The sequence below is a fragment of the Oncorhynchus mykiss genome, chromosome 17, assembly GCF_057628025.1.
Source record: "Oncorhynchus mykiss isolate SJ-2025 chromosome 17, ASM5762802v1, whole genome shotgun sequence".
NCBI lineage: Eukaryota > Metazoa > Chordata > Actinopteri > Salmoniformes > Salmonidae > Oncorhynchus > Oncorhynchus mykiss.
In genome coordinates, this window is record NC_143038.1 from 6,237,533 (window position 1) to 6,309,621 (window position 72,089).

The 72,089-nt window shown below is 41.0% G+C and overlaps 1 long non-coding RNA gene across 1 annotated transcript; it reads right to left on the reverse strand.

The window, feature by feature from the left end:
* Positions 1-951: 951 nt before the first annotated feature.
* LOC149975695 (uncharacterized) lies at positions 952-19,959 on the reverse strand. Its single transcript, XR_016487702.1, has 3 exons — positions 19,497-19,959; positions 19,064-19,125; positions 952-1,797 (listed from the first exon to the last, which is right to left on the reverse strand). It is a non-coding gene; the product is annotated as an uncharacterized LOC149975695 (long non-coding RNA).
* Between the last annotated feature and the right edge of the window lie 52,130 nt (positions 19,960-72,089).

The window sequence follows — 72,089 nt, forward strand, 5'->3', positions numbered from 1 at the left end:
ATACAAACCCCCCAAAAATCTATTTTAATTCCAGGTTGTAAGGCAACAAAATAGGAAAAATGCCAAGGGGGTGAATAGTTTCGCAAGCCCTTAACCAACATGCAGTTTTAAGAAAATACCCTGCAAATTAAAAAAAAAAGTTTCAGATAAGAATAACAAATAATTAGAGAGCAGCAGTAAGAGCACACTGATTGCATTATCAAGTATTACAGTATTGAATTAATTAATAACCTGGACTTTGATTAAATAGCCAATATATATTGTATAAATACCCAACATGAACGTATATTATATTTAATATAATTAATATAATAATATAATATAATTCTAGTAATCCAAATGTATTATTTTAAAAGGCTAATTGATCATTAGAAAATCCTTTTGCAATTATGTTAGCACAGCTGAAACCTGTTGTTCTGATTAAAGGAGCAATACAACTGGCCTTCTTTTGACTAGTTGTGTATCTGGAGCATCAGCATTTGTGGGTTCGATTACAGTCTAAAAATGGCTAGAAACAAAGACCTTTCTTCTGAAACACATCAGTCTATTCTTGTTCTGAGAAATGAAGGCTATTCCATGTGAGAAATTGCCAAGAAACTGAAGATCTCGTACAACGCTGTGTACTTCTCACAGAACAGTGCAAACTGGCTCTAACCATAATATAAAGAGGAGTGGGAGGCCCCGGTGCACAACTGAGCAAGAGAACAAGTACATTAGAGTGTCTAGTTTGAGAAACAGACGCCTCACAAGTCCTCAACTGGCAGCTTCATTAAATAGTACATACAAAACACCAGTCTCAACGTCAACAGTGAAGAGGCGACTCCGGGATGCTGGCCTTCTAGGTAGAAAAAGCCATATCTCAGACTGGCCAACAAAAATAAAAGATTAAGATGGGCAAAAGAACACAGACACTGTACAGAGGAACTCTCAGCAGGAAAAGGAGACACTGTATTTATAATTCATATGTTTAATGTAACCAACTTACTTTCAGTGTAGTGGCAATACATAACAATGTATTCACTGTTAAACAGAGTGCAGGGGAATCCCTGAACACACTAGGACCTTAGCTGTTGTCTCACATTTGGAGACGTAATGAGTTTATGTACAGTGAGGTCCAAAAGTATTTGGACAGTGAAAATGTTTTTGTTGTTTTGTCTCAGTACTCCAGCACTTTGGATTTGAAATGATACAATGTTACACAAAGGCATTCAGAAACATTAAGTATTGTTCCCCTGTTGTTTGAGGCTTAAAATAGCATTAGCCTGGATCCCTAGCAGACAATTTTACTCATAACCCTAGCTAGCTATACCCCAGTGGGGAAAAGACACAGAGAGGCTTTAGTGGCAGACAACATATGTTGTGTGGTTTTTATTTGTACTGCCCTGGAGTGGTAGCTACAGACAATACCTGCAGACTTCAGTATTTCATTATTTTCTGTTATACAGGTATCAAGAGTATCATAGTTGGGACACAGGATAACAATGAAAAAAGCAGACTGTTTCAACAATTCCAAAGGGGGGGGTGATAAAATGGATATAGTAGAGGCATAAAGAGAGGGAAACAATAAAAGCTATAGCAAGAGAGAGCGATGTATTTATTTGACATTTTGTGGATTGAAATCTCTTGAGATGCATGATTTAGTTTTCAAGAGTGTCAAAAATAAACAAAAAAAACAATACTTAGATAGTTAGATGTATATACGGCCCAGACTTTTACCGCAGGTGCTGAGTATAGGCTATCACAAGGGACCAGAGTATGTCCTGGTCGGGTCACGTGTTCAGGGATAAACTTAAGGTCCTTTTCAAGTATACACTATACAGTGTCGAGAGTTTTACATCAGGCCCTACGTATTGGCTATCACAAGGGCCCCAGAGAGAGAGAGAGAGAGAGAGAGAGAGAGAGAGAGAGAGAGAGAGAGAGAGAGAGAGAGAGAGAGAGAGAGAGAGAGAGAGAGAGAGAGAGAGAGAGAGAGAGAGAGAGAGAGAGAGAGAGAGAGAGAGAGAGAGAGAGAGAGAGAGAGAGAGAGAGAGAGAGAGAGAGAGAGAGAGAGAGAGAGAGAGAGAGAGAGAGAGAGAGAGAGAGAGAGAGAGAGAGAGAGAGAGAGAGAGAGAGAGAGAGAGAGAGAGAGAGAGAGAGAGAGAGAGAGATATTTCTTTTTCGAAATACAATGGAGAGACAGGAGTTCAAAGTCACGTACTGCTTGCTTCCCCAAACTGACTCTGTTAGCAAATCTCCTAACATCCAGCCACATCTATTTCAATCCACTAAATGAAAGATGCTTACGCAATCTGTTTGGTAATGGCCAATGTTTAAACAGGTTATTATCATTAAAATCTAAATGGGAATAAAAAGGGAAGGAGAAGGGGATAGTGAAGTTAATGTGGCGTGGCCCCGTTTTACAACCACTCGCAGTCTTTTTCATAGATAAACCGCTAGATTATTTTAATTTGACAGTGTGTTAATTGAGTATGGGTCCTGGGGTATAATACAGTATGTCATTATTAGTCTTCATCAGCGACAACACCTCACGAGAGTGACACCATTCACCCCGACCAAGTGAGAAAGAGAGGGAGAGAGTGACAGAAAGAGGAAGGGGGAGGGAAAGAGTATTTGCATGTGTGAGAGAGAAAGAGAGCGGGGGGAGTGAGAGAGCCATGGAGAAAGCGAGAAAGAGAGTAGGAGAGAGAGAGAGAGAGAGAGAGAGAGAGAGAGAGAGAGAGAGAGAGAGAGAGAGAGAGGCAGGTGATCTCCCCCCTCAACATCCTCTCTGACATCATTACTTACTCATCGCGTTCTACCTAGTGTGCTAATGTTCAGGAAATGCCAAGAGAGATTGACGTTACAAGGTACAGTGCCTTGCAAAAGTATTCACCCCACTTTGTTGCATTACAACCTGTAATTTAAATAGATTTTTATTTGGATTTCATGTAATGGACATACACAAAATAGTCCAAATTGGTAAAGTGAAATGAAAAAAATTACTTGTTTCAAAACATTCTCAAAAATAAAAAAAGGAAAAGTGATATGTGCATGTGTATTCACCCCCTTTGCTATGAAGCCCCTAAATAAGATCCGGTGCAACCAATTACCAATTACCTTCAGAAGTCACATAATTAATTAAATAAAGTCCACCTGTGTGCAATCTAAGTGTCACATGATCTGTCACATGATCTCAGTATATATACACCTGTTCTGAAAGGCCCCAGAGTCTGCAACACCACTAAGCAAGGGGCACCACCAAGTAAGCGATACCATGGAGTCCAGGGAGCTCTCCAAACAGGTCAGGGACAAAGTTGTGGAGAAGTACAAATCAGGGTTGGGTTCTAGACAAATATCAGAAATTTTGAACATGCCACGGAGCACCAATAAATCCATCATTAAAAACTGGAAAGAATATTGCACCGCAACAAACCTGCAAAGTTAGGGCCACCCACCAAAACGTACGGACCAGGCAAGGAGTGCATTAATCAGAGAGGCAACAAAGAGACCAAAGATAACCCTGAAGGAGTTGCAAAGCTCCACAGTGGAGATTGGAGTATTTGTCCATAGGACCACATTAAGCCATACACTCCACAGAGCTGGGCTTTATGGAAGAGTGGCCATTGCTTTTAGAACGAGATAAGCAAACACGTTTGGTGTTCGCCAAACGGCATGTGGGAGACTCCCCAAACATATGGAAGAAGGTACTCTGGTCAGATGAGACTAAATTTGAGCTTTTTGGCCATCAAGGAAAATGCTATGTCTGGCACAAATCCAACACCTCTCATCACCGGAGAACACCATCCCCACAGTGAAGCATGGTGGTGGCACCATCATGCTTTGTGTTTTTCATTGGCAGGGACTTGGAAACTGGTCAGAATTGAAAGAATTATGGATGGCGCTAAATACAGTGATATTCTTGAGGGAAACCTGTTTCAGTCTTCCAGAGATTTGAGACTGGGACGGAGGTTCACCTTCCAGCAGGTCAATAACCGCTAAAGCAACACTCAAGTGATTTAACGGGAAACATTTAAATGTCTTGGAATGGTCTAGTCAAAGCCCAGACCTCAATCCAATTGAGAATCTGTGGTATGACTTAAATATTGCTGTATACCAGGAGGAACTCATCCAACTTGATGGAGCTGGAGCAGTTTTTCCTTGAAGAATGGGCAAAAATCCCAGTGGCTAGATGTGCCAAGCTTATAGAGACAAATCCCAAAATACTTACAGCTGTAATTGCTGCAAAAGGGGGCTCTACAAAGTATTGACTTTTGGGGGGGGGGGGGTAAATAGCTATGCACGTTCATGTTTTCAGTTTTTTTAGCTTATTTCTTGTTTGTTTCACGATAAAAAATATTTTGCATCTTCAAAGTGGTAAGCATGTTGTGTAAATCAAATGATACAACCCCCCCCCAAAAAATCTACCAATTCCAGATTGTAAGGCAACAAAATAGGAAAAATGCAAAGGGGGGTGAATACTTTCACAAGGCACTGTATCCCACTTTGCCTCCAGAAGCAGGTGGTAAAGGTCAAGAGCATGCTGCATATACCACCTACATTGATCTACCTACTACACTGGACCATGCAGTCCAACCACTACCACGCAAAACTGGTCTGAGATCAGCTGTTAGAGAATTAGAGACGGTCAAACCTCGTCAGTCCAACTATTACCATCCAAACTTTACTGGGATCATCTGTTTGAGACAATGTCACTGTCAGCCGCTACTTTATCCTGAGATACCTCCTGGGGAAAAGAGATTTAATAGAATGAAGATGAAACCAAATCACATTTGACACTCTGTTATATCAATGTAATTAACACCCACAAACTGACACACTCTCTCTCTCTTTCTCTAATACACACACACTCACACACAGACTTTTGTCACACACACACACACACACACACACACACACACACACACACACACACACACACACACTGCAGAAAGGGATCAGTGGCCAAGAGTATTATTACACTCAAGTCAAACAGTCTTAACGTATCCTTCCACCAAGGCCTAGTCTAGTACTGCTACCGTGGTGATGGTGCAGAAAACGTAATGAGACCATTAGCTTGATGATTGGCTGCCTTAAAATGGGGAACCTCCGAGCCATGCAAGAGACGTGAGTCTCAAGGTTGTTAGTGACTTCTGTCGTCTTAAATGTTGCTCTGTTCCAACAGCAGGTGCTACAGTATGTAATGTGATTGTAATTTACCCTGAATGTGTTGTAATGAAGCATCAATGCAGGCATACTGGGTAAATGTGTGGCTACCAAATGCTGATGAGCCAACTGTAGTTACAGTTGAAGTCTAAAGTTTACATACACCTTAGCCAAATACATTTAAACTCAGTTTTTCACAATTCCTGACATTTAATCCTAGTAAGAATTCACTGTCTTATGTCAGTTAGGATCACCACATTATTTTAAGAATGTGAAATGTCAGAATAATAGTAGAGAGAATTATTTATTTCAGCTTTTATTTCTTTCATCACTATCCCAGTGGGTCAGAAGTTTACGTACTTGGTAGCATTGCCTTTAACCTCACTAGGGGGTGTGGGACGGTACCCACCTGGCCAACATCCAGTGAAATTTCAGAGCACCAAATTCAAAAACAGAAATACTCATTATAAAAATTAATGAAACATACAAGTGTTATACATGGGTTTAAAGATAGACATTTTGTTAATTCTACCACGGTGTCAGATTTCAAAAAGGCAATATGGCGAAAGCATACCATGCGATTATCGGAGAACAGCGCCCAGCAGACAAATCATTACAAACAGTAACACACCAAGTAGAGGAGTTACACAAGTCAGATATAGTGATAAAATTAATCACTTACCTTTGATGATCTTCACATGTTTGCACTAACAAGACTCCCATTTATTCAATAAATGTTTGTTTTCTTCGATAAAGTCCATGTTTATATCCAAAAACCTCCATTTTGTTAGCACGTTTTATTCAATAATCCACCGTCTCAAACAAAATCTGGTGAAATTGCAATGCGTGAAACTCAACAAAAAAGAAATTCTCATAATAAACATAAGATACAAATGTTATACACCAGTTTAAGGATAAACTTCTTGTTAATCTAACCGCTGTGTCAGATTTCAAAAAAGGTTTACGGTGAAAGCAAACCATGCGATTATCTGAGAACAGCACCCAGCAGACAAACATTACAATCATTACAAACAGTTAACAGCCACGAAGAGTAACAAAAGTCAGAAATAGCGATAAAATGTATTACTTACCTTTGATGATCTTCATATGGTTGCACTCCGAAGACTCCATGTTACACAATAAATGTTTGTTTTGTTCGATAATGTCCTTCTTTATGTCCAAAAACCTCCATTTTGTTTAGCAAGCCATTGGAACAAAGGGTGGTCACAACAGACAGACGTAAAATCAAAAAAGTACCATAAATATTCTTAGAAACATGTCAAACGATGTTTAAAATCAATCCTCAGGTTGTTTTGTCATAAATAATCAATAATATTTCAAACAGACAAAAGCTTCGTCAATAGAAAAGGAGAAACAAGAAAGGCACACCCCCGATTGCGCGCTGGACTCATGTCTGAAAATTTCCACTGTCCTTTCATTGAAAGTGGTGTATCTCCCTACTTTTTCAGAGTAAACGCACGAAACAATGCCGAAAGACTGGCCACATGTTGAGGAAGCCATAGAGATTGTGAAATGGGTCCTAAGTCTTTGTATGGTGGATAGGCTTTCAATAGAAAAACAGCCTTTCAAAATAATAGTACTTCCTGGATGGATTTTTCACAGGATTTTTCACAATATCTGCAATATCTGTTCTGTTATCTTCTTGCGACTCTCAAACCCCGATTCGGGAGCGTAATCATCAAATAATTAGCATAACGCCGCGGACATAAATCTTCCTAGAAAATCTTCCCATTCATGAAAATCACAAATGAAATATATTGAGACACAGCTTAGCCTTTTGTTAATCACACTGTAATCTCAGATTTTCAAAATATGCTTTACAGCCAACGCTAGACAAGCATTTCTGTAAGTTTATCATGGCATAATGCTAGGGCTAGGCTCTGCTAGCAGCAGGCAACATTTTCACGGAAATAAGAAAAGCAATCAAATTAAATAATTTCCCTTTGAAGAACTTCGGATGTTTTCACTCAGGAGACTCCCAGTTAGATAGCAAATCTTCCTTTTTTCCAAAAATATTATTTTTGTAGGCGAAATAGCTCCCGTGTGCTCTTCACGTTTGGCTGAGAAATCGACCGGAAAATAGGGTCACTACAACGCCTAACTTTTTTTCCAAATTAGCTCTATAATATCGACAGAAACATGGCAAACGTTGTTTAGAATCAATCCTCAAGGTGTTTTTCACATATCTATTCGATAATATATCCGTCGGGACAATTGGTTTCTCATTAGAAGCGATTGGAATAATGGCTACCTCAGTACTTTACTCAAGATCTTCTGCGGGAGCCATCATGTGACTACTTGTTCAATGTGGTCCCTTACGACTATTCTTCAACATAAATGCGTAAAAAGACGTCACAATGCTGTAGACACCTTGGGGAATACGTAGAAAGCGTAAGCTCATTCGTAGCCCATTCACAGCCATATAAGGAGTCATTGGCATGCAGGGCTTTCAAAATATGGGGCACTTCTTGGTTGGATTTTTATCTGGGTTTCGCCTGTAACATCAGTTCTGTTGCACAGTTTTGGAAACGTCAGAGTGTTTTCTATCCAAAGCTGTCAATTATATGAATAGTCGAGCATCTTGTTGTGACAAAATATCCCGTTTAAAACGGGAATGTTCTTTATCCAAAAATGAAAATACTGCCCCCTAGTTACAAAATGTTATACTCACAGACATTATTTTAACAGTTTTCCCATCCAAATCTACCAATTACTTGCATATCCTGGCTTCTGGACCTGAGGAGCAGGCAGTTTACTTTGGGCACGCGTTTCATCCAAAATTGGTCATTGGGTCAGAAGTTTACATACCCTCAATTTGTATTTGTTAGCATTGCCTTTACATTGTTTAACAGGTCTAATGTTTTGGGTAGCCTTCCACAAGCTTCCCACAATAGGTTGGGTGCATTTTGGCCCATTCCTCCTGAAATGATAAACTGAGTCAGGGTTATAGACCTATTTGCTCGCACATGCTTTTTCAGTTCTGCCCACAAATGTTCTATGGGATTGAGGTCAGGGCTTTGTGATGGCCACTCCAATACCTTGATTTTGTTGTCCTTCAGCAATTTTGCCACAACTTTGGAAGTGAGCTTGGGGTCATTGTCCCTTTGGAAGACCCATTTGATGTTGCTTCAATATTTCCACATAATTTTACTCCCTCGTGATGCCATCTATTTTGTGAAGTGCACCAGTCCCTCCTGTAGCAAAGCACCCCCACAACATGATGCTGGCACTCCCGTGCTTCATGGTTGGGATTACGTTCTTCGGCTTGCAAGCCTCCCCCTTTTTCCTCCGAACATAACGATGGTCATTATGGCCAAACAGTTATATTTTTGTTTCATCAGACCAGAGGACATTTCTCCAAAAACTTTGATCTTTGTCCCCATGTGCAGTTGCAAATCGTAGTCTGGCTTTTTTATGGCGGTTTTGGAGTAGTGACTTCTTCCTTGCTGAATGACTTTTCAGGTTATGTTGATGTAGGACTCGTTTTTACTGTAGATATAGATACTTTTGTACCTGTTTCCTCCAGAATCTCCACATGGTCCTTTGCAGTTGTTTTGGGATTGATTTGCACTTTTCGCACCAAAGTACGTTCATCTCTAGGAGACAGAACGCATCTCCATCCTGAGAGGTATGACACTTGAGTGGTCCCATGATGTTTATATTTGCGTACTATTGTTTGTACAGATGAACGTGGTATCTTCAGGCATTTGCAAATTGCTCCCAAGGATGAACCAGACTTGGGGAGGTCTAAAATATTCTGAGGTCTTGGCTGATTTCTTTTGATTTTCCTATGATATCAAGCAAAGACGCATTAAGTTTGAAAGTAGGCCTTTACATACATCCACAGGTACACCTCCAATTATGTCAATTAGCCTATCAGAAGCTTCTAAAGCATGAAATAATTTTCTGGAAATTTCCAAGCTGCCCTAAAGGCACAGTCAAGTTAGTGTATGTAAACTTCTGACCCACTGGAATTGTGATACAGTGAAATAATCTGTCTGTAAACATTTGTTGGAAAAATGACTTGTGTCATGCACAAAGTAGATGTCCTAACCGACTTGCCAATACTATTTGTTTGTTAACAAGAAATTTGTGGAGTGGTTGAAAAACGAGTTTTAAACTTGTTGGGGATAGGGTGCAGTATTTTCACTTTGGATGAATTGCGTGCCCATAGTGAACTGCATCCTACTCTGTCCTAGATTGCTAATATATGCATTATTATTATTGGATAGAAAACACTCTGAAGTTTCTAAATCTGTTTGAATTTTGTCTGTGAGTATAACAGAACTCATAGGGCAGGCAATATTCCAAACAAGAAGTGAACTTCTGAATGTGGGTCAAATTTGACTGCTTTTGTGACTCTATCTTTAGCTGGGAAAAATTGCTTTTTTAAATTTATTTGGTGGTGGTCTAACATAAATATATGTTGTGTTTTTGCTGTAAAATATTTTAAAAATCGGACATGATGGGTAGATGAACAAGATGTTTATCTTTCATTTGCTGTATTGGACTTGTTAATGTGTGAAAGTTAAATATTTCTAAAGAATATTATTGAATTCCCTGCGCCACCTTTTCAGCTGAATGGGGAGGAGTTCCCCTAGGGGATCGCCTTGCCATAACAGATTAACACCTCTTAGAACTACCCCCCTACTTTGTGCAATTTCCGCCTGAAGACATACCCAAATCTAACAGCCTGTAGCTCAGGCACAGAACCAAGTATATGCATATTCTTGGTACCATTTGAAAGAAAACACTCTGAAGTAGAAAAAAAAAGCAGGCCATCTTCACGGATCCATCGCATGCTCCCCCGCTCAGCCCGCTTAGGCATGTCGTTCACCTTAGTCTTCGGAAAGCCCACCCTGTTGGTACGAATGGTGCCACAAGCCCATACATCCAGCTTCCTTAGGTCTGCAAACAGGGTAGGGCTTGTGTAGAAGTTATCCACAAACAGTTTGTAGCCCTTCCCTAGCAGTTGAAAATCCAATAACTCCATTACAGAGTCATAGCTGAGTCCCTTACCGGTAGCAAAACTGTTCTTCCCCTCGTAGACAAAGAAATTGCATGTGTAGGCACATACAGAATCAGCCAAAACAAACAGCTTGTAACCCCACTTGGTTGGTTTGTTTCTCATGTATTGTTTGAGGCCAATTCTTGCCTTTGAGGCTACCATCCTCTCATCGATTGACACGTTCTGGGCAGGCTGAAAGTACGTCTTGCAGGCCTCGACGATGCTGTGGTAGAGCGGTTCACCTGAGGTCCTGGCTTCCTTTTCGGCCTGAAAGTTGGTTGTGGTGGCTCCACATCATCTTCTAGGATGGTGTGCCAACGCCCTTCTGTCCCTCTGTTAGTGGGTGGCACACTTCCCCTCTTCCTCTTCACACCTCTAGATGGCCCGGGAGGTGTGGAGCCAGAGACAGCAGGGGTACAGCTGGATGAACCAGCTTCAGAGGGGGATGGACACCTTGGCACTGGGGGCTCCCAGTCGGAGTCAGTGCCACTGTGAAAGAAAATGTTCAGTTAGAATAGTTTCACATATGAGCCCTGTATCAACAGCTATAATAAACATACATATAGAGTACAGGGAGTAGCCCTGTATCAACAGCTATAATAAACATGCATATTGAGGACAGGGAACATAAAGTGCTGTTCCATATCACTTTGGCAATTGATGTGGGCCTGCCTCAAAATAGGCTATTTGGGTAGACCATGCGTTCTCAAAGAAACAGGCACTCACAATGACAAGCTAACGTGCACTTTAGCCATTTCATTACATCGCTATATATTGCTAATAAAATGTAAAAACAGCTATAATAAACATGTATATAAAGTGCTGTTCCACATCAACTGACAAAGTGAAATGGGCCAGCCCCAAAATAGGCTATTTGGGTAGACCATGCGTTCTCAAAGAAACAGGCACTCACAATGACAAGCTAACGTGCACTTTAGCCATTTCATTACATCGCTATATATTGCTAATAAAATGTAAAAACAGCTATAATAAACATGTATATAAAGTGCTGTTCCACATCAACTGACAAAGTGAAATGGGCCAGCCCCAAAATAGGCTATTTGGGTAGACCATGCGTTCTCAAAGAAACAGGCACTCACAATGACAAGCTAACGTGCACTTTAGCCATTTCATTACATCGCTATATATTGCTAATAAAATGTAAAAACAGCTATAATAAACATGTATATAAAGTGCTGTTCCACATCAATTGACAAAGTGAAATGGGCCAGCCCCAAAATAGGCTATTTAGGTAGACCATGCGTTCTCAAAGAAACAGGCACTCACAATGACAAGCTAACGTGCACTTTAGCCATTTCATTACATCGCTATATATTGCTAATAAAATGTAAAAACAGCTATAATAAACATGTATATAAAGTGCTGTTCCACATCAATTGACAAAGTGAAATGGGCCAGCCCCAAAATAGGCTATTTAGGTAGACCATGCGTTCTCAAAGAAACAGGCACTCACAATGACAAGCTAACGTGCACTTTAGCCATTTCATTACATCGCTATATATTGCTAATAAAATGTAAAAACAGCTATAATAAACATGTATATAAAGTGCTGTTCCACATCAATTGACAAAGTGAAATGGGCCAGCCCCAAAATAGGCTATTTAGGTAGACCATGCGTTCTCAAAGAAACAGGCCCTCACTCACAATGGCTAGCTAACGTGTACTTTAGCCATTTCATTACATCGCTATATATTGCTAATAAAATGTAAAAACAGCTATAATAAACATGTATATAAAGTGCTGTTCCACATCAATTGACAGTGAAATGGGCCAGCCCCAAAATAGGCTATTTAGGTAGACCATGCGTTCTCAAAGAAACAGGCCCTCACTCACAATGGCTAGCTAACGTGTACTTTAGCCATTTTTGCAAATAAAATGTAAAAACAATCACTAATAATATTTTATATTAAAGTCAAACAACGGCATTAGCATGAGAGCAACTTACCAGTCCAAAACGATGTCCTCTCCGTTCAAAAAATATGCCTCAGTTTCAGAATCGAAACTATGGGAGCTAATGGAGTCTTCAATCTCTGCCAAATCTGTCTCACTTTCCCGGTCAATCTCTTCCAAAATCATTTCTACATTCGTGTATCTAGTCTTAGAGGTAGCTTTCTTAGACTTATTTGCCATTTTATTCGCGAAATAAACAGTTGAAGTAGCAAATTACTGAAAAACGTCTGTGCGTAATTAGAGTCACTCCTTCACGGTTCAATTGGCAATGGCGAAAGAACGGTCTTTACGCCAGCATCCAGTGAATAGGTTTGTCTTACAACAATGAATCATGGGATATTTCCAGTTACATCTGCTCATTGGCTATCTACCCAGCTAGATTTCAAGAAGATCAGTGGTCATTGGGTTAAAATAGAGTCAATCAACAAGACAGTGGTCATATAATTGCTGCGCAATGGGCTCCTCACGTGTTGTCTTCCAATCGGTATTACCATATCAATAGAGCCCGCAAAATGGCCCATCAGGGTTGATTGCGTTCCAAACAAAGAGTTGATTGCAAGTAAACCAAACATGACTGGAAAGAGAGGGAAAAGACGAGGAAAAGAGAGTCTCTTTACGTTGGACGTTACTTTGAAAATTGTATGACAGGAAATTCAACGAGATAAGCGTTCACAAAATGTTTCGTGTTAGGCTATAAAACATGGATTTAACCGAACAAACAACCATTCATTGTGTAACAATGAGCCTTGGGATTGCAACCAGAGCAAGATCTTCAAAGGTAAACGATTTATTTCAATGCAATCTGTGACTTTGTTACGCAAGTGCTGGTTGAATAAGTAGTTTGATATGGGGGTCTATGCTCAGATAAACGCAGCTTATTATTTCGCAATAAATTATTTTTTAAATATGACAACGCAGTTGGATTAGCAAGATTCTAGGCTTTTGAAGCATGTGAGACACTTGTATTTTCATGAATGTTTAATATGACTATTTGTGGCGAACACCGTATGTTGTTGAATTCAAACCCGGATCCGGGATCGGTAGATCAGAGAGGTTAAATGTCGTGGAATGGCCTAGTCAAAGCTCAGACCTCAATCCAATTTAGAAACTGTGCTATGACTTTAAGATTGCTGTACACCAGCAGGAACCAATCCAACTTGAAGGAGCTGGAGCAGTTTTTCCTTGTAAAATGGGCAAAAATCCCAGTGGCTAGATGCGCATAGATGCATATCCCAAAAGACTTGCAGCTGTAATTGCTGCAAAAGGTGGTTCTACAAAGTATTGGCTTTGGGGGTTGAATAGTCATGCACAATCAAGTTTTGTCGTATTTCTTGTTGGTTTCACAATAAAACATTTTTTTTTGCATCTTCAAAGTGGTGGTCATGTTGTGTAAATCAAATGATACAAAACCCCAAAAAATCTATTTTAATTCCAGGTTGTAAGGCAACAAAATAGTAAAAATGCCAAGGGGGGTGAATACTTTCGCAAGGCACTGTATGAGTGTGTGTAGAAACATCTACGTACAGTAACACAACGGACATAAATATCCCTAGAAAATATTCCTATTCATGAAAATGACAAATGAAATATTCTGAGACAGCTTAGCCTTTTGTTAATAACCCTGTCACCTCAGATTTTCAAAATATGCTTTACAGCAGAAAGCTAGACAAGCATTTGTGTAAGTTTATTGATAGCCTAGCATAGCACTATGCCTTGCTAGCAGCAGGCAACCTTGTCACAAATCAGAAAAGCAATCAAATTAAATTGTTTACCTTTGATGAACTTCGGATGTTTCCACTCACGAGACCCCCAGGTAGATAGCCAAAGTTAATTTTTTCCCGAAATATTATTTTTGTAGGCGAAATAGCTCCGTTTGTTCTTCACTTTTGGCTGAGATATCGCCCGGAATTTGCAGTCACGAAACGGCGAAAACTATTCCAAATTAGCTCCATAATATCGACAGAAACATGGCAGACGTTGTTTATAATCAATCCTCAAAGTGTTTTTCAAATATCTATTCGATAATATATCCATCGGGACAATTCGTTTTTCAGTAGGACCGATTGGAGTAATCGCTACCTCTGCATTTTACGCGAGAGTCACCCTGGGAGCCATCAGGTGACCACTTACGCAATGTAGCCGCCTACGGCTATTCTTCAACATAAATGCGTAAAACTATGTCACAATGCTGTAGACATCTTGGGGAATACGTAGAAAGCGTAAGCTGGTTGATAGCGCATTCACAGCTCAATAGGGACTCATTGGAACGCAGCGCTTTCAAAATATTGGGCACTTCCAGATTGGATTTTTCTCAGACTTTCGCCTGCAACATCAGTTCTGTTATACTCACAGACAATATCTTTACAGTTTTGGAAACGCTAGAGTGTTTTCTATCCAAAGCTGTCAATTATATGCATATTCTAGCATCTTGTCCTGACAAGATATCCCGTTTAAAACGGGAACGTTTTTTTCAAAAATGAAAATACTGCCCCTAGAGTCGCAACATTAATGCAAGTGTAGTGAAATGCTTGTGCTTCTAGTTCCGACAATGCAGTAATAACCAACAAGTAATCTAACCTAACAATTTCACAACAACTACCTTATTTAACAAGTGTAAAGGGATAAAAAATATGTACATACAAATATATGAATGAGTGATGGTACAGAACAGCAAAGGCAAGATGCAGTAGATGGTATTGAGTACAGTATATAAGTATATGAGATGAGTAATGTAGGGTATGTAACATATAAAAGTGGCATTGTTTAAAGTGGCTAGTGATACATTTTTACATACATTTTTCCATTATTAAAGTGGCTGGAGTTGAGTCAGTATGTTGGCAGCAGCCACTCAATGTTAGTGGTGGCTGTTTAACAGGCTGATGGCCTTGAGATAGAAGCTGTTTTTCAGTCTCTCGGTCCTTGCTTTGATGCACCTGTACTGACCTCGCCTTCTGGATGATAGCGGTGTGAACAGGCAGTGGCTCGGGTGGTTGTTGTCCTTGATGATCTTTATGGCCTTCCTGTGACATCGGGTGGTGTAGGTGTCCTGGAGGGCAGCTAGTTTGCCCCCGGTGATGCGTTGTGCAGATCTCACTACCCTCTGGAGAGCCTTATGGTTGTGGGCGGAGCAGTTACCATACCAGGCGGTGATACAGCCCGACAGGATGCTCTCGATTGTGCATCTGTAAAAGTTTGTGAGTGCTTTTTGGTGACAAGCCAAATTTGTTCAGCCTCCTGAGGTTGAAGAGGCGCTGCTGCGCCTTCTTCACCATGCTGTCTGTGTTGGTGGACCAATTCAGTTTGTCCGTGATGTGTACGCCGAGGAACTTAAAACTTACTACCCTCTCCACTCTGTCCCATCGATGTTTCCTGAAGTCCACGGTGGACATTTTCCTGACACCACACTCCGAGGGCCCTCACCTCCTCCTTGTAGGCCGTCTCGTCGTTGTTGGTAATCAAGCCTACCACTGTAGTGTCGTCTGCAAACTTGATGATTGAGTTGGAAGCGTGCTTGGCCAAGCAGTCGTGGGTGAACAGGGAGTACAGGAGAGGGCTCAGAATGCACCCTTGTGGGGCCCCAGTGTTGAGGATCAGTGGGGTGGAGATGTTGTTACCTACCCTCATCACCTGGGGGAGGCCCGTCAGGAAGTCCAGTACCGAGTTGCACAGGGCGGGGTTTGAGACCCAGTGTACGCCACAGGATGTTTTTGTGCTGGTCAAGGGCTGTCAAGTCTGGAGTGAACCAAGGGTTATATCTGTTCTTAGTTCTACATGTTTAGAATGAGGCTTGCTTATTTAAGATGGTGAGGAAGGCACTTTTAAAGAACAACCAGGCATCATCTACTGTCAGGATGAGATCAATATCCTACCAGGATGCAGGTCGATTAGAAAGGCCTGCTCGCTGCAGTGTTTTAGGGAGCGTTTGACAGTGATGAGGGGTGGTCGTTTGACCACGGGCCCATTATGGAGGCAGGCAATGAGGCAGTGATCACTGAGATCATGGTTGAAGACAGCAGAGGTGTATTTAGAGGGCAAGTTGGTCAGGATGATATCTTTGAGAGTGTCCATGTTTACGGATTTAGGGTTGTACCTGGAAGGTTCCTTCATAATTTGTGTGAGATTGAGGGCTAGCTTAGATTGTAGGATGGCCGGCATGCTAAACATATCCCAGTTTAGGTCACCTAATAGTACGAACTCTGAAGATAAATGGGGGGCAGTCAATTCACAGCTTGGGGCTGAGGGCGGTCCATAACAAGCAGCAACAGTGAGAGACTTATTTCTGGATTTAAAAAAAGTAGAAGCTCGAACTCTTTGGGCACAGACCTGGATAGTATGACAGAACTCTACAATATATTTTAACTCTGCCCCCTTTGGCAGTTCTATCTTGATGGAAAATGTTGTAGTTGGGGATGGAAATTTCAGATTTTTTTGTGGCCTTCCTAAGCCAGGATTCAGACTTTGCGAGTACATCAGGGTTGGCAGAGTGTGCTAAAGCATTGAATAAAACAAATTTAGCTAGGAGGCTTCTGATGGTAGCATGCGTGAAAGCAAGGCTTACACAGTTACAGAGTCAACAAATGAGAGCGCCTGGGGAGTAGGTGTGATGCTGGGAGCTACAGGGCCTGGGTTAACCTCTACATCACCAGAGGAATAGAGGAGGAGTAGGGTAAAGGTATGCTAAAGGCTATAAGAACTTGTTGTCTAGTGTAGTGGGAACAGAGAATAAAAGGGGCAGATTTCTGGGCGTGATAGAATAGACTCAGTGCATAATGTACCGACAAGGGTATGGTAGTATGTGAGTACAGTGGGGGTAAACCTAGGCATTGAGTGACGCTGAGAGAGCTTGCATCTCTGGAGACACCAGCTAAGCCAGATGAGGTCTCCCCATGTGTGAGGTGTGTGACAAAAGAGCTATCTAAGGCATGTTGATCTGTACTAAGGGCTCTACAGTGAAATAAAACAATAACTAACCGAAACAGCAGAAAACAAGGCATTTTGACATTAGAGAGAGACATGGGTAGCCGAGTGATCATAGGGTCCAATGAGCAGCAATAGGTAAGTCCGGGAGCAGTTCGGTAGTCGCTACTATGCTAGGCGAGCGAGAGGCACGGCGTTCAGAACGCTAGCGAGCCGGGGATAGCAGATTGGTCTTCGGTGACATCACAACGGAAAAGCCTGTTGAAACCACATCGGTCGTTTACGTCGGCAGACCAGTCGTGATGGATCGGCGGGGCTCTGTGTCGGCAAAAAAAGGTCCAGGTCAATTTGCAAAAGAGGTCTTGATGCCCACAAATTAGCGGGTATACCTCTTCGGCAAGCCGGGAGATGGGCCTAGCTCGAGGCTAGCTCAAGGTTAACTGGTGCTTGCTTCGGGACAGAGGCGTTAGCCACTGGGTTGATATCATGCTGTGCAGGCTGGCAGGTGTTGACCGAACTGAAGGTGAAGACGGCTAGCCGTGGCTAACAGTGACTACTAGTTAGTAGCTAGTTAGCTGGCTAGCTTCTGATGGAGGTTCCAGTTATACAGTATAAAAATATCAGGTCCGTACCACATTGTGTGAGGCGGGTTGCAGGAAAGTATACTTAGATCGTAGATGGAAAGTGAGATTTAAATATGTACGAAAAAACCCAGATGAGATCGACTATTTACACGGGACAAGACAAACACACGTCCGACTGCTACGCCATCTTGTACATGCACTCAGTCTCCCTGCAGACAGCCTTTTACAATCTCTCAATATGCATTGACCTTTCTAGGGTAGGTGAGACGCTCACTTCCCACCAGGCCAACATCCGGTGAAACTGCAGAGAGCTAACATTTTAAATGCACCATTCGAAGTTTTAAACATTCTTGTAAATACATGTATCTTACATAATTTAAAAGATGAACGTCTTTTTAATCCAGCCGTTGTGTCAGATTTCAGAAAGCCGTTACTGTGAAAGCAAACATGTTATTTTCTGAGGACGACGCCACGCACACACAAGTATTACTAGCATTTTCCAACCAAGCATTAGCGTCATGAAAGTGAGAAATAACAATAAAATAAATCGCTTACCATTGAAGATCTTCCTCTGGTAGCAATGCCAAGTGTCCTAACTACACAGTGAATGTTTGTTTTGTGTGATAAAATCCATTTTTATAGCCTAACACAAAACATTTGTAAACCGCTTGCGTCATGATTTCCGTCTCATTCAACTTTGGAAGATGCGTTCGTGGTAATTGCACACACTAAACAAATGTTTATCCAGTCATGGTTGGTTTCATTGCAATCCTCTGGTTGTTACTAACACAACCATACTTGATGGTTCCTTTCCCGGGACACATATACCGATTTGAAGACACCAATCAATGACATCTTGCGCCCCAATGGTAGGACCGGTCTATCGTTGATTGACTGTATTTTGGCCCAATGACCACTGATCATCTTGAAATCTAGCTTGGAAGATAGCCAATGAGCTGAGGTAAACGGCAATATGTAATGGTTATACGTTTGAAGACCAGCCTTTGTCGTAAACTCTGGCGTAAAAGAGGTTCATTCACCATTGCAAATCTTACTTGATGGAGCTACGGGTGTTACGCATAGCAGTACATATTAAATAGCCTTTTCAACAAGTTTATTTAACCTTTCTGATCTCCCCATCCCGGATCCGGGATCGTGAATACAGACTCAAGCTCATTACCATAACGCAACGTTAACTATTCATGAAAATCGCAAATGAAATGAAATAAATATGCTAGCTCTCAAGCTTAGCCTTTTGTTAACAACACTGTCATCTCAGATTTTCAAAATATGCTTCTCAACCATTGCAAAACAAGCATTTGTGTAACAGTATTGATGGCTAACGTAGCATTTAGCATTAGCATTCAGCTGGCAACATTTACACAAAAAAACAGAAAAGCATTCAAATAAAATCATTTACCTTTGAAGAACTTCAGATGTTTTCAATGAGGAGACTCTCAGATAGCAAATGTTCAGTTTTTCCTGAAAGATTATTTGTTTAGGACAAATCGCTCCGTTTTCTGCGTCACGTTTAGCTATGAAAAAACCCCTGTATCCAGGATTGTGTAAATCTATCAGCAAGCTCATTAGCATAACACAACGTTAACTATTCATGAAAATCGCAAATGAAATGAAATAAATATGCCATCTCTCAAGCTTAGCCTTTTGTAAACAACACTGTCATCTCAGATTTTCAAAATATGCTTCTCAACCATAGGAAAACAATCATTTGTGTAAAAGTAGCTAGCTAGCGTTAGCATTTAGCGTTAGCATTTAGCGTTAGCATTTAGCGTTAGCATCCAGCACGCAACATTTCAACAAAAACATAAAAGCCTTCAAATAAAATCATTTACCTTTGAAGAACTTCTGATGTTTTCAATGAGGATACTCTCAGTTAGATAGCAGATGCTCAGTTTTTCCAAAAAGATTATTTGTGTATTAGAAATAGCTCCGTTTTATACATCACATTTGGCTACCAAAAAAAATCCGAAAATTCAGTCCTCAAAACGCGAACTTTTTTCCAAATTAACTCCATAATATCGACTGAAAACATGGCAAACGTTGTTTAGAATCAATCATCAAGGTGTTTTTCACATATCTCTTCATTGATACATCGTTCTTGGACACATGGTTTCTCCCCTATATCAAATGGAAAAGTACGAGCAGCTGGCAATTGCGCACCGAATTCCACGCAGGACACCAGGCGGACACTTGGAAAATGTAGTCTCTTATGGTCAATCTTCCAATGATATGCCTACAAATACGTCACAATGCTGCTAAGACCTTGGGCGAACGACAGAAAGTGTAGGCTCATTCCTTGCGCAATCACAGCCATATAAGGAGACAATGGAAAACAGAGCTTCAGAAATTCTGCTAATTCCTGGTTGATGCATCATCTTGGTTTCGCCTGTAGAATGAGTTCTGGGGCACTTACAGACAAAATCTTTGCAGATTCTGAAACTTCAGAGTGTTTTCTTTCCAAAACTGTCATATAGAATATGCATAGTCGAGCATCTTTTCGTGACAAAATATCGCGCTTAAAACGGGAACGTTTTTTATCCAAAAATGAAATAGCGCCCCTAGAGATCTAACAGGTTAAAATATGGCGAATAAATCAGGAAAAGTTAAAACAAAGTCTAGGTATACAGATTTAACCCAAATTATAGAGGAAATAGATAGATATGTCTTCGGGCGTATGAAGGACAGTGTCGGGGCATGGACCACAAAAAATGTCCCCATTCCAGCTGCTGTGAAGGACTACAACAAGATCATGGGAGGTGTGGACCTGTCATATGCGCTGATAGGATCCTACAATGTTCTCCACAAGACCATGAAATGGTACAAGACATTTTTCTATAATTTCATTGACAATGCTGTGGTGAATGCCTTCATCCTCCAGAAGGAAATGGCTAAGAGCTGTGGACAGCCCCCCATCTCACAGCTAGCAATCAGGGAGCTGCTCATCCAAGAGCTTGCTAGCTACAGCAAGTCCACTGTAGCACCTTCTGTCCCCTCTACCTCTGTCCCTTCTGCTCCAACCAGTGGTGTTCACCTGCCCAGATTCATCTCTGCAGGCAAGAATGTGCCTCAGGGCAAAAAGGGCACAGTAGGGAGACGACGTCGTGCCCTTTGTCACAGGAAATGCTCCATCACCAGCACCACCTGTTCAGTAAGCCTTTGCTTTACAGCAGAAAGAGACTGCTATGGGCAATGGCACCAGCAGCACACTATTGTCTAGAGGACTGAGGGTCTTCACAATATTGTAAATAGAAAATATGTAATTAGTTACCCTTGTTAATTATTTGTATTATTTTTTATATATTGTGTTTTTATATATATTGTGTTAGAATAGCATTTATGTATTTTGTATAAAGTTATTTTCTTCAAAATGTATCACTGTACCAATTCAGCCACTTGGGTACACTTGGGTACATTTGTGTGGGACACCTGGGTGACTTCATGCTCAATGTCATGTAGCTCGCTCATTTTTGAAGTTATCTGTCCAAAACTTTGCTCAGCTATTGTTGCCATCTTATGTTCTTCATTCAAATCATCCACAGCATCCTATCTGTATGTTTGGCTGTTCTTGGTCATTTGAAAGATGCAACAATAAAAAACAGAAAACGTATGTATATTTCCTTGTATTTTCATCTACCAGATCTACTGTGTTATATTCTCCTACATTCAATTCACATTTCCAGAATGTGAAGAATATGCATATCCTTGCCTCTGGGCCTGAGCTATAGGCAGTTAGATTAAGGTATGTCTTTAGGCGGAAATTGAGAAGAAGGGGGGGGGGCCCCCAAAGAGGTATTTAATGAAGATTTCTGCAATCCATTAGAAATATGGATCCACTGCTGAGTCAGGGAATCTGAGGCTCCGAATGCTGGGGAAATGGGGGGAGGGGTTAAGTGTGTTGGCAGAGAGCTAATACACACACACACACACACACACACACACACACACACACTAGGCTAACAGAAAGGAGCATCATCACGATGACCATTACATTACCTAAATCATCTAGCTATCCCTCCCTCCCTCCTACCACTCACTCATTCAAAAGCTATTTATAGCTCTGAGTAAGTAAGAATCGGGTACTTCATCATTTGGCTGTCATTGATTTGTAGGCCTACCACTCTGATTATTAATTATGTTAGGATGTTCTGTAATATTCAGTGTTGAAGTTCATACCTCTGGGAGATGGATTTAATCAAAACCTAACACTAAATGGCTAAGTTTAACTCGAAAAACAGAGAAATACGTTTTGATTGAAGGAAAGATTGTCCAGGTTGAATCCAACTGACACTCAAATTACTCCCATCAGGTTAAAGGAAGAATAATTTTTTAATAACAGTATATAATTGATTTGAGAGAGCAAAAGCGAGAAAGAAAGAGAATACTGACGAGAAGCAATTAATTATTTAACGAGAGCAGGGAGAAGAGTAAAAGACTGTTGCGCTCACTCAGTCTCTCTGTTCCCTGTTGAGCTCAAAGTACTTAGTGAATGATTCCTCTCCTTGAGTCCTTGAGGCCACTGGGCTTCTGAAGCCCACAACTCCAGGGTGTGTAACAACAATACCTGGGACTCCTACAAAGTACTTTGGTCAGAGTAAATTTACTATATTTTTCATAGGATCTCAGATGAATAGTCTGTCTCTTTAAAAAATATAAAATATTAAAGTGAAACTTTAAAGCGATACATACAGAATAACTTCAGTTGACAATAGTTTGTGATTAGCACATGCACGCATACGCAGAGGGTTAAACTAGTTAAAACAACGTCATACTGAATGGAGAACTGGATTGGTGTCATTTCAACCAGTTTTACCCACTGGGTGTGACCATCAATTTTAATACTAAACCTGTTTTTGTAAACCGTTAACAAATATGTTAGAAGGAGCAGCAGTAGACCATTACCCCTACCTACATGTACAAATTACCTGGACTAACCTGCACCCCTGCAGATTGACTTGGTATCTGTAACCTATTGCTTTGTTATTGTAAGTAAGCTTGTAAGTAAGCATTTTTACCCCTGGTAAGGTCTACACCTGTTGTTTTCAGCAAATGGGACAAATAAAATGTGATTACATTTGATTTGAGTAGTAGACAGCAGAGGTGATTGTTAATGACTGCTGACTCTGAAGATCAGACCCATATCTAACTCCTCTACCTCCCTCCATCACACCTGCCAGTGTCTGTGTGATAAACTGGGATTTCCTGGTTGACAACTCCACAGTGTTCCCCTCCCAGAGTGCAAAGAACATGTGACCCTGGAGAACACCCTGTTGTGATCTGCAAAAATCAAAGCAGTGACCCGCTCCTGCAGGTTCATGCTCTACAACATCTATAGATGTTACCTCACACTGGAAGCGGTGCAGGTCCTAATCCAGGCAGTTGTCCTCTCCTGTCTGGACTACTGCAACTCACTGTTGGCTGGCCCCCCGCTTGTGCCGTCAAACCCCTGCAACTTATCCAGAATGCAGCAGCCCGCCTGGTTTTCAACCTTCCCAAGTTCTCTTATGTCACCCTGCTCCTCCGCACACTCCACTGGCTTCCAGTTGAAGCTCACATCCACTACAAGACCATGGTGCTTACCTATGGAACAGCCCATCCCTACCTTAAGGCTGTGCTCAAACCCTACACGCCAACCCTCCCACTCCGTTCTGCCACCTCAGGTATCTTGGCCCTCCCACTCCTACAGGAGGGCAGCTCCCGCTCAGCCCAGTCCCAAGCTATTCTCTGTCCTGGCTCCCCAATAGTGCAACCAGCTTCCCCCTGAAGCTAGTCCCTGCCCATCTTCTTCAACCCTACCTCTTCAAACAGTATCATAAATAATCCTCCTCCTCACCTTTAAAAAAAACCTTCACCAGCACTTGACCCCCCCCCCCCCCCCCCCCCCCAACTCTGACTCTACTGACAGCTACGTTATTGAGGAATTATGTACTTTCTATGCCTGTGGTTGTCCCACCTAGCTATCTTAAGATGACTGCACAAACTATAAATCACTCTGGATAAGAGCATCTGCTAAATGGCTGAAATGTAAAAGTAACATTTTGTAAGGCTACAGTTATTACTGGAGCTAAATCCTTTTGTTGAAGGGAGAAAACAAGGGGGACATTGTTGGTTACTTCAAATCAAATACAATTTTATTTGGCACATAAGCCATACACAACAGGTGTAGACTTGAAATGCTTACCTTGAAATGCTTACTTACGAGCCCTTTCCAAACAATGCAGAGTTAAAAAGTAAGAAAAATTTGTGAAATAAAATACAATATTCAATCTGAATAATTGATCTACTGCATGTATCACCGCCATTCACTGGAGGCACGTGTTTATCACTGTAAAATGAATGTTGCTTACTTTAGGCAGAGAATATTAAGACAGTTTGATTTTGAGGAATGGATTCCTCTGCTAGGACACATAGTAGCTGGCCTGTCCTGCTGTAGTAAACTGGAACACATTGAGCCAAGACACTGAGTATTCCCTTTGTGTTCACTTCCCTTTGTGTACTTTGTTTTCAACATGAATTAAGTACTTGGATTAATCTAAAACATTCATAAATGTATCAATCGTTAGTTATCTTGCAACCATCACCCAAGTGATCATGCATGACATTGTTTATGATGTAAAGATATATACTTAATTGTCAGAGAAGAAGATTGATGCATAAGAAATTTAAATGGCTATTTCCGGACTTTACTATTGAGAAAATAACTCTAAAATCTCCTGGCTAGCATACAGCGGAAACTGCTCCTCTTACATCCTCTCCTGTTGTTGATGCCCTTTGTGGTTATGGAGGTAGACTTGGGTAAATATCTGGTAAGGACAATCAATAGCCTCATTATTCTCTGTCAAGAGAAATCTTTAACTTTCCCAAGCAATGCTCAGTGGACTGTCTTAGGCAAGTCATCCTTATTGATAGCAGTGCCTCGGCAAGAAAACACTTGAGCTGTTAGCCTATGCAGTCTAAACACCGCGAGCAGGGAAGAAAGTGCCAGAAACCTGTAATTAGAGCACAGGATTCGGAGGCTATCAGGATAGGAGAACATTTTTCGGCAAACAAAAGTGTGATTGTCCTAGCGTCAGCACTAAGTAGCAATTTATTTAATCCACTTCCTCTTTCGTAATTCCATTAATCGAGAATTTATCCACAAAACAAGCTGCTGGCTTTCTGCGTTGGAAAAGGGGGAGGTGTAATAGGCTCATTATTACATGACAGAACCAATTAGGCCTCTTAGCGTGCTTCTAAGTGTACTGTTCAATTGAAGGGAGGGAAGGTGAGGTGAGGAGGGTGCGAGGGAGAGAGAGAAAGACACAGAGAGAGAGCAAGTGAGCGACAGAGAGCGAGAGAAGGGAAGAAAGAGAGTGAGAAATAAATAATTGGGGAGGGAAGATCAGTGGGCACAGTGAACGCTCGCCAGAAACAGTCCCACGTGCAAATTAGTTAAAAAGCTAAAAATCGATGGAGAGTAACCAGGGGCAGATTTGAACTGAAAGAGAAATTGGGATGATGGATTTTTCTTGCCCTGCTTTTGCAGAATCCATTTGTCTGTGACGCTAGAAAACATTGTAGGTTCCCTGAATTGAAGATCCGGTCAGAGGTTTAGGTTGAGTGGTTGTGGGTTTAGTTAGGGAGAGTGTGGTCAAACATGGTTGAGGGATCTGGAAGACCACAGATCTTTATTCTCAGGCCGTATTCTGGCAGGATGATTCCAATCATTTGTAAGGCCAGACATTTTCCTGACTATGAAAAGGTTTTGGCCCTGTGTTGGCTATAACTATATGTTTTATGTTATATGTAGGGCTAGGAGTTCTTCTTCAACCCCTGACATAGGCTACTAAAGGCTAGAGTTTCCCGGTCAAGCCACACGCTTGAGGAAAAACTCCTGGATCTAACTGAAATAGTTACGGCAAGGAGCTTTACTTGACCATGTGACCTGACCTAGAAAAACTTCTGGCCCAAATGAATGATCTAATATAAATACATGCACAACTCTCCACTTCAAATACGTCAAACAACTAGGTAGGCCTTTGGAGTTAAATTTGGATGGAAAAGTTATTTATACTGGACTCGATTGGCGGGATAATTATTCCTATTTACTTTAAATTCATGCATCCTCATTTGCACAATGTCAAACTAAATACTATGCAGATGGCTGGAGCGAAATATCCCTCAAAACTGCACTAGCTCTACTTAGAATTAAGCACATTACCATTTCAGATGTCTTTCTCTCTCTCACAAATGAAGATTAATATCACATATTGGGGACTGGTGTGGAAGAATATAAAACTCCCTAGGTTTCACATCTGAATCAGAATAGTGTGCAAATGCAGACTCTCGAATGAAGGTTCAAACAAAAGGTTTGCATATTTGACATATTTTACATATGTCATCCAAGGTGCCTTTTATTTATACAGAATGTGTCTCTATTGTTTTTTTGACAGTCGAAATGATGGAAATAGCTAGAAATAAAATACCCATGCAGCATAACAACTGGTGAAGGTTCAGAGGCGAGACTGATATGAACCCATTTACACATTCGGATTGCAAAATGAACAATTAAAAAACGTTGCGTCTTTCAATGGGCTCCAAATCTATTCTAATCAAGAACACACTGCCGTTAATACAATGTGTCAACATCACAATGAATCAGAAATATAATAATGTTTCATGAATTACAGTTGAATCGCTCTATCATACCATTTCCTCACTCCTGAGGATCAACTAGTTGTAATATGTGATGCTGTAAAATATGCAAATCCTCTCCCAGTCCTAACCAAACCAAGTTGTGCGTAATACAGAACACATACACATCCTAAGCAATGCATCATGGTCTACATACAATATGGTACAATATATTATTCTCAGACAGAGCCTTACCTGAATAAACATCTTGGACCACCAGTGAGCTGATGTAGATGTATCCAGGGAAGGGGTCGTTTCTGTTGAGCTCTGAGCACATTAGAACCTGGCATGTTAATTACTCAATACCTGCAAGATGAGGAAACGGAGAATACTGTATATCTGGATTAATACAGCTGTGGATCATGCCCTCTATTCCTGGGAACGTAAGGATGCCTGGAAACCGAGGCCATATGTCTGTATGAATTGATCGAGGGAACTTTTGTATGGTTTGGGATTGACATGCAATAGAGGAGTGTTAAACTTGTGACAGTGTACTGATTTTTTTTTATATATACAGTATATATATATATATATATATATATATATATATATATATAAATACTTGTTCTCCCCACTGTATATATATGCAATATATATATATATATATATATGTATATACTGCATATATATACAGTGGGGAGAAGAGTAAGTATACAAATTAATTACTTAAAAATCATACAATGTGATTTTCTGGATTTTTGTTTAGATTCCGTCTCTCACAGTTGAAGTGTACCTAATGATAAAACATTCTAGACCTCTACATGCTTTGTAAGTAGGAAAACCTGCAAAATCGGCAGTGTATCAAATACTTGTTTTCCCCATTGTATATATTTAATAATATCACCCAGCAGTGCTATTTTCAGAGTTAGATCCAGGTAAACGTTGCAATTCTTCATCCATTCCTGAACATGCGACCAAAAAGTATTCAGACCACTTGACTTTTTCCACATTTTGTTACGTTACAGTCTAAAATTGGTTTAACCTGTTGAGTGTAAGGGGCAGTATTTTGATGAAAAAAGTACCCAATTGAAACCTATTTCTGGGCCTATTTCCCAGGCCCAGAATCTAGAATATGCATACAATTGTCAGATTAGGATAGAAAACATATAAAATATTGCAGGCGAAAACCTGAGGAAAATCCAACCCGGAAGTACTGTTTTTCCTGAAAGCGCTCTGTTCTATTGCCTGCCTTCTTGGCTGCTAGCTGTTTGTAATGATTTGTCTACTGAGAGAGATGTCCTTACATAAACGCTTGGTATGCTATTGCCGAAAAGCTTTTTTGAAATCTGACACACCAGGTGGATTAACAACAAGCTAAACTGTGTTTTGCTATATTGCACTTGTGATTTCATGAAAGTTAAATATTTTTAGTAATTTAATTTGAATTTGGCGCTCTGCAATTCAGTGGATGTCGACGAAAATGATCCCGCTAAAGGGATGGGTGCATCAAGAAGTTAATTGGTTTTCTCTCTCATTAATCTACACACAATACCCTATAACAACAAAACCAACATGTATTAAAAATACTCAACAGAAATACCTTAATTAGATAAGTATTCAGACCCTTTGCTGTAAAAATACAAATTTAGCTCAGGTGCATCCTGTTTGCATTGATCATCCTTGAGATGTTCCTACCTGTGGTAAATTCAAATGATTGGACATGATTTGGAAAGGCACACACCTGACAGTGCATGTCAGAGCAAAATACAAGCCATGGGGTCGAAGGAATTGTCTGTAGAGCGCCGAGACAGGATTTTGTCGAGGCACATATCTAGAGTAATGCAGGTAGAGTAATGCAGAATTGAAGATCCCCAAGAACACAGTGGCATCAATCATTCTTAAATGGAAGAAGTTTGGAACAACCAATACTCTTCCAGGAGCTGGCCATCAGGCCAAACTGAGTAATCGGGGGAGAAGGGCCTTGGTCATGGAGGTGAACAAGAATCCGATGGTCACTCTGACAGAGCTCCAGAGTTCTTAGTGGAGATGGGAGAACCTTTCAGAAGGACAAACATCTCTGCAGCACTCCACAAATCAGGCCTTTATTGTAGAGTGGCCAGACGGAAGCCACTCCTCAGTAAAAGGCACATGACAACCCGCTTGGAGTTTTCCAAAAGACATCTAAAGGACTGCTGAGAAACAAGATTCCCTGGTCTGATGAAACTAAGATTGAACTTTTTGGCATCTGGAGGAACCTAGCACCATCCTTACGGTGAAACATGGTGGTGGCACTATCACAATATTTTTCAGCGATAGGGACTAGAAGACTAGTCAGGATTGAGGGGAAGATGAATGGAGCAAAGGACAGAGAGATATTTAATGAAATCTACTCCAGAGTGCTCAGGACATCAGACTGGGGGCGAAGGTTCACCTTCCAACAGGAAAACAACCTTAAGCACACAGCCAAAACAACGCAGGAGTGGCTTTGGGACAAGTCTCTGAATGTCCTTGAGTGGCCCAGCCAGAGCCCGGACTTGAACCCGATCAAACATCTCTAGAGAGACCTGACAATAGCTGTGCAGAGATTATCCCCAACCAACCTGACAGAGCATGAGACGATCTGTAGAGAAGAATGGGAAAAACTCTCCAAATACAGGTGTGCCAAGCTTATGGTGGCATACCCCAGAAGACTCGAGGCTGTAATCACTGCCAAAGGTGCTTCAACAAAGTACTCATTAAAGGGTCTGAATACTGATATAAATGTGATATTTCTGTATTTTTTATTTTTATACATTTGCTAATATTTCTAAAACCTGTTTTTGCTTTGTCATTATGGGGTATTGTGTGTAGATTAATTAGGGAAATAAATTTGATTTAAAAAAAGACAATATAATCCATTTTAGAATAAGAATAACGTAACACACTGTAGAAAACAGTGTGATTTCCATTCTATAATGGTAATTGTTTCATACATACAGTATGTAAAGTTGTAGGTTTGTCACTATTCAACATGATCAAATATGATAATTCTCTGTATACAGAAAACAAAACTGTCTCTGATTCCGGGACTCTAACAGCAGCAACAGCAGATAGCTAGAATAAACAATCTCACAATTTCCCCTATGGATGACCTTGGGTGGTGTTGCCGTGGCGAGATATGGAGCTGACACTCCCAGGGCGAGAGGGATGAGAGGGAAAGGCCATATTAATCAAGTGTCATGCACTGCATTTATCAGTTGGGTAATCCACTGTCTCTCCCCTGGGACACAACGCTCTAAACCCAGGGTGGAATTTATTCCTTGACAGACTCTCACTCTCTTCTATCGTTAGAGGGCTGACAATTGGACTGCGAATGTGGGGGCATTTCTCTGCTGTGTGTGTGACAGAGGGAGAGAGAGGTGTGTGTGTGTGTGGGTGTAGTGCTACTCACGTCCATTAGGGGGGTGTGCCTCCATGTGAACCAGATACAGACCTGGATTAAAGAAGAAGAGAGAAGGAAGGATGAAGAGGAGGAGGAAAAAACAGGATGGGTGAAGTGAAGAGGAGGAAAAAAGAGGGAAGAGAAAGAGGGAAGAAGACCATAAACAGATGGAGATGAGTCTCAGCAGGGCTATTCCACTCCAGATATTGTCGCTCCCTGATCTGTTTTACCTGCCCTTGTGATTGTCTCCACCCCCTTCAGGTGTCGCTTATTTTCCCCAGTGTATTTATCTCTGTGTTTCTCTTGCCAGTTTGTCTTGTATGTTTCCAAGTCAACCAGCGTTTTTCCCGTTCTCCTGCTTTTTGCATTCTCCTTTTTCTAGTCCTCCCGGTTTTGACCCTTGCCTGTTTCTGGACTTTTTACCCGCCTGCCTGACCATACCGCCTTTCTTGACCACGAGCCTGTCTCTGTACCTCCTGGACTCTGATCTGGTTTTGACCTTTTGCCTTTCCACGACCATTCTCTTGCCTACCCCTTTGGATTAATAAACATTGTAAGACTCCAACCATCTGCCTCCTGTGTCTGCATTTGGGTCTCACCTTGTGACATCTCATTTCATCATTGTCTCAACAATGATGGCAATAAAATAGCAATGCCTTTCCTTGTGAGGACATTCTCCCCAGAGATGTGTCACAAATTGTCACATTACCCTTAGCTACCCCACAGCAACAACCAGACGCTGTAGGTTTGTTATTCCACCAAAAAGTGGTATCTGTCACAAAAGCGTGAATATGCAGCAGCCTAAATATGGTATTTATTTAGTCAGGCACTGTATACCGACAAGGCTGTGCCACATAATTCAAGTCACTGTACTGTATATCACTGTATTATGTCATTTTATTGGGTAGAGTGAAATACCTTGGACAGATATAGCGTTCCTACAGTGTGATGTATGTCATTCCTGGTGGAGTGAGACTGATAAACTCCTTGTCGGTAAGCCTGGCTTGAGGTTGCCCAGGGTACTAATTCTGACGGCCAGAGTTTAAAGTCCTTGATGGGGTTGGAACAAGGATGGCTTGAGAAAATTATTTAGGATATGTGATGAAAAGCAGACCCCGAATTCATGCAATTTACTGTGGACATAGCTTGCGGCAGCTCGACACACACACACACACACACACACACACACACACACACACACACACACACACACACACACACACACACACACACACACACACACACACACCCTCCCCTATCTCTAGGAAGGAAAGCAATGAGCTATATTTGTGATGAGTGTGCACTTCCTCAGAATGGGGAGGGCCACTGCGGTTGGCTGTTGTGGGGATGAGGGCTGATGTGATTAGATGAGGGACAACAGGGACTTCCTGGGTGATCTATTACTCATGCCACCGGGCAAGACTTGTTATACTGTATCTTCCTATTTATGTATAGACAGTATACATGGATAATACCCAATTAAAAAGTAATGACTGCTAGTGATGCTCCAAAACAGTTTGTGAGGAGAGTCTGAGTAAACAAAGGAAAAGACCAGGACAACAGAGAGGACGAGAGGAAGCGAAAGATGATGAGATGAAAGAAAGAAGACAAGTGTATGACTCACCAGTAGAACCTATTCACATGCTCATGAACCAGGTGCCATTTTCTCCCAAATTCCAAGGAGGCATACAACTGTGATGAAGAACATAAAAAGAGAAATAGAGAACATATCAGTCTACTTATCACAAGACAGGAAGTAAAGTGACAGTGGGCATGACTCATGGCATGATAATGCTAGGGAAGAGCGTACCCAGGGCAATAAAGTGTGACACTCTAAATAGGCTGACATAGCAGTAAACCGCCATCATCATTATAACTCAGACCATCATGTTAAGTTATAGGCTCCCAAATTACATATAGTCCCTATCCCATTTCCAGTAACACTTTACTTGACACCCAGTGTCATAACACGTTATGACATGGTCATGACATGTTTAAGACCGTGTAATAACATGTTATGACACTGAGTGTCAAGTAAAGTGTGTTTGATTACATCTTGAAATGTACTGATTCGTGTTACCAGACTGTAACTCATTGATTACTTTACATGTATAAGGAATGGATGTGTTGGGGTCAATGAAGGGTCGATAATAAGAGGAACTAGGAATATGGTTACTGAGAGTAGAATCTTCATATTCTGTTCCATGTTTCTGAGGAGGAAGACAAAAGGCAATTGTTAATCTCTGATCAGGCAGGCCGGCTGCGGAACTAGGGAGGAGTGAGGGATGCGTCTCGAGGTCAAATCAACAGGTGAAGTGAGAAGTAACCCCTGGAAGGGGGGGCCAGAGAGGCCCATCACATTGTCTCTCATTTTGCAGTTCTATCTCACTCATACACTTTCACACCCACAAAGGTTTTAGTAACAGGCAGGGCCTGTTAGAAGATTATAAATATATGTGCTTTGCAGGTGTTTGACCCAGTGGGTGAATAAACTTGATTTGAGCTTTTTCTAGTTGTCAGTGAGTTTTTACTCTGCTTGTTCAGAACTTAACAAGTGTTAGCCTGTTTCCTTTTCCAAATGTAAATTAGAACTATATATGGATTAAGTGCTTTAAGTCCCATATGTTTGATGAAAAATAGGTTTAACATTATGATTAGCTTTTCCTGGAACAGCAAAGCCTTTGGTGGATTCCCGGTGACCAAATTAAGTTGAGTGCTTATATATCAAATGATGCATCAAACAAATGGAAACAATAGGTTGGGAAAACATTTTATTCCAACCCCTATATATCAGAGGAAGAATACAAATCCAGAATGCTACTGTAAATTATGGATATATGTGTATAAAAATAAAAATATTGTCCTGTCTAATTAATTTCATTGGTCTAATTACATTTCCCACTTCCTGGGTGCATAATGACAGGGTGCATTTTGTTACATTACACTGATTGATGCTACTGATGTTGCTTCTTGCTGGCTATCTATATTGTTATTTTAGTCCTACAGACAGAGTCAGTGGCCCCAGTCAAACTCCATGATAATGTTCTACCTTTATCAGAGCGGAAATCTGACATTCAACTTCGAGGCCAACAATCATCAAACACCAGATGCACCTTGCCGTGTGTGCCATATTCAAACAAATTGTTATGCACACGCACATTAGTAACTGAACTGTCATCATCATAATCATACTGTTATTTATCACTGGCTTGGTACCAGATCTGATCCTATAGCTAAAACCTCAGTAATTAAATAGCAATCCCAAGCCATCTTCCACCTCATGGGATCCTACATGTGGCAGGCAGGCGGAGCCATGTTCCTCCCAATAGGAGTCTATGGTGGCAGCCAGGTGGAGCAGGTAGTTAGGCCAGGCTAGTCTCTCATCACTCTGGACAGTGACATAATGCCACTATGTGAGCTGAAGTAGCACTCATTCATCAGGCCAGTGAAATTTTAAATTCTAAAGCTCAGAGCTGTTAGAAAGTGAGCTTCATAGTTTCCCACTCGTGACGATAAATAAAAACACACACCAGATGAAGAGCCTCTGATGAATTCTGCCCGGCGACAGCCAAGAGACTGAGAGAGCAAGAGCTTCCAAGGAAACTTCTCTAAATGGTGGTTGAAGGATTGAGGATAAGAGTTGTTGGTTCCACTCATCTATTCACGTTGATAGTGGTTTTCGATAGAAATCTATATGGCGGTATGTACGTCATTGTGTTTTGAGGCTTGTTTAGTTATCGTAAGGATCGACGCTGGAGGCGAGAAGGAGGTACTGGAGTGAACATTTAATAACCAACGGACAGGAACAGAATACGGACAGCGTCTGGACAGTGGAAACGGAAACAACAATAATGCTGACACCGGGATGAAACAGAGAAAACAAACAGATACAGGGAAGGCAATCAATATGTGAAGGTGTCCATGTGAGTACAATGAGCGCTGATGCGCATAATGATGGTGACAGGTGTGCGTAATGAAAGGCAGCATAGCGCCGGAGAGCGGGAGCAGGCGTGACAGCTATGTACTTTAGAAGGCAAAATGCTGGCACCAAATGCAGAATTTTAAAAGTAGAACATGTGGTTGACCAGGAAAAAGAGAAAAAAGACAGTCATGATTGTTGTGCCTAAGCAAGGTAGGTAAACCATGTGAGCATGTGAGCATTTGAGAATATGTCGAGTGGACTAACGAAAATGTCTGATAATCTACAAAAACAAAAACTTCACGGCGTCTTCATCTAAAGAATCATTTAGTCTAATGTGGATTCCGCAGAACATTATCAGAGCACAAACATTATCGCTTACGCATCTGGTGCATTGGGGCCACAAAGACCGGGCATCCCGCAATCTGAATCACGATCAAGGCTCCAAGATCTCACACAGGCCTCTTTTACCAGACAACAACAGCTTTTATATTGTCTGCAGCCAGCCAGTCAGAACGTTTACAGCTGTGCCTTGGTCTCTAAGGGAGGGAACACATGGGCTTAATTTTAACATTGGCCATATGACTGATATCTGTTAGATGGGAATATTGGATTTCATATCTGAAGGTGCTTTTTAATGAGGGAATGTGAGCATTTTACTGTGGCTGTTACATCACAAGCTGTAAGTCATGTCTCCACAAGGCAAAGTGCATTACCATTTAGCACACTGAGTCTGTATTGGCCAGTCTGACAAGTCTTGGCCAGTCTGACAGTGTATTGGCCAGTCTGGCAGTTTCTTGGCCAGTCTGACAATGCCTTGGCCTGTCTGACAGGGTCTTGGCCAGTCTGACAGTATCTTGACCAGTCTAACAAGTCCAGGCCAGTCTGACAGTGTCTTGGCCAGTCTGACGGTGTCTTGGCCAGTCTGACAGTATCTTGACCAGTCTGACAGTGTCTTGCCCAGTCTAACAAGTCCAGGCCAGTCTGACAGTGTCTTGGCCAGTCTGACAGTGTCTTGGTCAGTCTGACAGTGTCTTGGTCAGTCTGACAGTATCTTGACCAGTCTAACAAGTCCAGGCCAGTCTGACAGTGTCTTGGCCAGTCTGACAGTATCTTTACCAGTCTAACAAGTCCAGGCCAGTCTGACAGTGTCTTGGCCAGAACCTTTATAGAAGCTGTACTATACAGTATGTTGTCAATCTTGAAAGCCATCCCTTCAACATGGTCTCTTTTAGTAGCTGTACATAGATACAGTACATGTTATCACCAACACATGCTTGTGTTTATGCTTCATTATGGTAGTGGATATGAGCTGATGTCTAGGAGGACTGTCATTCTGTCCATCATATCTGGATCCTGTCTGAGTCTGGGTCTTGTGAATGTTTAGCCTACAGTGAGCTCTGTAAGAGCCCTTGGCCTAAGTAGCAGTCATTTGCAAAGCAGATGGCAGAATGTGTTTGACTTGTGCTTCCAATTAGTAACAGGAGGCTTCATTTACAGTGTGCTACAGGGCAACAATTAACTCTACTTATTTATTACCGTCATACAGTAGCAGATCAAGTATAGAAGGAATGAAATTGTATTTCAAAGTTATAGTATCAGAGATTGTTATGTTTGTTGTTGCTGTAATTCAGGCTACATACTTCAGTTGTTTCTGGGTTTCATTCAGAGTTATTCAACTTTAATCTTTTTTTTTTACTAATGTTCTTGCCCCTGTGGTCAAAGATATATAGGAAAAACAAGCCTACACTGACAGAAAGGTTATTTGGGGTTCTTATTATCCTTCTTTCATCTGAACCCTGGAAGCTAGATATCACAACTGACCTCTCTTTCTCCACCAAAACATCCTCATTCATTAAAGGTCCAATACAGCCATTTTTAATGTCTCCAGAAAGGCCAAAACTCCTTCACACTACAACCTCCTGAAATTTCAGGCAGTCTATTGAGACAGCTCTTACATTAAAAGGGCATTATAATCATTATCAGTATAATTCCAACCTAATATTGAGGACATGCTGTATATATAAAACATAGCAAATCAGATTTTTGACTGCATTGGGCTAAACACCAAAAAGCACACCAATACATAAAGCCAGAATCTCCTCCCAACTAAAATAGGACATGTGGAGTTATGGAAATGGTAATGGCGTATGATTGCCCCCATGTCACAAACGGATGCTATAAGTCACTTTTACAACACCTAATTAAGCCTACTATGAATTCCTTAAGCATTTATGTACAGTACTCTAAATCAAACCGCACCGGTTGACAGTGCCTTGGCTCTGACTAAAGCGGAAGAGGAGGTGATAGGTCAACTTCTTCTGGAATTTATGGAGCCAGGAGAATGCAACGTGGCGGTGCTAGAGACGATCCTATGGAGGGGAGTATGTGAAAGTGTATGCAAATGAACCATCTGGATTGTTTGAACTGCCTGGGTGTTGGGGAATAAGAGGTCTCTGATCCAATCTACTGCGTCACCCCTTGTATGTTCTATAGAAATAAGACTGTGTTCAGTACCTAATGACATGATAGCTTGGCTGAGCAGTCTAAGGCCCTGGGTTAAACCTCTAGTCTCTTCTGGGGTGTGGGTTTGAATCCCACTTCCGTCAATATGCTTTGGGCTCCCGAGTGGCTCTGCATCTCAGTGCTAGAAGTGTCACTACAGACACTGGTTTGATTCCAGGTTGTATCACAACCGGCCATGATTGGGGGTCCCATAGTGCGGTGCTGGGTGCGGTGCTGGGTGCGGTGCTGGGGTAGGCAGTCATTGTAAATAAGAATGCCTTACTTGCCTGGTTAAGTAAAATAAAAAAGTACACTACTTTCAAGCAGAGTCACATAGGGAATAGGGTGCCATTTGGGATGTATACTAGAGCTGATACTCTGTAATTACATTTTGACAGATGCCATGCTGTCACTGCAGTAATCATATATTGGTAGGCTGATCTGTCAATACCTGTAGCATTAGGTGTAAATCACAGTCTTCTAGACTTCTAGACCTCTGATACATATTACAGTACAACATTAATTAATCTAGAAAGTAATCATCTTCAGAGTTTGATGACACATACAAAAATGAAACACGATGCAACGGCAACAGCATGTATTCTCATATAGCATACCGTATCGCTAAACATGTAAGCAGAAAATCTCATGTTGCTAGTAGTATACACTTGCCAAATAAAACAATTATCTCATGAGATGAACTTCAAACTCTAATGGAGCCCACTTTACTATAAACCAATACCAATTCCCTCTCACATTACGGTGACGTATTACCCACCACTGTCCCCTTGGATCTTGATGGGGCAAACATCTGCACTACCGCTGTCCAATAACAAATGATAGCAGCGTTAAAACAGCGCTGCAACTGCTTCCGTTTACAATGTCACCAAATGTGTCATCTCTGGTGGGGAGGAATGATGGCTGTTGAGCTCAGTCATCTATTCTGCTCGGTTGGATTCGCTCTGCAAACTCGGCGACAACAATCTCCACCTAGAAACCCATCTACCTTTTATAGGTGTAGTTTAGTGGTGTTTGAATAATGTGTGTGGATGTGTAAGTAAGTGTATTGCTTCTACATGTCTAGACTGTGAAAAAACGTGGTGATTCACAATGCAAACTAATAATACCCAAGTAAGTACTTCGGCTCGGTATGTCTGCATTGTTATCCAATTAGGCATAATTGCTCTGTGAAGTGCTATGAGGTAAACACAGAGAAAATGACACTATTAGTTCACTGCTAAAGGCAGTATGGGCACTTATTAGTCCATTTTTAAAGGCAATATGGAGGTCTGCATTGTCATTGTCATGAGTGTGTTTCAAATTAAAGTCCATTAAAGGTGTCCTGAGAGGACCTGCTGGGTCCAGTGAACCACAAGGGGAGTCGACTTGTTGCAGCTTCAGCTGACAAATGGGCTGAGCACTAAAGATACCTGCCATCTGGAGGGGCATTGAGCTGAGAAATGCACCACAGTGGAGGAGGTGGAGGAGGAAAAGGAGGAGGAGAAGCATCAATTTTGTCTCTGGCTCAGCAATACCTTGCAGTGTCACATCCAGATCTAAGGTGGGTGGGGGAGGGGAGGCACTGCAGTGGTGGTGGAGGCCATTTGAATTTAGATCAGCACTGTTAGTAAATAAATAGACAGGAGTGTGTTTTTACTGTGGAGGAACCATTTTGGGGTCTGACTCCACAGCACCTTGCTGGTCGGATCATGACAAAGTGGGCCTATGCACTGCAGTGTTGGCGACTGAGAAGGCCATTTTGGCACAAGATCAACATCACCTTCCAGGATCATCTTATGAGGACGAGTGAAACTGCTGATGTGAGGAAGCCATTTTGTCATACAGTGTGTTCGATTGCAGGGTTTGCACCACATTATAAATTACAACCACAGTTGGATACTAAACTTTTACTACCTGGCTACAGGTCTGGGAGCACACGTTGCTTCTGCTAACACAACACAAGCTCCTTAATCAGAAATATGGTTTACTGCTCTCGCTGTCTGTACTATAGTGCATCTATTTAGATCTTGTCGATGTCAGAAATGGGAGGTTTTAGAATGAAGAATCAGTATTGAGCAGCAGAAAGGTGTCAGACACGGATTACAATGACAAGAGATGATCCTGTAAGCGAAATCACTCTGGGATTTATACATTCACTAACTCCTATTAGACAAGGATTGATTTAAACCAGTTTATCTGAAGGAGACTCCTCCAACGACAAGAGCTGAAACCCATCCACAGAAAGGCAATATCCCACATATTACTATTACCACAGAATTGAAAATGCTAATGCATTTTTATAGGGTCAAAGTTATGCAAATGAGGACAGAACATCCTGAATAATGTATTTTTTCTATTTATTTTCTCGCTCTGCATTCTTTATTGCGATGGATGTCCTCCGTTGCATTTGGGATAACGTCTAGTGGCGATACGATTCTGTGTGGAATATATTTAACGGCATACATTTGCATCATTAGGGTGGATTAAGTCAAGCAGTGTTTGCTTAAAGAAGGACTGGAGGGACTGTGTGGCACGCTCAACAAGGCTGATTCCTACCATTTCCTGATTTGTTTTTTGGTAGCTGCCCCCCTGGGAGAAGGGATTGGAGAAAAATGATCCATTCTGCTAGCAAGTTAAGCACCAACAGCCAACTATCGTTACATTTTTTTGTTGCCTGTGTGTTTTGAAAAGCAAAAACAATGGCAAGTCCAACAGATGTTGGAGAAACCTAATCGACAAGGTTAATGAGGTAGAAAGTGTCAAGAGAACGACCACACATGTTATTTTGATGATATAACACCTTAGTGACGAGCAACATTTTACCTCTCCCTGAGCCTTCTCCGTTTACACAACTTAGTTCTGCCGCAAAAGTTGTGCCCATTTTCCTCAACAGTCAGAGTGCCATTTTTTTTATTTCCCAGCCTGCCTCTCTCTCCAGACTAATAATACCTCCAAATCCTAAGACCCTGACAGACTAACGATGGGTTTGCCCAGATGTGGGCCACACCTGTTCATTATGATCTCCGTGAATCCCAGAGAAGCCAAACTATCCTCCAGACATTTTCACATGCCCTTGAAGTGTATGGTTTGTTCTTGGCCACACTCAATTCCTGTTCATGACTTTATCTGAATAACAGAGAGAGGATGATAGAATGAGGTGGCGAAAGGGGTCCATCTATCACTTACAAAAAGTAAAAGGTACATTTCGGGGTGTTCCCTCTTTCATTATTCAGCCTCCATGATTTTAATTTGCCCTCCATCCAAAATGCACCCTGATGTTTCTTAAATTCACTATTCTTATACTTCCAGGTCACCTTGCTTGGTAAGTGTAGAGTACAGTTGAACAATATGTCATATCCTGCTGGGTTTCAGAGGATATTTCCTTCCAACAATGACCTGAATCACACAAACTAGTATACTACAAAGTAGGCTGTAATATGACATATTGGCAACATTATCTACAATGTTTGTTTCCATACTCAATACAATACTAAATATAAGAGTACATGGAATATGCCATATTGAAAGGGTGATGTTGCTATATAGTATTTTGTATGGTAGACTACTACTAAACATTAGGTTTGTATTTAAAGCTGGAATCCTTAATGATGAAACTGCCATGTCCATTTGCAGTGTTACAACATCAAAGTTACTTTGAGCAACAAATACTGTTTAGTTTTTTTCTGACATCATTGCACGCACAATAGTACAGCAGATGATGTACTTTGATTTATTTTTACTGCGATGCTGGATGTTCCTCCCCTCTGTTACTTCAACTAAACAAAAGCAAAAACAAATGTGCTGGGTGGAACAGTGGCACTTTTTCTCCTTATGGGGAGTTCAGCCTTAAAATAAGCTTGGGACTATATATTTGTGTAAAAAGACATACTGGTTCATGTCTCCGTGGTGGCACGATATTATGAATGCACATGCAGTTGTTAACGTGAAAACCATCTTGCCATGGACCTCCAATTGGAACTTCCTAACACATAGGGAATGAACTAACAGCAACAGTATTATACCACAACCCAAAATGGGCCCTGTCAACTTCAGTCACCATAATGCAATTTACCCCCTTATGTCAAAAACAACAAAATGGCACAAGGATCCCATTAGTAAAAATATATATATAAAAAGCTTATGGAAACATCATTGTGCCCCTACAGCTTAGGGCATATGATAGATTTTCCCTGAGAGAGGATAGGTGGAGACCGCATAATGATGAGACACTTAGTTTCACTACTGTACCCGATTTATAGGTTCCTGGGCAAGTTATGATCATTAGGGGAAATGTGGGGGAGTGGACGGGGGTACGACAAGAGCTGGGGTGGGGTGTTCGGGAAATTACACAAAGGTTTTTTCTGGTAAACGCATCTTTGATACTCCCTCTGCACTATTTGTGCAATGGCATTTCGTGCAATGCTGACTCCCTATAATTTCACACTCCAATTAGTATATTACTCTAATGCTGTCTGAAAGAGCCAATCTCCGGGCACATTAAACAAATACTGTTGGTTCTAAACCTCAAGGGCATCAAAGGTTCCCCATCCAAATAAAACTGGCACTGAATGCATGTCTAAGTGGAATATATGTGGGAAAGGAATTGCAGCGGAGAGCGAATGAAAATGAAAAAGCATTCTCCTGGCATTTAATTGTGTTTGGTTATTAATGTCAAGGGGTAGGTAGATAATTACTCCCAGGTGTGTAGTATAACACTACGGTTAGATCTACGGGAATTGACGATCTGGAAAAGTTAAATCAATAATGTGGAGTACACCTTTGCTGGTTAAATTTGTCTTGCTGTCCAAATCTACAGTACGAGGCAGAATCGCCCAAGTTTAGTATATGATTGGAAGTTTTAGCACAGACCAACCATGCACTACTGCGACAAAGTAAAGTATTCTGTATCAATAAAGTAGAATAGTCCAACTCCAGAATAGTCCAACTCCAGTATAGTCCAACTCCGGTCCACATCAACATTCCACTGAATGAGGAAGCTGCTTTGATAATCCCCTGTTTCTAACAGATGATGAGGAAACCAATACTGTTGGCTGGCAGCTTCAAACGACCATAGACACTAATGGATTCAAAATGGCTTCCCCTTTCACTATCGCTCTCCCTCAGACTTTATCATACTGATAAACAAGAATAAAATGCAGAGCGGTTCATGTTAGCAACATGTGAAAGTGGAGCCGGCCACAGACCGAGGCTGTTGGAGTGTCGTTAAGAGGCGAGGTTCAGCAAGAGGCAGAATCCATAACGTTGACTATTACGTCTTCCCAACAGAAAAATCCTGGACGGGTGGCAGCTCTGGCACTGATACCCAGCTAATCTTATTTCTAAAGGTAAATGTCAGCCTTGTCCCCTGGCCGAGATACTGAGATACACACTCTGACTTCTGTCTGCGACACAGGACGCAGGGACAGGGTGAAACAAGAGAGGGAGTGGGAGAAGTGTAATAAAGTGTCAGATCACCGCCAGTGCAAGTTCAGGGAAGGGACGAATGCAAACCGTGTTTTCTCCCTCACTGTCACTGTAATATGGGCCAATATGTTTCATTGAAAATAAGTGATTTTGACCCAGTCTCAAAGAGATCTCAGATAGTTGGGGGTTTGGAGGGTAAACTGAGAGAAAGAAGTGAGAATATTCTGGAGGCCCTGTTTCAAAACAAATTGACAAAACCGATCAACTGATATCAGCTCATCCACTGCGAGCAACAAATAACAGCAGAAGTCAAATAAAGAACACCTCTAACTGAAATAAATGCTTGGTTTACAGTATCTCAATCGATTTGGCTCATTTTCTGTAACAGTCTTAACATGCTCTAAACTCTAAGTGCAATTGCCACTACTTTTATGGGACATCACAACTCCATTGCTTGCCTGAAAAATGTAGTAACTCACCCAAAACATTTAATTCATACTTCAAAACCTTGTTATTGTGTCAGTAAATTGGCTAATGCCACCAAAATTATTTTTCTTTTGTCATCGTGTGAGTCGTACTGGTGAAAATGTTTAGATGTTTTTTCACCATTGGAAATGTTTGTTATTTACACATTTCAGTTTTCTACTTTTTTGTGGACACTGACTGCTTACTGTACTATACAAGAAGGTCAGTTTTGTCTAGCTGAATGCTATTGTGTATCACACTGAGCTTGTTAGATACCGATTTCAACAGTAGGTAAAAGTTTACTGGGAAAAGTCAATACTGAAAAAGGATATGCACATTTGTATGTATACAGAACATTTATGTTTGTAGCAATGTGCTACATTTAAACAGAAAATTCACATTTGCATGTCCATTTTTACATATTTCATACATGTAAAGTCATATATAGTGAAGAGAAGATTTGCCACAAAATGACCCATGCAAAAAATAAATAAAACGCAAAAATGAAAAAATGAAATTTTTGTACTCAAAGTACAAGTTCCCATCTTCTTTTTTTTTTACCTTTATTTAACTAGGCAAGTCAGTTAAGAACAAATTCTTATTTTCAATGATGGCCTAGGAACAGTGGGTTAACTGCCTTGTTCAGGGGCAGAACATCATATTTTTTGTTACCTTGTCAGCTCAGGGATTTGATCTTGAAACCTTTTGGTTATTAGTCCAATGCTCTAACCACTAGGCTACGTGCCGCCAGGTGGACAGCCTGTTGCTCTTGTTGGTCTGGCCCGAAATTTTCATCAACATCACAACTGATGTTTTCCCTTGCGATGCACCGGAGGGGGGGGTGGGGCAGGCAAACTTCCCCTGCAATGATTGCCTGTGATGTCCTCACAAGCAGTATTCATGGCATCTGATCTTGTGCCTGGTAGTCATATACTTTCCACCTCCACGCTGAAAAAAAGTATTCTATCAGATTCAGGAATGGAGAGGATGGTGGAAGGAACTCCATTGTCATCGTTTCATGTGCAGCAAACCCATCCCTAACAATGTTGGTTTGTGGAAGCTGACATTATCCCACACAATTACTTGATTTGGCAAAACTGGTCTAACTTAACCTATTTCATGTTCTGGTATTAGGTCTCTGTAATGTGTATTTAGGAAGGCCACGAGACATTTGGTGTTATAGGACCCAATGTGTGGAATATGTGTGCTCACATCATTCTCAGAAATGGCAGCACACATTGAAATATTGCCCCCACGTTAGCCTGGTGTGCCAATTGTGTGCCAATTGTGGCTCGGCGTCCAATGAGATTGCGGCCACGTCTTCTGACTTTGGCTAGATTGAACCCAGCCTCGTCCACAAAAATAAGAATGTGGGTCATTTCATGTCCTTCCAGCTCCATTATGATCTATATAGTATCACAGAAACAAAATATAAAGTTTGTTTTACATAGCCTATTCTAGAGTCAGACAGTTTAGTAAAGTAGACATGTTTTCTGTTCTTATGGGTATCTACAACTATAAAAAGTATATACAGGCATCCTTGAGGTACAGTAAAACCCCCTGTACACCAATGGTTTACCTGGACATACTGGTACCGCAGCTCCTTCACTCTGTCACTATTCCTCTCAAATGGCACCTTGTAGAGATGTTTCATAGTCATTAGATTTTTTTCAAAACTCTGTCAATAGTGCAAATGCTGAAAGAATTGATATTTGCGAAGATATTGTTGTCACTTTGGATCTCTGAGCCTGATGGAATTGTTGGCTATGACCATGTTGCAAATTTCTTGTTCTTGCTGATGGCTGAATACTGCTGCTCTGCCACAAGCATGAGGTCGTTGTGCAGTCCGATATATAACATGTAGAATTCACAAATAGATCATGTTACAGATAGTATATTGTGTTCAAATTGTGCTATATTACTGTATATTCCCCATACATACAGTTGAAGTCTGAAGTTTACATACACCTAAGCCAAATACATTTAACCTCAGTTTTTCACAATTCTTTACATTTAACCCAAGTAAAAAATCCCTGTTTTAGGTCAGTTAGGATCACCACTTTATTTTAAGAATGTGAAATGTCAGAATAATAGTAGAGAGAATAATTTATTTCAGCTTTTATTTCTTTCATCACATTCCCAGTGGGTCAGAAGTTTACATACACTCAATTAGTATTTGGTAGCGTTGCCTTTAAATTGTTTAACTTGGGTCAAACATTTCAGGTAGCCTTCCACAAGCTTCCCACAATAAGTTGGATGAATTTTGGCCCAATCCTCCTGACATACTTTTCCTGCCTCATGACACCATCTATTTTGAGAAGGGCACCAGTCCATCCTGAAGCAAAGCACCCCCACAACATGATTCTGCCGTGCTTCACAGTTGGGATGATGTTCTTTGGCTTGCAAGCCTCCCCTTTTTTCCTTCAATCATAACAATGGTCATTATGGCCAAACAGTTTTATTTTTGTTTTATCAGACCAGGGGACATTTCTCCAAAACGTACAATCCTTGTCCCTATGTGCAGTTGCAAACCATAGTCTGGCTTTTTTTATGGCGGTTTTGGAGCATTGGCTTCTTCCTTGCTGAGCGGCCTTTCAGGTTATGTCGATATAGGGCTCGTTTTACTGTGGATATAGATACTTTTGTACCTGTTTCCTCCAGCATCTTCACAAGGTCCTTTGCTGTTGTTCTGAGATTGATGTTCACTTTTCACACCAAAGTACGTTCATCTCTAGGAGACAGAACGCGTCTCCTCCCTGCGCGGTATGACAGCTGTGTGATCCCATGGTGTTTATACTTACGTACTATTGTTTGTATAGATGAACCTTCAGGCGTTTGGAAATTGCTCCCAAGGATGAACCAGACATGTGGAGGTCTACAAATTTTTTGGGGAGATCTTGGCTGATTTCTTTTGATTTTCTCATGATGTCAAGCAAAGAGGCACTGAGTTTGAAGGTAGGCCTTGAAACACATCCACAGGCACACCTCCAATTGACTCAAATTATGTCAATTAGCCTATCAGAGGCTTCTAAAGCTATGGCATAATTATCTGTAATTTTCCAAGTGGTTTAACGCATTGTCAACTTAGTATGTAAACTTCTGACCCACTGGAATGTGATACAGTGAATTACATTGTGATTTTCAGACTTGCATTTACCTTTTCAATAGTTGCTGTATTTTTGTGAAAGAAATGCTGCAACATTTACTTTACCTTTTTCCCTACAGAATTGTCATGACGTGGCCCTTTCTGGGTATAGATTGTGGCTTCCGCCTCTCTCACTCTCTCCTACACCCAGGTTCTGTTATCTCAGGTAATACCTTTCTGGTAGAGACTCTGTCCCCCTTTTCATGCAGAGAGACAATAGAGTTAAATAAAGGATTACACGTGGCCGACTCCTAAATCCCCAAAATGGGAATTTGAAACAATATGTCCACTTGTGGGAATGGTCCATGGATACTTAAGGGACGGGTATGACGAGTGTGTTTCATTTGGTGACCTCAGAGAGGACAGGAAACACCCGTAACTATCTCTGAATGTGTACATTTCTCAATTATGGGGTTTGCATCTAATTCTTGTATAAAATGAATACAACTATTTTAGAAATTATGCAATGTGATGTTAAATCTTTAATGTGAGAAAATTGTAGTCCCTTTAAAGTTTAACCTTTTGTGACTAGGGAGCAGTATTTTCATTTTTGGAAAAATAACGTTCCCATAGTAAACGGGATATTTTGTCAGGACAAGATGCTAGAATATGCATATACAGCTTAGGATAGAAAACACTAAAGTTTCTAAAACTGTAAAAATATTGTCTGTGAGTATAACAGAACTGATATTGCAGGCGGAAAGCCTGAGAAAAATCCAAACCTGGAAGTGACTCATCTTTTGAAAGCTCTGCATTCCAATGCGTCCCTATTGAGCAGTGAATGGGCTATCAACCAGATTATTTTTTCTCCGTATTCCCCAAGTTGCCTACAGCATTGTGACAGAGTTTTACGCATTTATGTTAAAGAATACCCGTAAGCGGCTACATTGCGCAAGTTGTCACCTGATGGCTCTCAGAGTGATTCTCGCGTAAAATACAGAGGTAGCCATTATTCCAATCGGTCCTACTGAAAAACCAATTGTCCCGGTGGATATATTATCGAATAGGTATTTGAAAAACACCTTGAGGATTGATTATAAAAAAACGTTTGCCATGTTTCTGTCGACATTACGGATATCATTTGGAATTTTTGTCTGTGTTGTCGTGAGCGATATTTCCGGTGGATTCCTGGGCATATCGCACCAAACTAATGGAGGTATTTGTATATATAAAATATCTTTATGGAACAAAAGGAACATTTGCTGTCTAACTGGGAGTCTCGTGAGTGAAAACATCCGAAGATCATCAAAGGTAAACGGTTCATTTGATTGCTTTTCTGATTTTCGTGACCAAGCTTCCTGATGCTAAGTGTACATAATGCTATGCTAGGCTATTGATAAACTTACACAAACGCTTGTATTGCTTTCACTGTATAGCATAATTTCAAAATCTGAGACGACAGGGTGATTTACAAAAGGCTAAGCTGTGTTTCGCTATATTTCACTTGTGACTTCATGAATATTTTCCAGTAATATGTTTTGACTGTTAGCTATGCTATTCAGCGTTTGCTGAAGACAAATATACCGGATCCTGGATGGGTAGTTCTAAGATTAAGAAACTCAAATCTGGTGTGAACAAGAAACTAATTGTTCAGAGATTTGTACTTGTTTTAAAAAATATATATATATATATATATATATATATATATATATATATATATATATATATAATTGAGCCAAAACAATTGAGAAACTGTAATACCATTTCAATCATCCTTTAATCAAAGTCAATCTCCCTTTTCCCCAGTCTTTAAATAATCATATTCACTCCCACTCCCTTTCCTTGTCACACACACACCGTACCCCCCCACATGACTTGACAGACGAATACCAATAAACTGACCCCCCCCCAACATAAAGGTTATGATGCCGCTGAAATATCAAAGCCTTCAGGTGAGTGGATAGGAATTCTAAATACACCCTGTGGACGTGTGGTCTTCACCAAGGGCAAGGAGGGCTACTCATAAGATATATCCCAATACCCAATAACACAGTACCTGTATGAAGGAAGGTTGCCTGCCTTAGCCTTGCAACTGGAGCTTGGAATGCAATAAAGAGCTGCCCATTGTAAAAAGACAAAAATATGTCATACCCACATACAGTCAGGTACAAAATATTTGGCACCTTTTGAGAAAGATGAGCAAAAAAATACTGTATGAAATAAAAAATACAAACGCAAAAAAAAGTAATTATGCATGGCCAAAGAGCTCTATTTTCATGTCATCTGAATGTATCACAGGTTCAAATTCAGGTGCCAATTCCATTTAGCAATCTCTAGGCATTTACATTTGTTGGATGAAAAGAAAATATAGCTATTTTGTGTCTAAAGAAAGATCCATTTAAAGACTGGAAAATACGGTGGTGGATCGTTGATGCTATGGTGAAATTTGGCTTCCACTGGTGCTGGGGAACTTGTCAATGGTCAACGGCATCATGAACTTTACCCAGTACCAGGACATTTTAGCTGAACCTTGGCCGAAAGTGGATCTTCCAGCAAGACAATAACCCCAAGCACACATGAACATCCATAAAGAAATGGTTAATTGTGGCAGTCCATCAACTGGGGCTTTGCACTCAATATAAATAGGCTGACACATGCTGAAAAACCAAAAGGATGTCACACCTCCACCATATCACCAAAAAGGAAAACATGTGCATGGCAAGATGGGCCTAGCAACGACAAAAAGGTATGTTTCTCACACACGCTACAATCTGTTTCCTTGTTGTTGGCACATTGGCTCCTCACTCCTCTTTCTATTTAACAGCACACATCCATCTGATGTTGTGACAATGTATATCTGCTATTCTATTAAAAGAGTAACTCCCCTCTGTTCGCGCACTCTCTCTCCTCGCTGTATCCATAATTTAGCTTTGATTTCAGTCCCCTGTGCCAGTCCTGCCAAAACTGCATCCTATTGAGTTTGAGTTTCACCAGGCCTGTGCTTTCGAGATTATTCTTGCCTGTCTAAGTTTTATGTTTGTGTGATGCATGCATACCAGGCCTGTGCTTTGTATGTTTGTCGAACAGATGTGTGTGTTATACAGTACATCACAAAAGTGAGTACACCCCTCACATTTTTGTAAATATTTGATATTTACAATATCTTTTCATGTGACAACACTGAAGAAATGACACTTTGCTACAATGTAAAGTAGTGAGTGTACAGCTTGAATAACAGTGTAAATTTGCTGCCCACTCAAAATAACTCAACACACAGCCATTAATGTCTAAACCGCTGGCAACAAAAGTGAGTACACCCCTAAGTGAAAATGTCCAAATTGGGCCCAAAGTGTCAACATTTTGTGTGGCCACCATCATTTTCCAGCACTGCCTTAACCCTCTTGGGCATGGAGTTCACCAGAGCTTCACAGGTTGCCACTGGAGTCCTCTTCCACTCCTCCATGATGACATCATGGAGCTGGTGGATGTTAGAGACCTTGCACTCCTCCACCTTCCGTTTGAGGATGCCCCACAGACGCTCAATAGGGTTTAGGTCCGGAGACATGCTTGGCCAGTCCATCACCTTTATCCTCAGCTTCTTTAGCAAGGCAGTGGTCATCTGGAGGTGTGTTTGGGGTCGTTATCATGTTGAAATACTGCCCTGCGGCCCAGTCTCCGAAGGGAAGAGATCATGCTCTGCTTCAGTATGTCACAGTACATGTTGGCATTCATGGTTCCCTCAATGAACTGTAGCTCCCCAGTGCCGGCAGCACTCATGCAGCCCCATACCATGACACTCCCACCACCAAGCTTGACTGTAGGCAAGACACACTTGTCTTTGTACTCCTCACCTGGTTGCCACCACACACGCTTTACACCATCTGAACCAATTAAGTTTATCTTGGTCTCATCAGACCACAGGACATGGTTCCAGTAATCCATGTCCTTAGTCTGCTTGTCTTCAGCAAACTGTTTGCGGGCTTTCTTGTTCATCATCTTTAGAAGAGGCTTCCTTCTGGGACGACAGCCACGCAGACCAATTTGACGCAGTCTATGGTCTGAGCACTGACAGGCTGACCCCCCACCCCTTCAACCTCTGCAGCAATGTTGGCAGCACTCATACGTTTATTTCCCAAAGACAACCTCTGGATATGACGCTGAGCACGTGCACTCAACTTCTTTGGTCAACCATGGCGAGTGGAACCTGTCCAGTTAAACCGCTGTATGGTCTTGGCCACCGTGCTGCAGCTCAGTTTCAGGGTCTTGGTAATCTTCCTATATCCCAGGCTATCTTTATGTAGAGCAACAATTCTTTTTTTCAGATCCTCTGAGAGTTTTTTGCCATGAGGTGCCATGTTGAACTTCCAGTGACCAGTCAGTATGAGGGAGTGTGAGAGCGATGACACCAAATGTAACACAACTGCTCCCCATTCACACCTGAGACCTTGTAACACTAATGAGTTACATGACACCGGGGAGGGAAAATGGCTAATTGGGCCCAATTTGGACATTTTCACTTCGGGGTGTACTCACTTTTGTTGCCAGCGGTTTATAAATTAATGGCTGTGGAGTTATTTTTAGGGGACAGCAAATTTACACTGTTATACAAGCTGTACACTCACTACTTTACATTATAGCAAAGTGTCATTTCATCAGTGTTGTCACCTGAAAAGATATTGCAAATATCAAATATTTACAAAAATGTGAGGGGTGTACTCACGTTTGTCATATACTAAAAATCTATTGGGCTCTGAGCTATTCTTCCTCCACTTGACTAATGACACTAATCCTGCTTTCTGTAACAGGCAACAAACCTAATGCAGACAAAGGGCTAATCAAATCCTCATATGCACTGTAGGGCAAGTGAGTCAGAGACTGGAGAAGTCACAAATAAACCTGAGAAACACTGATGTTTTATTCCAGCAGTGCTGTCTGGCAATACTGATTGTTTCCCCCAGTGGGAGGAATAACAAATAACCACATAATGAGTTGTTTGGCGTTGGATCCAAATGGGGCATCGGCAGTGTGTTGGGTTGCCTGCAATGTAATTGTGGTGCTGGGTGACTAGGCTGAAAATAGTGTATGCTGGTGATTGACTCAGGTGATATTGGTAACTGTGAGCTCTTTTGACTGTGTGAAGAGATGTGACTTGTTTGTGTTGATACATCTGAAGTGGAAAGTTTTTTGCTCACTTTTTTCAAAGGTTGGACATCTCCAACATGTCAACTATCTAAGAGCAGCATGATTTGGTTGTTGAACAGAATGCAGTGGACTGATGTTCTTCATCTGACATTGTGCGTCTGACTGGGAGACTAAAGGGGGCTGACAGGAACATTATTTGGGAAAAACAAAGTTATGTCAGAACCTGTGGTTATCCTCTTGACATACACAAAACGAAATCATTTGAACACCAGAAACCTGAATAAGGGTATCATTAAAATTTCTTCAGGCTAGGGTATTTTTTTCTGAATTTCAGCCTGATTGACGTGCCCAAAGTAAACTGCCTTTACTCTGGCCCAGAAGCCAGGATATGCATATAATTGGTACCATTGGATAGAAAACACTTTGTAGAAATGTTAAAATAATTATGACACTATAACCCAATTTATATGGTAGGAGAATATCCAAAGAAAAACCAACCAGAATGATTTTTTCTTTGAGAGCCCATGCTCTTACAATGGAAAGCATAGGGGCATATGCAATTCCACCTCCCAGATTGCAATTGCTATGGCTTCCACTAGATGTCAACAGTCTTTGTTCATGTTTTCAGGCTTGTAACTTGAAAAATGAGTTTTAGTACAAAGACATCAGTTTGGAAATCTGTGTTTGAGCGCGCGACAAAGAGGACACGCACCTGCTAATTTTGCCTTCCTATTGAACATACTTCTTTCTGTATGAAATATTATAGTTTCATTTAAGGCTTACATTAGGAATAAATAGAAATGTATTCTGACTTGTTGAAACAAAGTTTAGGTGTAGTTTTTCGGATTCCTTTGTCTGCGTGTTAAACGAGTGGATTACTCAAATCGATGGATACAACTAAATTGACTTTTTGGGATAAAAATAAGTATTTTATCTAACAAAACGACACTACATGTTATAGCTGGGACCCTTTGGATTGCAAATCAGAGGAAGATTTTCAAAAAGAAAGTGAATATTTAATCGCTGTTTGTGATTTTCTGAAGCCTATGCCGACGGAAAAATATGTTCTTCCCCCCTTTTTCCTCTCTCTACCCTACTGGTGTTACATTTGCAAACACCTTGGTTAACATAGAGATTCTGGGAACATCAGAAGATGGGGGGAAATTAACTATATTCTGGTAATCCGACCAATTAAACATATGCGGTGGTAGTTAATGAATATGATATCAGTTCGGTTGTCATCCGAGACATTCTCATCAATGATAAGATTACAAACTCTACAGTGGAAAGTCTACACAGAGTTATCGGATTCACATGAAATTGTTGTTCAATTTAAATGATTGAATATGAAATTATTCGTGATGGGATAAAATGTGATTTTAGCTTCTAAAATGTGAGATTTGGGTTTTCATAAGGTAGGGCTCAGCTCAATCAGGGGTCCGCCCCTGAGAAGGGACATGGGCTATAAAACTTTTCAAACACGCCCTCCTCTCCCTTCCTATATAAAGCCTTGACGACAATATAACCTCGAGGATGTGAGGACGACGGTCCGATGTCAGAATGGTTCAGATAATAACTACAGAACGAAGCCATCAGCGTGGGCTTTGGTTGCGAATGGTCTGAACTTTGAACTCATATTCACTACAGAAGTGATACCTCCTAGCCGTTGAGTTAGCAACAGCAGCTGCAAACGCAGGTTAGGAAGAAACAGACAGAGTATCACACAACGACGTTACTACAACGTATCCAATTTACCAGCAGAGACATTCTTCAAAGGACAAAGGACTCGGTTGGGCAACATGGCCTTCCATCTACCACCAACCTACTGAAGCGCAGCTCAGAGTAAATATTTATTACATTTTCCTTTTCCAAATGGGCGGTAATTTAGAATGCATAAGATGCTGTATTTACGATAGCACAGCTTCACCCTTTGTTCCTCAGTCTTCCCGCTCTTTCATTCAAACCCAGCCCTTTTCTTTTGTGTAACAAGCTGTCATATCTGAGATTTTTTGATTGAGATTGACCTGGATTGAACACAAAAAGACTGAAGACAAATATTAAAGTGATCTGACAAAGCTTGAGACACAGCTGTTTGAATATAGAAAGATTCAATGTTGTCATTACAGAACAGATTGTTTTAAAGTTGGCCTTGTATGGACTCCCAACTAAATATACTATAATATTTACTAATCACCATTGGATTCCACGTTGCATCATTGCTTAAGGACTCGTTTCATCAGAACTGTACGTATGTTGTCTAAGAGTGTTCCATGTCCACAAAGGTATGTCTTCTGAGAGTGTTCCATGGCCACAAAGGTATGTGGTCTGGGAGTGTTCCATGTCCACAAAGGTCTGTGGTCTGGGAGTTTTCCATGTCCACAAAGGTATGTGGTCTGGGAGTGTTCCATGGCCACAAAGGTATGTCTTCTGAGAGTGTTCCATGGCCACAAAGGTATGTGGTCTGGGAGTGTTCCATGTCCTCAAAGGTATGTGGTCTGGGAGTGTTCCATGTCCACAAAGGTATGTGGTCTGGGAGTGTTCCATGTCCACAAAGGTATTTGGTCTGGGAGTGTTCCATGTCCACAAAGGTATGTGGTCTGGGAGTGTTCCATGTCCACAAAGGCCCATCCTTTTAATGCAAACAAAATATCACCAACATCTATAGTGTACATTAAACAGCCCAAAAGGTTGTGTTACAAACTCGCATAGTCTGCCTTCTCCAACAAAGGCCATCACAGGCCGAAAGCTTAGCAAATAACAACTGTAAAACTGCGTCTGAAGTGACTCCTTCAACTATTTTTTCATTCGGACCTCCCATATTGACAACCTCTGAATCGGCACGTTTCATTGTTATGACTGATATTGGGGTTAGTTAGCAACCCAAGGTGTCATTCTTCTCCCTCCTCCAACTGAACCATTCTCCCCTGTTGTGATAGTCATCTTGGTAGACAGGTCATACTCATTGACCATAGTGTTAAGTCTTCTTCACAGGGATTTATATATAGGATGTGACCTGAGTGTGAAACGGGGGGGGGGGGGGCAGAGCTCTCCACAGCATGAGGTAATATCTAACTAAAGTTTCATCAAACAGATAACAATAATCAATATTCTAATCAAAACTTCAAGAAGGTAAATCAATCATATTAAGATGACAGAAGAATATTCAATAAAACAATACAGCGCTGTTGGAACCGGGATCAAAAAATATAAAACATCAACAGCTTGGAGTTTTATCCAACTGTGTATCACAGTTCCAAATCCAAAGCGTACTGTGTCAAACAATCAACTGCGGTGAAACAATGACATGGAGCTCACCTTCTGGCCATGGCTATAGGCTAGGTCCCAATTCTCCTGTGTTGGATGGAACATAGGGCTTAGGATGTAGAAGCTGAGGCGGTAATTCTGATAGCTCGCTCCTTCATCTGAGCTGATGAGCACACTGCTCTCAAACTCAGGGTCTGTCAGCACCATTATCGGAAAGAGAGGGAGAGGGGGGTGGAATTGAGAGAGAGAGATGGGGGTTGGGGTGAGAGAGGTAGGAGATGGAGAGGAATAAAGAAGGAGAGGGAAGTTATGAGTAGAGATTGAGAGAGAGAGAAAGTGATACAGAGGAGTAAGAAAGAGAGTGAAGGGGTGACCATGTCACCACTCCAGGTCTAGGTTACACATTCACTTTGTTTTGGACTTCATTTTACAAATGTGCCTCTCACCTCTGTTGCCATGATTTTTTGGACTCTTCCAGTGCACTCACAGGTCTGCACTTTGGTGCACTTTGACTTCCACTCACCTCTCTCCGAAAACATTCCCTTTAATGAGATAGAGGTGGTTGAGAAGAACCCTGTGGATTTATAAGTCAACCGTGAGGGGCCACAACACAACTACAACAAAAAAATCACTATTTTAAAGAATATAATACGTTTTAAGAATAAAGTTAAGAATATAGTGTAGATCAATAGGCTGGTGTGCTATGGTATTCTGTAATACACGTGTGGCAAGAGAGAACGCCATAACTTTGCGTTTACAGTGCCTTGCGAAAGTATTCACCCCTTGACATGTTTCCTATTTTGTTGCCTTACAACCTGGAATTAAAATAGATTTTTGGGGGGTTTATATCATTTGATTTACACAACATTCCTAACACTTTGAAGATGCAAAATATTTTTTATTTTGAAACAAACATGATATAAGACAAAAAGAAACTCGAGCTTGCATAACTATTCAACCCCCCCCAAAGTCAATACTTTGTAGGGCCACCTTTGGCAGCAATTACAGCTGCAAGTCTCTTGGGATATGTCTCTATAAGCTTGGCACATCTAGCCACTAGGATTTTTCCCGTTCTTCAAGGCAAAACTGCTCCATATCCTTCAAGTTGGATGGGTTCCTACTGGTGTACAGCAATCTTTAAACCATACCACAGATTCTCAATTGGATTGAGGTCTGGGCTTTGACTAGGCCATTCCAATACATTTAAATGTTTCCTCTTAAACCACTCGAGTGTTGCTTTAGCAGTATGCACAGGGTCATTGTTCTGCTGGAAGGTGATGGGTTTGCACCAGACATAGCGTTTTCCTTGATGGCCAAAAATCTCAATTTTAGTCTCATCTGACCAGAGTACCTTCTTTCATATGTTTGGGGAGTCTTCCACATGCCTTTTGGAGAACGCCAAATGTGTTTGCTTATTTTTGTCTTTAAGCAATGGCTTGTTTTCTGGCCACTCTTCCGTAAAGCCTATTTCTGTGGAGTGCATGGCTTAAAGGGGTCCTATGGACAGATACTCTAGTGTCCTCTGTAGAGCTTTGCAGCTCCTTCAGGTCATCTTTAGTCTCTTTGTAGCCTCTCTGATTAATGCCCTCCTTGCCTGTTCTGAGTTTTGGTGGGTGGCCCTCTCTTGGCAGGTTTGTTATGGTGCCATATTCGTTCCATTTTTTAATAATGTATGTAAGGGTGCTCTGTGGGATGTTCAAAGTTTCGGATATTGTTTTATAACCCAACCCTGATCTGTACTTCTCCACAACTTTGTCCCCGGTCTGTTTGGAGAGCTACCTGGTCTTCATGGTGCCACTTGCATGGTGGTGCCCCTTGCTTAGTGGTGTTGCAGATTCTGGGAGTACTTCTGAAAGTAATTGGTTGCACCAGATCTTATTTATGGGCTTCATAGCAAATCGGGTGAATAGGTATGCACGCACGCATTGTTTTTTGAAACAATACATTTTTTTTGCATTTCACTTCACCAATTTAGATTATTTTGTCTATGTTCATTACATAAAATCCAAATAATAATCCATTTAAATTGCAGGTTGTAATACAACAAAATAGGAAAAACTCCAAGGGGGTGAATAATTTTGCAAGGCACTGTACAATGCGTGACTAAATGTCTAGGCAAAGCAATTTGTTTTGAACAATATCTAAATCTGTGATAAAGAAGAAACATTTGTGCAATAAGAAACAATGTCTTTGTGGAATGCTCAATGTTACCACAGCAAGAGGAATCTCAATTCCTTGTTAGGAATGATACCATTTCTACTTTCATTTCATCATGATTTCAGTGAAAATGTAAACGTTTTGTTGCTTATTTGTTAGAAATTAGCCACTCGAGAAAGCAAGAACAGAGCAAGATTTGGAAAAACTAAAACCATAATAGCAATGCAAATATACATATTAATAACAATTATGCAAAATGGAGTACATGTTCATACTATAAAATCAAAGATATTGTGAAAGTACACAATGTTAATAAAACTTAATTCAGATAAGGCCCTTTGTTTGGAAGCCAGTATAATATATATATATATATATATATATATATATATATATATATATATATATATATATATATATATATATATATATATATATATATATATAAAATACACCTCATATGAAGACCTATCTCTATTGAGGGCTTGTATATATTTATATATATAATATGAAAAACTCCATTGTAACAAAATCTGACCTTATTGGTGTAGTATATATATCTTGGTATACTATGATTCATTTGAGTGTGTGAGTGTGTGTGTGTGTGGGGAGGGGGGGGGGGGTGTATCTTGATTAATAAGACAAACGTAGCTAAAATATGCTTTCTCTTTGTGATGTAATGCAATAAGACTTTAACCTGACACCTGGCTTGAATGATAATTAACTACTAAACCCAGACAGAAAAGGAGAAGGGAAAAGCGTGACTTGGATAGTGCCATAGCCCAATCGACTGTGTTTTTTCCCCCCTGTATCAGATTTGAATTGGAAAAACAGCAGTACATTTGTCACTGACAAAAAAAACACCCCATTTCCCCAGCTTTAACTAGGGATCCTCCCCACCCCTCTTTCCCCAGCTTTAACTAGGAATCCTCTCTGGTGGTGATTTAGATAAATTGTTTTTCATTAAAGCCAATAAATAGACTGCGGATTCTGTGCCAGTTTCTCTTTTTTGAAATGTTCCATCGATTTATTTTGTTGTTGGCCTGACCTTCCAATTTTGCCATTCATTGCCCTCACTGAGGGACAAGGGACCGCGAATGGCCCCTCTATTTCTCCCAATGTCTTAGGTCCTTGTCACATGTAATCTATAGTTTCTAACGTCAGGTCTAATAATTTTCCATAATATTGTATTAAGTGACAGCGTTTATTACGAGAGGAAATTGCATTTCACCTTGCATTTTTGATTCTTCTGTCAGAACCTTTCTCTCTGTCTCACCACTTAGAGGGGAAAGTGGAAATGCTAGAAGTCCTTGAAGGGTCTGGGTGGATCTGTGTTTCTTCACCACTGAACAGGGAGACACTGAACATTTCTCAACTCTCCAATAATAATTTAGGCGAATCCTTTTCAACCAGGCTTCCTTTATATTTACTGTAATACACTGCATATTAAAACCTATCTCTATTGAGGGCTTGTTGTATAGCTGCACTCAGTATATCCACTATATCACTGTTGCATTTATTGGAAGGAATAATATACACTTTATATGTTGAGAATAAAAGGAATTGGAGAAGTCTAGAAATGTATTAATTAACTGCCAAAGATGATTCCTCTTTTACCAACCTGATTTAATTTCCTGCATGGTAAATATTATTTGCCATGTGCAATAGTCTAGAATAAACCCTATTTAAACATAATTTATATTACAAAATGTAGAAAAAGATATTGGACAAATACCATAACTGGACTAAAAACTTCTCACAACCCATCTCTCAGTAGATTTAATTAATTTCCCTTCAGAGATTTTTTATGTGGATCCATATGGATTTGGGCATGTCCATCTGTTCCGGAATCAGTTTTAACAGGCACTAAATTCCACAAGGGGAGCTTACGTAACAGTTCACATCAAAAACGTGCACATTATCAAATATACCATCGACAGGTAATTAAGATTTCACTCCACATCCACTTGGCAACTGATCACCAATGCGTCTCCCGCGAACAAAGGGGAGTGAGGTTTGTAAAAAAGCTTAGATCAATACAGGTTGTTAGGATAACCTCTGCATGTTATCTGCTGATGTTCATTCAGCTCGGTGGGAGTCCAGCGACCGAGCTAATCATCATGCGAGGAGTGCGATAGTTTTTGCTGTGTTGTCTGAGGGGCTGCAGCCTACTGTTGGATGGTGCTCGAGCCATCTGATGACTGCAAACAACGGGAGGAGAGGAGGAGATGATGCCTCACAGCAGATGAATCATGTCAAACCCAGATCAATTGCATTCTATCTGTGAGTGAACACTCTATAGGGAAGGTATAAATAGGCTCATTGTGATTGGGATATCAACTTGTCTAGCTACAACCATAGAAAGAGAAAGTCTATTCATTATATGTCTGTCTATTAATTATATTTATATGTCTAGAATGATACTCTTCATTATTAGCAGTGGTTGTGAGTCAAACCATGCAGAGGACCTCGGAATAAGGCTGAACATGCATAAGGACAATTCATGATGCGTGTCTTCTTTAAAAGCTTAAAGATAAATGTCAGCACCATCATTCAAATCTATTATCTGCTCTTAGAAAGGTCAAGCCTCTGGATTTGTTCCTTAAGACATCATGTGAGAATATAGTCGGTGACGTTGACAGAATCTTGTTGTGAGAAAAACAATCGATTGTCATTATGTATTCACGTGGGAGACAAAAACACCCCTGAGGATTAAATACACAAATATATTGTCACAATTATTTAAGGGTCATTACTGCCTCATCTCAACAGAGACAGATATTACTGTCTCCTGATTTTCCCACACTAGACACACAGATGCTAAGCTTTGCCATTTGAATGCAACGAGGAAAAAACAAGTCCCAGCTTATCCAAGAGAGAGTTGGGCACATCCATAATGAGATAAGGTTAGGAGGATTGTGTGGCGGTTGAAGCCAGAGGTGAATGGCGGTTGTTCACAAAGCGTGGCTCTAACGAGGGCATCCAGACATCCTAGGATCTCGCGACTAGCTTTTACTACGATGTAATTCCCTAACTGGGGTGAACCAAATGGCAAAATCCTCAGTCTATCACCATGATAGGGAAATGGTAAGGCACTTTTAGCACATCTGCTGTCTGTCCTGTGGGTCTTTGACGTGGTTAGACCTGTGTCTGGGAAATATTCTGGGTACTCTGCCTTCAAGTAGACTATAGGGTCTATCGGCAAGTCCGGCCAGCTAGTGGGAAAATATATTCCCAGGGTCAGAGAAGATGCACCTTCTTTGTTTAATTTGTTTTTGCTTCAGCATGTATCTACACACCAACAATACATTTTCTCTTTCTAACAGGTCTTTCTGATCTCTGTGTTGTGTCATGGTAAATGTTCTGAGGCTATAACTACAGTATGAGTAAGTGTTTCTTGGTAACACTCTTACTTTCCTAAGTGCAGGACGGCTGCCAGTATAAGGCAATGTAAGCTAAATAAGGTCATTCAACTTTGGGCATCTCAAGAATTACAAAAACATTGAAATGCTTGAAAGGAAACAATTATTCAAACCATAAAACCTATTTTTAACAGTTTGTCTACCGTATAACCTTCACTTCGAGTTAACATTTGATTTGATCAGAAAGAACAAACAGCGGCAGCAGGGAATGGACAACAAACAGTTCAGTTCCACTTAACTCAACTAAATGTAATTAAGTCCTTCTGAGTCGTAGTCATTACTGTGTTATTGAAAATCACTCTTTTGAAGTTTGTCTTACCTTTCTCTTGTTGGATGGACAGACATACAGGCAACTCAGCACTGTCTTAGATCCCACTTTGTCATTCATCCTCTCATAGGTGGAGCCATAGTCTGTTGATCTGTAAATGAAAAAAAGTTGAGACTGAGCGAAATACAGACAGACAGGCAGTTCAATGTACAGACATACAGACTTATAGACAGTGGTTATTTACCAACACATGCTTCCAACCACAACCACATCTTAAGGTAGATTTAGGATCAAATTCAATGATCTTGGCTTTGAACCATGTCATGTGAAATAGCCCTGTTATTGTACATTTTACAGTACTTGGCTTTCTCACCCTTATTACTACAGGAATCTAGAGTGCTCAAGGGCCTTTGATCCTATAACACGTAACCCTCTTGAATCTAGGGGGCACTATTTTTATGTTTGGAAAAATAACATTCCCAAAGTAAACGGCCTATTTCTCATGACCAGATGCTAGAATGTGCATATAATTGACAGATTAGGATAGAAAACACTCTAAAGTTTCCAAAACTGTAAAAAATATTGTCTGTGGGTATAACAGAACTGATATTGCAGGCGAAAGCCTGAGGATAATCCAATCAGGAAGAGCCTCTTATTTTGAAACCTCTGTGTTCCTATGTGTGCCTGTTCCCCATTTAAAGGGATATCAACCAGATTCCTTTTTCTGTGGATTCCCTAAGGTGTCTTTAGTCTTTAGACATAGTTTCAGGCTTTTATTTTGAAAAATGAGCGTGAAGGATCTCTCAGACTGAGATGGTGCGCAATTGAGTGAAGCGGCCATTGTTCCTCCCGCTGTTATGGAAAAAGCTACACACTCGGTTGATATATTATCGAATGGTTATAAAGAGGAATGAGGAGGAATGATTATAAAAATGTTTGACATGTTTCTGTGGACATTATGAAGACTATTTTGAATTTCCATCTGCGTTGTCGTGACCGCTCTTTCCTGTGGATTCCTGAACATAACGCGACAAACAAACGTTGGTATTTTGGGTATAAAAATAATCTTTATGGAACAAAAGGAACATTTGCTGTGTAACTGGGAGTCTCGTGAGTGAAAACACCCGAAGATCATCAAAGGTAAACGGTTAATTTCATTGCTTTTCTGATTTTCGTGACCAAGCTTCCTGATGCTAAGTGTACATAATGCTATGTTAGGCTTGGATTGCTTTCGCTGTAAAGCATAATTTCAAAATCTGAGACGACGGGGTGATTAACAAAAGGCTAAGCTGTGTTTCAAAATATTGCACTTGTGATTTCATGAATATGAATATTTTCTAGTAATATTATTTGACTGTTGCGCTATGTTATTCAGCGGTTGCAGACGAAAATTATCCCGCTACAGGGATTGGTAGCGTCAAGAAGTGTTAACTAAATATACGACCATGTTGCACAGGGCAAAAAACTGTCCTGTGTTATAACCTCTGCACAGCAGAATAAAAGAGGTTAACCAATCATTGATAGGTGCTAACGTAAACAAATCATTCACAGACATCTGGGGGCCTAACACCTTTAATAACTGATAGTTTCTCCCGAAGATTACTTTGAAATGAAATGACATTTAAAATATGGATGTGTCAACAGATTATTTTATAGCTCTTCAGGTTTTTTTTCTCCTGGTGGTGTAGTCGATAGAGAGTAGTGCAGCTCTGCCAGTAATAGAGATTCAGGTGAAATTACAATAAGATCTTTTTTCATTCCAGTTCTTTCCTGAGTGCTGGGGAGAGACGGTCACGATGATTGCGAAGTAGAATAACGAGAGTGTCAGACCTTGCATGAGGGTGTGCTGACAGTTTCTACAGGATATTAAAAAAAGAGTTGGGGAATTGAACGGGGCGATGACTGATTGGAGAGGGAAATATAATATGGAACGGGCCTCCGAGCACTAAGGAGCCCCCAAGGGCTACGTTATATTGTTGGAGTCTTCTCATGTCCACAGCAGGCAGGGACATTACAGACCAGACACCGAATGCTGCCTGCCTGAGTGGCTTGTCAAGTATAAACTGAAGAGATATATAGCTGCTGTGTTGTATTGTATGTAGACTATTCATCCATTTTATTGTTCACCTCTTAGTTCTATCCTCAAGTACTAAGGCTCTGGTGTGAGAGTGTCACAAACATCCTACAATCAGACAGATATGCATTCAATCAAACCTCCGCACCAAAGCGCATGGTGCCTCCTACAGTTAGTCTGATTTCTGATGCACCATTTTTGTTAATTCAAAACCTAGAATGACTACATATTCATGACTGTCTGCGGGGAAGGAAGCTGTACTCATAATAAGCATGCAATTGCAGTGTTTAAACCTGGCTACACTGCCATGCAATAGAGCTTCCCCTATCAGAGGGTGTTAGATACTGCAGTAGTTGCACTGTCTGCTGTTGTTGTGTCTGCCTGCATTGAGGAAGAAACCCTGAGGTAGTGTGGCTATTATTAATGAAACGCTTTCACCATAGTAAAGAAGTTAGTTATTCAAGGTAAATAAGACTGCTTGATTGCGTTTAATAAACCATTCCAATTGTACACAGCTTGAGACAAAATAAAACTTCTCTCAACTCCTTTAGTTAAACTCTCATTTAATATGAGCTTCACTCCTGGAACAAGCAATGCAAGGCAGTTGCTTCAGAATACAATACACCTACAGTGAAAGAGATAAGTATCTAAGCACTAAGTAATATTGTTGTGCTAAAGTATACAATGAGGGGTAATATAGTGACTCTAAAAACTTACCCAAACCAGAAACCGTTGACAGATGGCAGCATTCGCGCAAAACTGAAACCATGAACCACCACATTTAACCATGGCAAGGTGACTGGGAATATGGCCGAATACAAACAGTACAGTTATTCCCTACGTAAGGCAATCAAACAAGCAAAACGTTAGAATAGAGACAAAGTGGAGTCGCAATTCAACGGCTCAGACACGAGACGTATGTGGCAGGTTCTACAGACAATCACAGTGTCACACCCTGATCTGTTTCACCTCTCCTTGTTATTGTCTCCACCCACTCCAGGTTTCGCTTGTTTTCCCCAGTGTATTTATCCCTGTGTTTCCTGTCTCTGTGCCAATTTGCCTAGTATGTTCCCAGTCAACCATTGTTTTTTCCCCCACTCCTGCCTTTGCAATTCTCCTTTTTCTCGTCCTCCCGGTTTTGACCCTTCCCTGTTCTGGACTCTGTACCTGCCTGCCTGACCATTCTGGCTGCCTTGACCTCAAGCCTGTCTGCCACTCTGTACCTCCTGGACTCCGAACTGGTTTTGACTTTTTGCCTGTCCACGACCATTCTTTTGCCTACTCCTTTTTGGATTATTAAACATTTTAAACTCCAACCATCTGCCTCCTGTGTCTGCATCTGGGTCTCGCCTTGTGTCATGATACACAGACTACAAATGGAAAACCGGCCCCCATCATGGACAGCGACGTCTTGCTTCCAGACAAGATAAACACCTTCTTCGCCCGCTTTGAGGATAACACAGTGCCCCCGACGCGGCCTGCCACAAAGGACTGTGAGCTCTACTTCTCCGTGGCCAACGTGAGTAAGACATTGAAGCATGTTAACCCTCTCAAGGCTGCAGGCCTAGATGGCATCCCTAGCCGTGTCCTCATAGCATGCGCTGACCAGCTGCCTGGAGTGTTTGCGGACATATTCAATCTCTCCCTATCCCAGTCTGCTGTCCATACATGCTTCAAGATGGCCACCATTGTTCTTGTACCAAAGAAAGTAACTGAACTAAATGACTGTCACCCCGTAGCACACTTCTGTCATCATGAAGTCCTTTGATAGACTAGTCAAGGATCAAATCACCTTTACCTTACCTGACACCCTAGACACACCCCAATAGATCCCCGATGCAAACGCCATCACACTGTACACTGCCTTATCCTTATCTGGACAAGAGGAATACCTATGTAAGAATGCTGTACATTGACTATGGCTCAGCATTCAAAACCAGTGTACCCTTCAAGCTCATCATCAAGCTCGAGGCCCTGGGTCTGAACCCCGCCCTGTGCAACTGGGTCCTGGACATCCTGACGCGCTGCCCCCAGGTGGTGAAGGTAGGAAACAACACCTATACTTTGCTTAAAAGTAGAACAATTAAGTGGTTGGTGTGCAGAGGCACTGTGTGGAGACCAGGCTCTGGGGAGAGAGGAGAATGCTCAGTACTTCAAAGCGAGTTGGGGACCAAGCTCCCAAACCAAATCACTTCAGTCTGTGGTAAAACACAAAAAAAAAGATATAAGGACTGGGGTGTTCAGGAGCACAACCGACTCAGGACGTCCTACTCCTGTATTGTTCCAGCAGGGAAACTAAAGGTTGGTGATCTATCTTGCATAGCTAGCTCACAGACCGAGGTATTTTTTGGTCTCTTGCAGCTGACTTAGCTGGCCACTGACCAAACCAAAGAGATAGTAACTGCGTGATTGAATAACAAAGACACCAAACAGACTAGCCAGGAAGAATATCTGGAAAAACCCTGTCCAAAAATTCCACCGGGGTCCAAAACTCTGACATTGTCGGGTTGTTAGTGTCACATGTGGGATTAACAAAAATAAACAATTTTACCTGACATTACAACTGAGAGAGAGATGAGAAGATACAACAGTTGCAAGTTCAAGCCTTCAGGGTCTAAACATGATCTTTCCTCTGATTGATATGCCTAAACATTGATCTGAACATAGACGAATCCCAGGCATCCAGGCATAAAGGGGTCTGAACACAACGTCTGAATCCACAGTGAAACATTTCTACAGTTATTGTTTGAGATACTATACTACTAAGTCATTTTTGTTCCTATCCAGACTGGAGGGGAATGACAGATGCAATATGGGTCCAAACACCAGATCCAAGACCCAATGAATCTCCTGTTTGAATCGATGCTGAGACCTCTGGTCGACAGGGGAAATGAGAGTTTAGCGACTGAGATTTGGTTGGCAGAGGCAAACCACAATGGGCATGAATTGGGCAATGCCTTACCATCATTGCTCTGATAGATAATACTGGGTACCAGAGAGACTGTGGGCACATAGATCTTAATAAGAGACATATGAAGAGAGGTAATGTGAAAAGGTTATGCAATAACTGACTAAAAAGGCAAAAAGTGAATAGTTGAGGGGAAAGAGAAAAAAAGGGAGGAGAAAATGAAGAGGGGGAAAAGAATGAAGAGAATGCATCAGCAGAGGAAGGTGTCTAGAGAAAAGGCAGCAAATGTATTTTTTGATCATCTATGCTGCCATCAGCAGACCTTATCTCAGGAAAGGGACCAGCATTGTACAAGCTGTCAGAGTGTTTATCTGTTGGAACATATACACAACACAGAGGCATTCAGACACACGCACACTTCTCACCCCTGAGGTACATTAGCTGTAGAATAATCTCTCCTCTAATAACAGAATCCATTGAAGCATAATTGAAAATAACTTATGGAGAATTGGTACGTAAAGATATTTGCAGGTGTTTGCGGGAAGATCACAGTGGATCGTTGGTGAGACATGTAGGAGGGTGGAAACTCAAGCGTGAATGAATAATGGAGGTTAAAACATTCACATTTACAGACTGGGTCGGTGAGAGGAGATGTTTTTTCTTCTTCATCTCGACACTTGGTGTGACCTTGAGAAGTGACAAACAGGCAACAGAGACAGGAAGAGGAAATATGAAACAGTGCACGCATGAAACAAAACTACAACAGCAGGAACAGGGAAATGTGTCTAATGCACAAACATATTCACTACACCACCTAGGCTCTCAGGCTTTTTGTTAATAAACTAGGAAGTCAATAAATATTCCCACTGTGTAAAATGACGATGTCAGATAAGAACCAAGAGTAAGCACTGTAGGTACTGAATAACTACTGCAGGTAGCCTGGATGTTTACAGCGTTGGGCAATGTCGCTGGTTTGAATCCTGGAGCCGACAAGGTGAAAAATCTGTTGCTGGGCCCTTGATCAAGGCACTTAACCTGGCCGTAACCCCATTCCCTGCGGGTGTCTCAGGGGGAGTTGGGATATGCAATAAACACATTTCCAACACACACTTGTAACAGGACAGATATAAGCACCTCCTAAACGTATTATTATTATTTGTCAAGTGTTCCTGAGCACAGTGCGGAGGACAAAAGCTATGAGACAGGAATGTTTCAATCTCCCAATGTACCTAACCCTAACTTTCATGCAAATGTATGAATATAACAACCAAGCGTGAGTACAAGATACAGCATGTGTCAGAAGTTACTGGACACAGGGTAAAACTAAGCGACATGAAAGGTTACATATCACAAATCATTATTTTAACGCACTGTGTGCAAGTTACTGGACAGGGAAAAACTATGAGACATGGAAGTTTAAACTTCAAAAATTATAATTCCATGGCATTTTAGGCAAGGCCTTTATGACATCCATCCATGCTTCCATTCACAACAAAGAGTGAACACTAAATAAGGTATTTGTGAACAGTCACTGAACACAGGAGGAAAACAACTATGAGACTATGGTCCTAAGTCATTATTTCATGGCACTTTAAGAATGTCACTGCTTTCATTCACAAATGCACTATTGAAGTGCTTTGAAGAACTATAGTGGAAGAAACGCTGACATTTGGAGGATGTTTTTAAGTGACCTCACATACTGTCCCGTGGATATCTCTGTTACGTTCAACATTCATCTTTCACTCCTGACTGTGCATATTCAAGCGTCTTAGCTTGACCTCGTGTTCTCCCCTATTCTCCACATTCCAGGAAGCTCTTTTCCAGAATAAATCTTTCAATAAACATATAAAAGTTTGAGATTCTCCCTCCAGGCGTGATTATTTTTGTATGAAGTTGAAGAGTTTTTTTCACACCGAGACAAATCCACTAGCGAGTCATTGACATCCGCCTTTTTTCCGCTAATCACCAAGCATCAGCACTGACCTGAAACGCAATGGTTTGTGCTCATTCTGTGATCACCTCAGAACCTCTTCTTACCTGACAACACCCTAACACACGTTCTGCCCTTTCCACAAAATGGATCGCAGATGTCTCGTGTGACTTGGTGGAGTCACGCTCGCATCAGGGCTGAGCAACAAGCTTTGGAGTATAATCTTCAGGTGGGACCTTTATTCTGGCCGGGCAGATACGGCATAAGCACAACTGATTACCATTCATTATTTAGAGCTAGAGGAAGCTGAGGCTGAGGCACAGAGATAATGCTGGACTATGACATAGCTAAGGATGTTGCATTTGCCAGTTGCATGGTGCAGCCTCGAGGACGAAAGGTATGAAACTGAACTCGTACAAGCCATCATCCGGAGTGTTGTTACTGTTGATCAATGAAACCTTAAGGACAGAGGAATGGACTTTAAGCAGTGTCATGACGTTGGCCTGGGGGATAGGTTTATGACAGTCATAAATACCTCTTCCCCCCTTTTCCCTTCTCTAACCTACTGAGGTTACATTTAAAAAAAACCTTGGTTAACATAGAGATTCTGGGAACATCCGTAGGTGGGGGGAAATTAACTATATTCTGGTAATCCGAACAATTGAACATATGCAGTGGTACTTAATGAATGTGATGTCAATTCGGTGGTCATCTGAGACATTCTCATCAATAATAAGATTACAAACTCTACAGTGGAAAGTTATCAGATTCACATGGAATTGTTGTTCAATTTAAATGTTTGAATATGACATTATTTGTGATGGGATAAAATGTGATTTTAGCTTCTAAAATGTGAGATGTGGGTTTTCAGAAGTTAGGGCTGCTCACTCAGTGGCCCGCCTCTGTGAAGGGACAAGGGCTATAAAACTTTTCAAACACACCCTCCTCTCCCTTCCTATATAAAGCCTTGATGACAACATAACTTCCTGTTCCAATGAGGTAGGATGATGATCCTATGTCAGAATGGTTCAGATAAAACTACAGAACGAAGCCAACATCAGCAGAAGTTTTGGTTGCGAATGGTATGAACTTTGAACTCTTATTCACGACAGAAGTGATACCTCCTAGCCGTTGAGTTAGCGACCGCAGCTGCAAACGCAGGTTAGGAAGGAACAAACAGAGTATCCCATCTACCACACAACGACATTACTACAACGTATCCAAGTGATCACCAGAGACATTCTTCAAAGGTCAGAGGACTCGGTTTGGCAACAAGGTCTTCTATCTACCACCAATCTACTGAAGAGCAGCTCAGAGTAAATATTTATTGCATTTTCCTTTTCCAAATGGGCGGTAATTTAGAATACATAAGATACTGTATTTACGATAGCTCAGCTTTGCCTTTGCTCCTGTCTTCCCGCTCTTTCACTCAACCCAGCCCCATTTCCTTTGGGTAACAAGCTGTCATATCTGTTCCGCCCGCTTGGGACATTTTCCTTTATGACGTAAATAATTATCCAGGTATAATTCATTCTTTGTGTATGTGAATTCTGTGTGATTATTTAGGTATTTAGTAAATAAATAATTACAAAATTGAGTTTATTACTGATTCAAATTGTTAGCCAGGGATTTTGCAGATAACCAAGAATTTACAACTTTCAGATTATGAGACTGAAGTAAGATGACGAATGATATTGACTGCTATTGATGTAAAATATTACTAGATATTTAGTTAATTTCGTGGTGCCCGACTCTAGCTAATTACATATTGATTAGCTCAATCAGGTGATATTAATTAATTATTTTATAGAATAGCATGTCTTAGCAATTAATCCGGCATAGCCAAAGACACGACAGCAGACATGAGGAAGTAAGTGAGTTCTCCAGTGAGGATGGATCCTGACAATAAAGTGTCTGGGCTTGGGGGTGTAGACAGTATATTAAAAAGTTCAATATAATTATTAGTTGCAGAGGGAAGACAATGCAAGATACAGCAGATTCATTCACGTTTTCATTTTCTCATGTAATGTACAGGTAACTGCCAAAATTGTCACGGATGCCCCGGTCCTGCTGCTCATTCCGTTCACCAGTTCCAGAGATCGACTTCACCGGTCTTCTAGGCTGCACTGTTGTTACGCACAGCTGGTTCCAATTCCTCACTGATTGTATTTGTATAAATGTGCCCTTTGTTTCCCGATTGGGCTGTCGATTTATTGTTCCCATGTCAGTTGGTCGGGTGAGTACCTATGCGTTTTCTCAGCCTGTGCTGCGTGCTTTTTGCATTGTGTTTAACGGGTCTCGTCTCCTGTTGTTCTACGAGGTTTACCCTCACTCTTTTGTTTGGGTACATCTCAGTTTTTTGTATCCATGTTTGTTTTGTATGTATTAAAAACCCAAATGATATATTCTTGCGCCTGTCTCCAAATCCTGGAAACACTCTAGTAAATGAGGGCTACAAAGTCCATTGAAAGGAGGTGCTTCCACACATTTGTGGTTCCTGAGTTAATTATGCAATTAACATCCCAAAAAGCTTAGGGTCCTAAATAAAAATGCCCCGTTGCCTATTAGTTTGGCTACCATGGCTAGAAGTAATTTCAGTAACTTTGAAAGAGGAGTATCAAAGGCGCATAGGGAGTTTAGAATGTGTGTCTGTCTCAGTAGCCATATCTCATCTCAATTATACACTTATGGGAGATTCTGGTGGGAGAATCTGGAGTGGCGCTTGAGTCCCGCGTTCACACCACCACCAACAAACTTTCTTGTGGAAGAATGACGTTTGCATCCCTCCAATACAGTTCCATACACTTGTAAAATGTTTTTTTTTAAGGTGCATTGAAGTGGATATGGCAGCTCGTGGTTGCCAATGCTTTTATGTTGGTGTTTCTTTTATTTTTTTGCAGTTATCTGTACTACTTTACATTTTCATCAGGATTGATTTGGACTGTTTCTGTGACCATTTAAAGGGTATCTTCACTTCCCCCAGCCCTGCTGCTTTTCCTTTGTGGATTGAAGAGTTCAAGGCCCCATTTCTCTTCACTAAAACATTGGGGGGTGATGTGAAAAAGGTGTGTGACTTCACACCATTTGTTCTAACCTGCCTTTGGCATTTTGGATAAGTCAATAAACCACCTCCCTTTAGTTGAATGCTGCTGAAGTACCTCTACGCCTATCTAAAGACTGCCACTCTTTCAAAACATTACAGAAATCACACAAACATATGGCTAATCAGAGTGAGGGAAATAAGTAGTTTTTCCCTTTCTCCGTGTGCACTGTCGTGACTTTACTTTCATTAATCTGATGACTGTTATTTATTGAATCAACTAACTATAATTGAACTCAACTAACTTGAATTGTTACCTGATTAAATTAATCATGTAACAATTAACTCATTAGGAATTTGGGGCTCCACAAGAGCGGTTGTTTAGAGTTACCATCTCCCAAATTAAACTCTAAAGGTCTTTACCTATCACATCCATAAAACAGTCAACGTATTAATCATAACCTCTTATCATATGATCATTCTGAACAGTCGTAGCCTCTTGGATTTTCAAACACCCCAGCCTTATGATTCAGTACTATGGTGACTTGAGAAGAGCAGTACAGTGGTCCCACTTAAATTCACTTTTCTAGACACTTGACTTAGGACAGCTAATCAGCTGTACCAGTGATTGTCTGAGAGGTGAGCTTCTCACCTCTTCCTTGTGTTGATATTCAGAGTTCAAACCACTTTAGACATGGGCTGCAGCTTCCCATCTTTCCTGGTCTGGGAGATTCATTTATTTTCTTCACCTCGTGTTGAGGTTCGGAGTTCCAACCATTTCAAACGCATAGCTACCACTTCACGTTTTTCTGGTCTAATGTTAATTTATTTACCAATCCTTTTATGCACTATGGTTAAAGGGGGGTGGTTCTGTCAGGTTGACACGCTCTCTGACCTCACTCGGGGCGTGGCTACTTACTATGCACAGTTTATAGGAGATATGAATGCGATTTTAGGATGCATCTTAACAAAACTGCTTTCATAATTGTAACTATTTCATATACAGTGTTAAGGATGGAGACTTCATACATGTAGTGTATATACTTTTCAAGTTACAGTATTTATTTTATAACGAGATCACAAAATAACAACCCATATGACATTAGTTCTCTATAGCTCACCACTGACCATTCCCCACATTCTTATGTTAGGAATATTTTTTCCAGTATTTGCTTTAGAATGTGTTAGAGTTTTGGCAGGAAACCTCTGCATAGACAAAGCATATTTCTCTGTGAAATTTTGAAGAGGGAGACCCTAGATCTCCTCTCCTTTAATATATGAAAGGGTGTGAGCTTTCAAACCTACCACAGTTCCCTATTTTGTGGGTGATAGAAGGTCTGGTTACTGTCATCCATTGCCAAGCTGATCTGACCCATTTCGGATCCTCACAGGACAGTCATGACAGCACTTGAGCATTTACAATGATTGTACGGAATCTTGTCAGGCATTTCAAAGCCATGCCATAATGAACGAGGGGCCACAAACAAACTCTTGATTTGTATCTAGCCATAACTCTGGTTGACTGATGGGCATCATACTATGCAGAATCCAAAACTAAATAATTTCCCCCTCGCTGTCGCGGATAAATCACATTGTGGAATGTATGGCACAAGTGCAATTGTTTAACTGCAACCAGGGTTGTTTTTCAGGCTGGGATATGTGGTTAAATACAATGGCTAAAAGGCAATGGGGAAATATAAGATGTCTCCACTCATGCTTTCTAAAAGCGGTGTTTGATATTGTACTATCAAACATATTTACTGACTTACATCCTGCTGCGTTCCCCTTAAAGGGTATGTGTTTTGTTGTTTTCAGCAACTCTCAAAAGAGACATAGAAAAAAGGAGAACTCTCAGAGAGAGTGGAAGTGAGAGGAAGAAATATTCCACCTCTTACATCCTTGATCTGTTTCCTCCTTCTCCCTCTCTATAAGTAGTTTCAGAGCCAATCATGTGGAAACGTATAACTCAAGCATGATGAGATGGCCTGAGTTGATCTGAAGGAGGAAGTAAATTAAAAAATAAGGAAAAAGGGGAAAAAACTTCCCAAAACTTCAGGAAGAGAAGTGTGAAGAAGTAAGGTTGTGGCTCATCTGTTTCATTGAAACGGATAATGTTGTTTTCCAAACCAGGTTCACAGGGACCAAATAAATCCGACTGGCATTGAGGCTGTCTTGTTTTCTCTTGAGACATCCCTGTCAGTTCAGTGAGAATGCTCTTAGAACTCTGTCTCAACGTTGGCAAAAGCCCATCCACGGCGTTCATGTTAGCTCTGTGGTTTCACTATCGTGCGGTAGGGGTAATTGGTAGGCAAATCAAAAACAACACACTCACCTAGGCCCACATCACCAATAAGCAACCACAGACAATCAATCAGGATCCCTCACAACAGTTGTCAGAAAGTAACATTTCTTGTAGTATTTATGTCAGAATACCAGTGGTGTACTCAAGACTTCTAAGGCCACACACAGCATGACTTGTAGGTCAGATAGACTAAAAGACATTGCATCATCATGTCTGAGGCAACATGTACAGTCTGCATGCACTGGTCATTGCACAATTTGTATAAGTACACACTGGCCTGTACATATATTTCACTGGTCATCCCCAAAGCCAACACCTCCTTTGGCTGCCTTCCAGTTCTCTGCTGCCAATGACTGGAACAAATTGCAAAAATCACTGAAGTTGGAGACTTACATCTCCCTCACTAACTTTAAGCGTCAGCTGTCAAATCAGCTTACCTGATTGCTGCAGCTGTACACAGCCCATCTGTAAATAGCCCATCCAACCAACTAC